Source organism: Bidens hawaiensis, unplaced genomic scaffold (assembly GCF_021521415.1).
Source record: "Bidens hawaiensis isolate Kalapana, Puna unplaced genomic scaffold, B.hawaiensis_p1.1 tig00015447_1, whole genome shotgun sequence".
Lineage (NCBI taxonomy): Eukaryota > Viridiplantae > Streptophyta > Magnoliopsida > Asterales > Asteraceae > Bidens > Bidens hawaiensis.
Window position 1 is genome coordinate 155,473 of NW_027492379.1, and position 72,089 is coordinate 227,561.

The window sequence follows — 72,089 nt, forward strand, 5'->3', positions numbered from 1 at the left end:
CAATTACAACTGACATTCAAATTACAGAAATTACATAACTAAAATTACACAAATATATTACAAATAAGTAAAACCCTAATTTTACACTACAAGAGTTGGCAAGAGAGACAAACAAGAGTGAGCTTAATATATTGTCGTGATTCAAAGTTTGTAAGAGTAGGTTTGAATATGCAAACCTGCAACAAACCAGAGGGTGGTGGGTCTATTTTCCCACCCACTCACATGCATATGTACATATATTATACATATATAGTTTTAATAATATTTTAATGAGGTTTGTAAAAAGTTTGTTGTTATGGAAGAAAATTGAGGTTTTTAAGAAAAGTTTGAAATCTGACGTGACGTTGATGTGTCGGTTTGTGAAGGTTTGTTGTTGTGAATGCTCTAAGCAGAATAAATTTACTCGTTTTTGTTTTGAAATTCAAACGTAATGTAAAATTATATGTTTTGTCTGAAAGTTTGAGCCCAGACCGCTCCTCACCCTCCTCGTCTATAAAAACTTTTAAACGTGTTAAGTCCAGTCCCCTTTATATTTTCGCTCAAAGTTCGTCATTGCAGACGAATGTAAATAAAAGCCGTTGCCACGTGGACAATATTACACGCGATGAGTACAATTTCATTTATGAGAGTTTTAAGTTAATTAAAGTCAATGTTGATAAATATCTTATATATTTTGATTATATTCATTTTTCCTATAAAATTAACCCTCTCAAACACCCTTCATTCTATAAATTCAAAACCACACCCTTTGTTTGTATTTCACTTACAATGGCTTCACAAAAATACATTCTCACATGTCTCACTTTTGTAATCATCCTTGCCTTCTGTATCTCGTATTACCATTTTAGTTACCATGAAGATGTTATGTCTTGTATTAATTCAAAAACGTATATTAAAACCGCAATAGATTACTATATATTTCAAGAGCCAGTTCTTTCAACTTATAAAACATTTGATGTCGATTCTTTCGGCGCTAAAGGCGATGGCAAAACAGACGATACAAACGTACACACTCTTGTTTCATGTTACATCAGATATGATATGTATATAATTATATGTACATGGGTTGTTGTAGGCATTCAAGAAGGCGTGGATGGAAGCATGTTCATCTACAACAGCATCAGTTTTTAGCGTGGCTAAGAACAAGAAGTACCTTGTAACCCCAATTAGTTTTGATGGTCCTTGCAAAGCTTCGCTAACCATGCAGGCCAGGCTTCATTTTTTAGTTATTATAGCGTTAAGGACTTAAGTCGCTACTAGCTAATAGTATGCATGAATGAGTCTACCGTGCATATATATAACTGTTTTGGTGTATGTGGTATATGTTATAAGAGTTACATGAATATGATGAATTAGTATATATATATGCAGATTTCAGGAACAATTCTGGCATCAAAACAAGTATCCAAGTATAGGAAAGATGCAAAGCATTGGCTTATAGTGGATGGAGTTAATAACCTTTTGATGGAAGGAGGTGGAGTCATTGACGGCAATGGGGGCATTTGGTGGCGTAATTCGTGCAAAGTCAATAAGACGAATGTAAGTATTATAAATAATCATCCAAATAACTATCACTCAAAGTGAAAATATAATAATCAAAATACATAACACCACCACATGTAATCAATCATTATGAACTAATATAATTGTTTTACATATTTATAATTTCCTATTTAGATAAGTAGGGGAAAAATAACGTACAAATAAAATTAACGTGTTAATTGTGAGAATCAAGTAAAATAAATATATATATATATATACACAAGTAGAGTAATTATGTAGTTTTATCATAGAGTAATTATGTAATTACTCTACGATGTAATTATATAAGTATTCTATTATTCTACGATGTAATTACATAAGTACTTTATTTGCATATATAATTATTGTACTTGATTCTCATAATTAGCACGTTAATTTTACTTGTATTTGATCCAAATAAGTATACACTAAAGTTTTAAATTTAATGAAGTATTTAAAATTTTATGTAAGGTAGTCGGTTAATTTGACAGCTAATATTGTGATTATTAAATAATTAGTTTAGATTACATGTACAACTACAATTTTCACATTATAACAAGTGTTTGTATCAACTTGTTATAATTGTTTGTCTAACTCATATATATTGATGCCACAAACACGCGCCACTAAATACATACCCTAAAACTTTCACATGTCTCACGTCTTCGCTTGCCTTTAGCATATTTCTTATTTTAACCCTTTTCTAACTAACAATATTTTGAATTTGTGGTGATAAACAAATCCATACAGCGATGTTCGAATGCCCCTACGGTATGCTCTATATCCATTTCATCATTTATAGTTCATCTTCTTTTAACTTTTCTTCAATAATTATATCTTACTGTTACAAAAACTATATATCATTGTTTTACATTTATAATTACAAATTATAAAAACTAAAAAACATGGTTTCTTGACATTTATTTATAAAAAGCATTAATGTGTTTCCATCCAAATGGTAGGCTTTAACGTTCTACAATTGCAAATCTTTGTTGCTTACTAACCTCACGGTTCAAAATGCACAAAAGATCCATGTTTCTTTTGACCGTTGTGAAAACGTACAAGTTTCAAAGATTCAAGTGAACTCGCCGGGAGATAGCCCCAACACGGATGGGATTCATGTAACACACACTCAGAATATTAGAATATCAAACTCTGTTATAAAATCAGGTTCTTGTACATTTTAATTGTTTTTTTCCTCTTCAATTAATTAAGTTAGCAAAAAATGATCTATGAGTTCAAGCGTTATTTGACCTTCTTTTAACCTATGAAGGGGACGATTGCATTTCGATTGTGAGTGGGTCCAAAAATGTCCTAGCCACTGGTATAACATGCGGACCAGGTCATGGGATGAGGTATGTTGCATGTATTTTTCCTTCAAACACTCTAAACCCCTCCTTTTTTTTACAAACACATTATCCTCGTTTGAGTTGACGCGTCAATCTTTTTTCATACAATTTTTTTCTAAGTTTAGTAAATGTTAACTTGATAGTTTCTCATGATCATGAAAAACTATGATAATGATAGAAATTAAGTTCATATTCATTCTTTTATTTTGTGAACTTAATTTAGGATCAAGGTTCCAGACACTTAATTATGAGAAAAATATTTCATGTTAATTTCTTTAATTTTACTCGTATGATCCGTAATAATGATATATCGGTTGATGGTTGATTCAGTATTGGGAGCCTTGGTTCCAAAAACTCAGAAGCGTATGTTTCGGATGTCATGATTGATGGGGCTAAACTTATCGAAACCACAAACGGTGTTAGAATCAAGACTTGGCAGGTTATAACACATTTATTTGTTTTCATGAAACACCCAAAAACACATCCGATAAGGTAGTTTACATGTTTTTGCTACATTGATTGTAGGGAGGTTCAGGAAACGCAAGCAATATTACATTTCAAAATATTGGCATGAAGAATGTCGCAAACCCAATCATTATAAATCAATATTATTGCGATCAAGCCAAGCCGTGTAAAGAGCAGGTTATTATTCTATAGAGCAATCAGTTTTACAAATACATAGCAGTCCTACGTTTATCATCAAACTTACCGTAAAGTAACATAACATGATGAAATGATATTTAATAAGAATTAAGAAAAAACTGGTTTTCCTAACATGTCAAAACGCAACTGAGTATCTTGACCATCCTACCTGCCAAAATTTTTACCAATATGGGTAACTAATGCTATTGTTTGTTGTTCTACAACTTGTTATTTCTTTTATATGCTTTGATTTAATAACGAAAAGATTCACAGGAGTCAGCTATTGAAATAAAGGATGTAACGTACAAAAATATTACCGGAACTAGTGCGGATAAAGATGCTATAATATTCGAGTGTAGCAAAACCCATCCATGTGAAGGTGTTGTGTTGAAAGAAATAAATCTTACTCGAGATAGCGACGGTGATGCTATGGCTATTTGCAACAATGTTGAGTTGAGTTATGTCGGAAGCGTTGTCCCTCAATGCCCATTAAATATTGCTCAATATCAGCTCATGCCTAGGGCTTATAGTTTCTGATTACAAGTTATGTGTATATGCACCAAGGTTGTGATAGTTACTGATAATAACTAATGTGTATATGCACCAAGGTTGTGTTAGTTGCAGATGCTATTTATGTTAGTTAGTTCTTTAGTCATGTACTCATGTGATTAGATTAGTTGAAACACCTCTATAAATAAATGTGTTTATATGAACTTGTAGCTTTTAGCTCGACTGCTTGAGGGGTGTTATATTAAGGGGGTGTTATATCTAGCTTTTATTTTCTAGCTTATGCTTATATTTTAAAGTAGCTTATAGTTTATTTTCTATTATTTGATAAGCTCTTTATTAGCTTATATTCTACAAGTTGATTACACGTCTTAATAAGTTGTTAAATCCATCATTCTTTAATTTGTTTTAGTAATAAGTTGCTTCAATATTGAAGAAACGTGGATCGACTTACTAGTAGACGATCAACTTTCCTCGGGTATGAGTGTGCTATATCACCGATGGTTTTCCGGAATATGAATTCTTCCACCTACAAAACGAGCAGCACCGTGAACTTACCCCTCAGAAAGGGACAGAGGGGGTCCTCTTTGGTGTAACCCTCCGGTCTGAGAATAATATATTGCAGGAGAAGATAATAATAATCTGAAAGTGAGTAAGGACTTAGAATGTATTTTCTTGCTTACCTCCCCTTGTGGAGGTGGTGTGGTATTTATAGTATTAGGGTTTCCAATGATTGGGCTCAGACCCAATTAGGGCCTTTTTGGCCTCCTCCTATTGCTTCGCGCCACGTGTCCTTAGGACACCTGGTGCTTTTTCATTGATTATTCTCTGACCAAGGTATTTCACCTGACCCATGTGCAATCACGTGGTAGCACATGGGTTTTGCTGAGTTGTCCACCCTTCATTGGCAGCTGTCAACATCAGCATATTCTTTATTCCTTAAAGGATACCTTCTGGAAGGTTGTCTGATGAGCACAATCATGGTTGTCCTTATCCTAATTTGGATAAGGACGTGGTTGATTATGTGCATGTGTGATATGCGCCTATCCTGGGGATGCGCGAGGTCTTCTCTTTATTCTCACGCGCAGATGTTTCATGCGCAGATGTGATATGCGCAAGCATATGTAATATGCGTGAGCATATATGATGCGTGTGCATATGTGATGCGCAAGCATATGTAATATGCGTGAGCATATGTGATATGCGCCACGCGCAGATGTGATATGCGTGAGCATATATGATGCGTGAGCATATGTGATATGCGCCACACACAGATGCGCCACGCGCAGATGTGATATGCGTGAGCATATGTGACGCGTGAGCATATGTGACGCGTGAGCATATGTGATGCGTGCACATATGTGATATGCGTGAGCATATGTGATATGCGCCACGCGCATAGGTTTTGGCTTTGTGTCTTCATGACATCCTGATTTCAAGCCTCTTGTCTATACCTTGTGGGTTGACCCGCCCCGCTCGATGTTAAGGCGGGTGCATACCTCTTCAAGCCCCCCCAGTCTAATGTGTGTCTTGTCTCGCGCGAGCGAGGTAAGATAGATATTAGACTTAATAATTTGCTCTTTTAATAGGGTTTGTCTTTTCTTTTTTATTTCTCATATGTGCGTTGCGCGAAGTTCTATCCTTTTGGTTGAAATGAATCGTCCATGTACGTGGTTGGTTGGTGCTGACATGCGTCAGAGATGGAGACGTTATGTGTCAGACTTTTCGTGTGCTCGAGGTGCTACAGTGGCCTTTCATGTCTCCTCATACAGTGTCAGGAACACGTGTCGCGCTCATGTTGGCCTGCACCTGCGAGTGGGGGCGCGTGAGCGTAACTCTGATCAATACCTGTTTCTTTCTCTCTCCAGGGCCTATAAAAGCAAGCCTTTTGAGTGGTTTTTTCTTCATCTTCATTGTTATTTTCAGAGCTCTTTCTCCTTCAATTTTCATTCCGATTAAGAGCCTTTATCTTTTGCTTCCAGATTTCCGCGTTTAAAGTAACCGCTGTTTGATTCCCAATTGTATGTCTGATAACCCAGACACCACAATTTCCCCCAGTAAACGCCGTGTAAAATCGTTAGTTATGTCCACTTTGAAGAAGACCGGCAAGGGTAAACGGGCTGCCGAGGCCTCGTCGGAGGAGGTGGGGAAGAACAAAACGGTGAAGAGATGGGATGAGATTCCCTGCAAATTGAAACAGTCTGACTTCGATAATCTCGTCGCCTCTCAGGGTTTTCTCCCTGAGTACAGCTGTCTGCTCCCGGCGACCGGGCAAACGGCGGCAGATCCGCCCACCGGCTATATCTCTTTATACTCTCACTTTTTCACTCACTATAACCTTCGTCTTCCGATGACAAGGTTTATAGGTGCGCTCCTTCAGTTTTATGGGATTCACATATCCCAAGTCCATCCTTGTGGACTAGTGCGCATGACTCATTTTGAGTTCATGTGCAAAGCTCCGCGCGAGGAGCCCACCCCTCGGCGCTTTCAATATTTTTACAAGCCAAAAATCCAAGATTCTTGGTTCTCATTCACACCGCGCAATCAGAAGGTTAAGTGCTGCACTGTTTCCTTCAAAAGCCTTTATGACTGGTCTGAAAAATTTTTTTATATTAAGGCTGGTGTGATTCCCATCCGCATGACCATGCGCGCGATCACTTCTGCGCCCGCGGATGAGAATGTTCTTAAGAACCCAACGGGCACATGGGTTAACAAGTTATCTGCTGAACCATCCCCCGCCAAGAATATTTGCGAGGAGGCGCTGGTGGGGGTTGGTATGAGCAAGAGGTGGACCAACAGCGCGACTGAGCCTGTCGTCCAAGTTGATGGCTTAGGTGAGTTATTAGCTCATTGCATTATTTCTGCGCGAATATAATTCGTTTTGCTGATATCATTTGTCTTGTATTATGCAGTAAGCAAGGAATACGTCCAGGCCGCCTATGACGAGCATATGGAGGGTGGCTCTGTCGCGCTGAGCGCTGGGGAAGTTGCTTTCCCCGATCGCTTCGATGATATGTTCATCCCTGTTGATTTAGAATTTTGCTTTGACAGCGATGCGCCTGGTAAGCCTTTGTACTTATGCTTAGGCCTTTAGAATACCAAATTTGGTTAACATTTCTGTTGCACGTATTGTAGATGCGCTCGAGAATTATGAGTTGGAGCTTGCGGAAGAGGAGGTGGAGGAGGAAGAAGCTGAGGCGCCACAACTCAAGCGCAAAGCTAAAGGCAAAACTGGCGCAGGGGCCAGTAAAAAACAGAAGAAAAATGATGCCCCTGTTGCCCAGAATCCTCCTCCTACCCAAGCGAAGGGACTTGAGAAAACCAAGGGATTTACCTCCAAGTTTTCCTCGTCTTCTTTGCCTCGAGGTGTGGGCAATCCTCCCGTCCATACGAGGTATGGTGCTGCCACCTCATCTCTTCGCGCGGCGGACAAGGGAAGCGGCGCTGCGCCTGCTGTTTCATCTTCTCTAACATGTATACTTTGTTTATATTTTGTGGTTTTATGAGCGTGATTCCGATAGAGTTATTAATGAAGCTTTGTTCACTCAAATGTTTGTAGAGCCGGCGACTTTGGTGGCTCAACCTCAGGCGCGGCAAGGTACCGAGGCTGCGCCGAAGGTTGCTTTGAAGTCCCCTGCTTTACCCTCGAAAAGGGGGAAAATGGACTTCATGGCGATGCTCAATTCGCGGACGGCGGTGCGCCAAGGTATTTATTGCGCTTTGATTTTCTGATTTTTTCCTTTAGATCAAGTCATGAATCATTTCTCCTTGGTTTTTTTATAGGAATTATAGCTGGCACACAAGCTGCTGGTGGCACTGCTGGCGCCGGCACCGGTGCCGTTAGTTCTGCTCCTGCTCCAACAAGCACTGAATCTCCTCTCATTGGGATTACTAAGGAGCAGGAGACTATTTTACGCGCTGATCTAACGGCGTCAAGACCTCCCTCGCCTCCTCCTGCGCGCAGCCCTCGTGAGACTGTTTTTGATTTTTCCAAGTCGCAGGAGAAGAGACCTGTTACAGAGGATGATGAGGAGGTCAATTCTGAAGGCTCTGATGGTGGCCGTGCAAGCCCTGTAGCGCCACGAGATTTCGTGGCGCAGCCTTCTTCTCGTGGGGCTGCGCTGACTTTTCTCCCGGCTCTCCGCAGGTATAAGTTTGTTTTGCTCCGCTGTGCGGACTTCCAGATTAGTGTTTAGATGACTAAAACGTTTCTTTTGCGTTGCTTTGTGTTTGCAGGAAGCCGATCACATATAAAGCCCGAGCTGGAATATTACTGAAGATAGCTCATTTCAATCCATGGGCGTGTGTGAAGACTTCTGGGCTCACTCTGTTCCTCCGGCTGAAAGGAGGTTTCAGGAGGACCGCGCTCGCGTGGACTTGCTCAACGACCACCTTTTTGCTGGGTCTGCGTTCTTTGCTGCCTCCCAAGAGCTTCGCAATGATTATATCAAAGTGTGTGATGCCCTTCTGGAGGCCAAGCAAGAGGCTAAGATTTCTGCTTGGAATCTTTCTGATGCTCGAGAGAGAGCTGAGAAACTCCAAGCAGAACTTAGCGAGAACCGAGCAAGTGCCAACACTGCCTTTGTGAAGCGCGGGCATGAGCTGCAGGCTGCGCGGGAGAAGCTGCAAGCGGCAGAAGCGGATGCGGCCAGGTACGTGCGTCGAGCGCGTGACTTGGAGTTGGAGGCAGAGGCGCGTGATCAAACTCTTGCGCAGGCTAACACTGACAAATCTTTATTTGAGAGTGAGGTTGTGCGCATGAAGAAAGAGCTCGATGATGCGCAAGCAGAAAAGAATGAAGCCTTGGCGGCAGCAACGTTTAACAGAGAAGAGTTCGATGCTGCGCGAGCAGAAAAGAATGAAGCCTTGGCGGCAGCAGCGTCCGACAGAGAAGAGCTAAAACAAACCAAGGAAACTGTTGAGTTGTTAAACTCTCAAATTCCTGCTCTTGAGACGTCTGTTTCTTCCCTCGCGCAGGATCGTCAATGGCTAGTTTCACTGGGTGTGACTCGTTGCGCTTATGCGATGAAATACTCAGACGAGTTTCAGACCCTTGTGATGGATTGCAATGCTGCGTCGCGCTTGGTGGGTCGAGCTGAAGGGTTTAAGGATGGCTATGAATATGGCATGCTGAAGAAGAATCCATCCGACTACCCTTATCAGCTCGACGTTGTCTGCGCTGACATGGCCGAGGTGGGGGAGAAGTACTTGAATACTCCAATTCCCATCCTTGAGCAGGTATTTTAACCTTAATGAGTTTACCTTGACTTATTTTCCTAATCTTTTGTACTCATACTTTTCCTTGTGACTTGCAGATAGCCGCGCTTGCTGACCAGCCCGATCTTGGCGCGCTAAAGAAATTACTTGACGAATGTGAAGGGACTAGTGGCAGCGATGATGGCGCGGGCAATGCTTCCTCTGCTAGCGGCTCTGGCGTGAAAGGACCTACTCCTGACACTATCGTGATAGAAGACGACTCCATTCAAGACGAACAGCTTGATTATGGTAAGTTTGGAGATGACGAGGAGCGGGCTGCGCCAGATGCTGAGGGAGGAGGTAATGATGAGGGCGATGAAGAGGCTGATGTTGATATAGAAACTTGAAAAGCCCTTCATGTTTTTTTTTTTTGTTTGTAGTTTTTATCTCATCATTTTGTAAATTTGTAAACTTCTATGTTTTGGAATGAAATTTTGTTTTTCCCTTATTCACATCTTGCGCATTCCCAATTCATCTCTTTATATTGCATGTTTATGCTCGTTGAATATAAGGTATGCTTACACATTGAAACTTGGACAAGGCTGTAAGGAAATTATTTTATTTAATCCTTAACAGTTGTCACATTTCAAGTTATTTTGCAATATTCTGAATATGTTGACACGTGCCTTGGCACTTCATTATTCCTCCTTTGCGCGACGTTATCGCGCATTTATTATAGGGAATTATGAATGAGTTTTTTAGCCTTTACGTATCATTATGTGTTACTCTGATATCCATTATAATCCCATGCGCGACCTCGACCTGAGACCTTAACAACTATGTTTTGGCATGTGCTTTGCCTTAGTTGTGCTTAGGTACTTTTATGGTCTAGCTGCGCAGCATGTAGGATGGATGTTGTGAGTGATTTGAGCTAAGGCTCATATTATTGGGCTAAGGCCCCGACGTTTTAGAGTTAAAACTCGTTAACGCGTTTGAGCTTGAAGCTCGCGCATGTATGTTTTACTTCGTTTTATTTTTAGTTTGATGTCAATACAATGTTGTCATATTGCTCAAAATTAATAAAGGGAAGTGTGAAACATGTATGCAAAAGGTAATAGAACACACATTAAGAGAAAATAGCGTGCATCATTATTCATAATGGCTTAAAGGGCCTTGATTACAAACTTGACAACTTTTACATGAAACATTTTCTAAGTTGTTTTGCGTTCCATGTGCGCGGGATATTCTTTCCATTCAAATCTTTTAAAGCGTATGCGCCTTTTCCCAATTCTTCCGAGACTTGATAAGGTCCCTCCCAGTTGGGAGACATCTTTCCCGGGGGTATTGCGCGACTAGCTTCATTGTTCCGAAGGACAAAATCATTCTTCTTGAAGTGGCATTCTTTCACGCGCTGATTGTAATATTTTTCTAGTTTTTTCTTGTATTTGGCTTCACTGATGATAGCCGCCTCTCTGCGCCCTTCAAGTAAGTTGAGATCCAACCTCCTTTCTTGCTCGTTGTCTTTTTTACTCATCATGAACACTCTATAGGATGGGCATCCAATCTCTGCTGGAATCATAGCCTCCGTTCCATAGGTTAGGCTGAACGGGGACTCGCTATTGCTGGTTTTGCTTAATGTCCTGTGCGCCCACAGGACATTAGGTAACTCCTCGACCCATGCATGGGATTCTCTCTCCAACCTTTTCTTCAGCCAATTCAGCAAGCTTTGGTTCGCGCGCTCCACTTGGCCATTCCCTTGAGGGTGGTATACTGAAGTGAAGACTTGGTTGATGTGCAATTCCTTGAGCCAACTGGATATCTTCCTGTCAGTGAATTGTTTGCCATTGTCGCTCACAATTTCCATTGGCAGGCCAAAACGGCATATGATGTGGCTCCAAATAAATTGCTTCATTGCCTCGGCTGTGATTTTTGCTAGTGGCTTGGCTTCAACCCATTTTGTGAAATAGTCTACTGCCACTACCAAAAACTTTACTCGCCCCAGCGCTTGTGGTAAGGGACCCACAATATCGATTGCCCACTTGTGGAAAGGCCATGCAGAGGTCACCGGAATCAAGTTGTTCTTTGGCCGCATGGTGTTTGGCGCATAGCTCTGACACGCTTTGCATTTTTGGATCTCTTTTAACGCGTCCAAGTACATGCCTGGCCAATAGTAACCTGCGCTCATTGCCTTGGCAACCACCATGCGCGGGCCAGCATGTATTCCACAGATTCCTTCGTGTATCTCTCTGATCACTTAGCTTGCTTCCTCAGCATCCAGGCATTTCATGAGCGGTCCAAGATAAGAGCGTCGATATAACGTACCATCAAGCAGTTCGTAGTTCTGCGACTTGTGTCTTATCTTCCTCGCCCGTGCGCGATCGTCCGGTACCTTTCCCTCCTTCAAGAATTCCATTATTGGAGTTATCCATGATGAAGGTGTTGTATGAATTACAAGGACAGACTTCGCTCCCACCGACGGGTTGCTCAATACTTCCACCCTGACATCTTTGCCAAAGTGATCGAAGCTGGTTGATGCCATCTTGCTCAGCGCGTCGGCAGACTTATTTTCACTGCGCGGAATGTGTATGATTCTGAAAGATTCAAATTGTTCGATGAGTTTTTTCGCCTGCTCTAGATACAGAGGCATGGTGTTCTCCTTGGCATCATAAAGGCCATTAACTTGCGCTGCTACCAGGTATAAATCTACATGAGCCTCTAGCTTTTTGACTCCGAACTTGTGCGCGATGCGCAAACCAGCCAGCAGTGCTTCATACTCAGCTTCATTGTTGGTGCTCTTGAAATCCAACCTGATTGCGTAAGTATATTCATGATTTTCTGGATCCACCAGCTTGAGGCCTGCCGGGACCCTTCGTTGTTTGAAGCTCCGTCAGTGAATAATCTCCAAACGTTTTCTTCATTATTGGCTTGCGGAGGGTCTAATTCGCGCTGAGCCTCTTCAACTTTTCCTTCAGGGATTTCTGCGATGAAATCAGCTAAGACTTGTCCCTTGATTGCTGGACGAGGCTTATAGGCGATCGTGTGCTCTCCTAATTCCAACGCCCATTTTGTCAGCCTTCCTGAGAGCGCGGGACGCCGCAAGACTTGCTGGATGTTGTAACCAGTCAGGACTTCAATAGGATGACCATTGAAATATCTGTGAAGCTTGCGCGACGCATGCGTTAGTGATAAAACTAACTTTTTTATGATGGTGTAGCGCGTCTCAGGATCTGTCAACACCCGACTTACATAATAAATTGGTGTTTGGATTCCTTTGCGATCCACCAGTAATACTGCGCCAATGGCGCCCTCTCCTGCTGACAGGTACAACGTTAAAGTTTCACCAGGAAGTGGAGCTGTGAGCGCAGGCAGATTTATCATACATTCTTTTATCTCATTGAAAGCTTGCTCGGCCTCAGGCGTCCACTTGAATTGGCTTTTCTTTAAGCAATTTCTCAATGTGTTAACGAATGTGGTAGATTTGCTTGCATGGTTTGCTAGGAACCTGTTAATTGATACCAATCTGCCATTCAACTTTTGAACTTCCTTGATGGTGGATGGTGAGGGCATGTTAAGGATAGCCTCCACCTTCTCTGGGTTCACCTTGAAACCATCCTTGGTGACCATTACACCGAGAAATTTCCCTTCTTCTACGCCGAATGTGCATTTGCTCGGGTTGAGCTTCATGTTTACTTCCGTTAGGCGCCAAAGGGTTTCTTCGATGTCTTTGAGCATTTGTTTTTCATCCCTGCTTTTAATCACCAAATCATCCACGTAGACTTCTAAGTTTCTTCCAATTTGCTCGTTGAAAACCGCATCCATGAGTCTTTGGTAAGTGGCTCCTGCATTCTTCAAACCAAAGGGCATTTTTGTGTAACAGAAAACACCCTTGTCAGTTCTGAAGGCAGTCTTGTCCTCATCTTGTGGTGCCATTTGAATTTGGTGATAGCCCTTATAGGCATCCAGGAAACATTTGAGCTTAAATGGCGCCACAGAGTCCACCTTCGCGTCAATGTTTGGGAGGGGGTAACAATCTTTTGGACACGCTTTGTTGAGGTCTTTGAAATCAATGCACATTCTCCATGACCCATTGCTCTTCTTTACCATCACAGGATTGGCTACCCATGTTTGGTATCGTATTGGGCGGATGATATTTGCGCGCAGTAGATCTTCTACTTGCTCATTCATGGCCTTTTCCTTCTCATCCCCCATGACTCTTTTCTTTTAAGCAATTGGCTCTACAGACTTGAATGTGTTGAGAGAATGCCGCGCCAGGTCTCGCGGAACCCCAGTCATATCAGAATGTTGCCACGCGAAGACCGATATATACGTTGTGAGCAATCTTTTCATTCTCACCCTTGTGTCATCTGATATCGTAGCTCCAATTGTGATTGTTTGTTCTGGGAATTCTGGGTTGAGAATCCATTCCTCTGGCGCGTTGTTTGCCATTGGAAGCTTCATTCTCCCTTCTCGCGGTATACTTGTTACTGCGCACAAATGATCTCGGTATACAAATGTTACTCCTGTTGGTGTTGGGAACCCCAACGCGCCGTGCGCTGGTGACGGAATGGCGTTGAATTGGGCAATCGTTCCTCTACTCAAGATCATATTATGGCATGAAGTGGTGGGCAAGACCAAGAAGTTGACAATTTCAGCTCGCTTGTGTTTCTCATCCCCCATAGTTAGTTCGAATTGTATCTGACCTAGGGGGTGAATAATTTCGTTTGAGACACCCGAGATTGGTGCATTCACAATTTCGAGCCTTGCTTGGTCTGCTGGATCCAACTTCCTGAAACATTGCTCATACATGATGTCTGATTCACTGCCGGTGTCCACCAGGACTTTTGACACCTCATAATGAGCGATGTGTGCAGTGATGACTAGAGGACTGCTGATAGACGGGCCTCCTCTGATTCTTAGGAAGATTACTTGTTGCTCGCGCCAATCCCCTTGGACTTGCGCGCTTCTCTTCCTCGATCTTTGCCCTTGCCTTCCTCCTTCAGCTACACAGATTCTTTTGAATTTTTTACTAGCTGAGGCTCCGTCTGGTTGTTCATTCTCTGGTCTTGGGTTTTTCACCAGGTGAGCCAACTTGCCTGATTTCACATCTCTTTCAATCGCATCCTTCAAATGGTGGCATGCATCGGTGTTGTGCCCTGTGGACTTGTGAAACTCACAATACTTGCCACTGTTTGGTGGTCCCTTATGGAGTAATGGCTTGGGGCTTTTAAACTGGACATTCTCTGTGCTCAACACTTGCGAAGGCGTTTTGGTGAGGGGAGTCCATATTCTTGGTAGAGGTCTGTTAGGCTCTCTGCCGCCTTTCCTCTTGTCACCTTCTCCGCGATTACGAATGTCTTTTTGGGGCTGGGGTGAACTTTGTTGCGCTTGCTTTTCTGCGGGAGAATAACTGGTTTGTTGCAACCTGGACCATACGGAGTTTTGTTTGCCCCTCCTTTCATTGTTGCGTGGTGCTTCTGTTTGATGCCCTCTATCTCTTGCTCTGTCTTGGACAATTTGTTTTTCATTTCGCGCGAAGACTCGCGATGCTTCCATAAGTTTAGCCCAAGTGGTTGGCATGCCATCTCTGCTCACGAGAGCTCTGCGGAGTTGATCACTGCGCGCACCTTGTATAAAGGCAACGCGCAAGAGTTGTTCAGTGATACCTCCAATTGCAAGAGATTCCTGATTGAAACGAGTTATGTAGTCTTCAATGGTTTCATCATTCCTGCGCACGCAGTGCATGATGTCATCGGGGTCGCGCGTGTGTCTGCGCTGCTGTACAAAGTGAGCCTGGAACTTCTCCAATAGCCCTTCGAACCCATCGATTTGTCCTGTCGGCAAGCTTTAGAACCAGACACGCGCTGCGCCAGTGAGGCAGCGAGCAAACATGTGACACCATGTTGGCATCGTCCAGCTTTCTAGGTTTCCAGTGTTGTAAAAACCTTGTAAGAAATCATCTGGATCTGTTGTACCATCGTACTTGCCTAGACCACTTGGCATCTTGGTTTTGTGTTGAATGGGAGCCTTCGCAATGCGCTCAGTGAATTTTGAATGCTTCACCAAGATGGCTGGCCTATATGGTGTGGTTACGTCCACTTGCCCTTTCGCTTGTGGGTTGTACGGTGTGTATAGATCCATATCAACTTTGGCTCCAGGTGCTATGTTCATGTGCGCGCGAAGCTGTGAACCTCCTGCATGAGTATCTCGCGTCTTCCTCATGCTGTGCACCTCTTCCTCATCACTAACATCAGTGTGTTCGGTGTGAACAGAGTGACCATCTTCCGGCGCGCGCGCCCTTTTTGTTGTTCCCTGAATGGTTTGTTTATCAAATGCGAGCCTTTGTGTTAAGTCGGCTAACTTTTTGTGTTTGACCAGCTCATTGTATTTGTCCATTAAACGCCGTTGTTCGTTTATGAGCCATTCTTTGGGGTCATTGGTTTCAACTTCCGGACCCATTGGTCCTTTTTGTTTTGCACCAGTCAGATTTTGGAACGTGAGATCGTCTGGAGGAGTTTCAGTCTGGCTATGAGGTGTTGTGATGAAGGGATGGTTACTGGTGGTGCGCGAAGTATCACGAGGTGCCCTCAGAAACTGATGTCCCTCATTAACATCCTCAAGCTCATTATCCTCCAGAACTTGATCGCTGTTTCGAACACCGGAAACCATGGTGAAGATTGTCAGAGAGAACTGATGAGATAGTGGTTTTGTTGCCGTTGTAACAGGTGATGGCGCCAATGAAGAAACGTTGATCGACTTACTAGTAGACGATCAACTTTCCTCGGGTATGAGTGTTCTATATCACCGATGGTTTTTCGGAATATGAATTCTTCCACCTACAAAACGAGCAGCACCGTGAACTTACCCCTCAGAAAGGGACAGAGGGGTCCTCTTTGGGGTAACCCTCCGGTGTGAGAATAAGATATTGCAGGAGAAGATAATAATAATCTGAAAGTGAGTAAGGACTTAGAATGTATTTTCTTGCTTACCTCCCCTTGTGGAGGTGGTGTGGTATTTATAGTATTAGGGTTTCCAATGATTGGGCTCAGACCCAATTAGGGCCTTTTTGGCCTCCTCCTATTGCTTCGCGCCACGTGTCCTTAGGACACCTGGTGCTTTTTCATTGATTATTCTCTGACCAAGGTATTTCACCTGACCCATGTGCAATCACGTGGTAGCACATGGGTTTTGCTGAGTTGTCCACCCTTCATTGGCAGCTGTCAACATCAGCAAATTCTTTATTCCTTAAAGGATACCTTCTGGAAGGTTGTCTGATGAGCACAATCATGGTTGTCCTTATCCTAATTTGGATAAGGACGTGGTTGATTATGTGCATGTGTGATATGCGCCTATCCTGGGGATGCGCGAGGTCTTCTCTTTATTCTCACGCGCAGATGTTTCATGCGCAGATGTGATATGCGCAAGCATATGTAATATGCGTGAGCGTATGTGATATGCGCCACGCGCAGATGTGATATGCGTGAGCATATATGATGCGTGAGCATATGTGATGCGCAAGCATATGTGATATGCGCCACGCGCAGATGCGCCACGCGCAGATGTGATATGCGTGAGCATATATGATGCGTGAGCATATGTGATATGCGCCACACGCAGATGCGCCACGCGCAGATGTGATATGCGTGAGCATATATGATGCGTGAGCATATGTGACGCGTGAGCATATGTGATGCGTGAACATATGTGATATGCGTGAGCATATGTGATATGCGCTACACGCATAGGTTTTGGCTTTGTGTCTTCATGACATCCTGATTTCAAGCCTCTTGTCTATACCTTGTGGGTTGACCCGCCCCGCTCGATGTTAAGGCGGGTGCATACCTCTTCAAATATTATTAATCCATCACCATTTGAAGGCAAATGGTAATTTACCCCCTTAAACAAATAACCTTCTTCAAATAAGCTAAATAACCATCTTCAAATAAGCTTCTCAAAATTAGCTTATATAAGCTTATAAGCATAAGCTAAAAAAACTAAACCAAACATCAAGTTAAGCTTATTTTATAAAAAAAAAAAAAGCTAAAAAAGCTATAAGTTTTGCTAAAAAAGCTAGCCCAAACACCCCCTAAATCAGTTATCGTTACCGTTATTTTTGGTTGGACTCTATTTATAGAACTTATTTAAGCTATTTCATATCTATATATGAAGAAACTAGTTTGATCCTCCCGTGTTACGGGAGTTTATTTAAAGTTTTGTTTTTAATTGTTTTGCTATTTTATAATGATTATTTTATTTTTTAACGTAGTTTTGTTTTAATGTAATACATATATATATTAGTTTGTTATTATATTTTTTAACGTCTGGGTTTTATAAGTTGAGATGTTTAGGTTTTTTAGATTTTTACGAACAAACATAAACGAACACGAGCATGTTGATTTTTTTAAATGTACAAACATGAACACAAATATTTGTCTAATGAAAAAAGAGGCATTGATGTAGTTGACGATGGTGGGTAGTATTGGAAGTTAACTGACGATGGAGATGATAGACCAGCAACGAATAACATGTAAAACAAATAAATTAAATTAGGGTTTGATAATGAAAGTGCTTATCAATAAATGAGATCGTATAACCCATTTGAGGGCTATTAGAGTTTGGTAAGACACATAACCCGTGAAAATTATTCTTTGATAATTAAGGAGTTATTTCACATATAAATGAGATGCTATAACCCGTTTAAGGGTTATCCGGGTTTGGTGAGACCCATAACCCCTGAAAGTTATTGTTTGCTTATGAAATAGTTTTACAAATACATGAGATGTTATAACCCATTTAAAGACTATTCGGGTTTGGTAAGACTCATACCCGAGAATTCGGGTCAAATCAAGCAATCTGATGGGTTTAGAGAATGGGAGGAACAACCTGAGAACGACACCTATAATTTTATGGTAGACAATTATATAGATAGTTAGATAAATAAATAAATAAAGCGAAAAATGATAAAGGGGCATCTCATTTATATTGGGCTTAAAAGTAATACAAAGAACATTTCTTTTAAAGCTTTCATGATTCAAGTAAAAGCTACATATCTCTCATAATATAAAAGCACGCTTAAATTAATATGACATAAAATTAGATAAACTATACAAAAAATAAAAAAACCGTTTCACGTAATCATACTCCATTTTGCAAGAAGTGCGTGATAATTTCCTCTAACCTTTTTTTTCGACCCCGAATAATATTTGTGTACTTACTTCCAAAAGATCCTTCAGAAACTATGAACTGTTTGCAATGAATTATTTAACTTACATTTCACCACTGCAAATTATTAATTGTGACCTAGAACAAGCAACTAGATTGAACAAATGTGCACATAAATAGCGCATGCGTAATAACTAAATACATAGTTTCACGATTCCTATAACTCTAAAGATCATTGATGCCGACGTGTATCATTCTATTTTCTTTCCACGTGACAAATATACAAATATATATTCTACGATAAGCAGCGGAACCATGACTTTTCATCGAGGGATCATTAAATGATCGTCTTCTCTAATCGTTACGACTAGAATATTCAAATTATGTTTTTGTATAAATAATCCCAATTTTATGTATTGAAAAGCCAACACATTACCGTGGCTGGAGGGTCGGTGGATCCTCTTAACCCCCTCTGCTTCCACCCCTGACACTGAATTCATGTTTCTTATTATCATAATGAAAATAATTTAAAGTATGTATAACATATAATAGATTAATATGTATATTGGTTTTTATTAATGCAAACATTCATCTTTTGGTCGTCGTCGGTTTCAACTAACGAACAAAAATCATATCTTTTAACTTCTCAACGGTCCGTAACTAATAGAGTCATGACGATGTTACTTGCATGTCATCGGAAAAACGTTTTGTCCAGAAAAGTCATATTTTTTCTCGGAAAATATCCATAATACTGCTAAATAAATAAAAACAAAGGGTTTGCCAGCCCAAGATGCATTATTCAATTTTGTTTACCGATGTTTTCTTATGTAACATTATCCGGGCCTTCTCAAAAGCCCAACCCAAGTATAGACCAAAGCGAAACCCTAACATCCGGGTTTTCACAAATAAACATAACACCAACCCTAGGGTTTTCACAAGCCGTTTTAACTCACCTCACTATCAATCTTCTACAACAACCAAAACCATGGCAGAGAGAGGCGGAGAACGCGGCGGATTCGGTCGAGGCTTCGGAGGCAGAAGAGGCGACCGTGGCAGAGGCCGCCGTCGAGGTGGTCGCCGTGACGCCGAAGAGGAGAAATGGGTCCCAGTGACCAAGCTCGGGCGGTTGGTGAAAGACGGCAAAATCATCAAGCTCGAAGAGATGTACCTCCACTCACTCCCAGTGAAAGAGCATCAGATCATTGACCAAATCCTCCCGGGGCTGAAAGACGAGGTGATGAAGATAATGCCGGTCCAGAAACAGACCCGGGCGGGACAGAGAACCCGGTTCAAGGCGTATGTTGTTGTGGGTGATGGGAATGGGCATGTGGGGTTGGGGGTGAAGTGTGCGAAGGAGGTGGCGACTGCGATTAGGGGTGCGATAATATTGGCGAAGCTGTCGGTGATTCCGGTGAGGAGAGGGTACTGGGGGAATAAGATTGGGAAGGTGCATACGGTGCCGACTAAGGTTACTGGGAAGTGTGGCTCCGTTACGGTTAGGTTGGTGCCGGCTCCCAGAGGTGCTGGGATTGTGGCGGCTAGGGTGCCCAAGAAGGTGCTTCAGTTTGCTGGGATTGATGATGTGTTTACGTCCTCAAGGGGGTCCACTAAGACTCTTGGAAACTTTGTCAAGGTTTGCTTATTTTTATTTACTTTGTTTGTTAACTTATATATACATATATTGCATCTGTTGTTTTGAATTATCATTTGTCAGGCTACCTTTGACTGTCTGTTGAAGACTTATGGATTCCTCACTCCAGACTTCTGGAGAGAGACAAGATTCAGTAGGTCTCCATTCCAAGAGTACACTGATTTGCTTGCTAAGCCCACCACAAAGGCCATCACCTATGTTGAAGATGTTGCTGCTTGAGTATTGTCTGGATTCTGAAAGAGAGCTTGCTATGTCTTTCAGTCGTTTTGATATAGGCTACCAGCTGTTTTCAACTATTTTATGTTTTTGTTTATTGACATGGTGAAACATTCATCTTTTAATGTTATGGTTTTCTAGACTGCATGTTACGTTAAAATTGTTTTATGTGCTTAGTTTTCAATATCTTGCTAGTGTTTTAATAATGCCTTCGATTATTATTATTTTTTTACTTTCACTCAACTTTACTATAACATGTAAGTTGATGTTACCTTATGATGAAATCACTTTTTTTTTAATATTTAACCAAATCGTAAAATAGTTATATTTCATATTATAGACTGGCATTGAAGGTTTGATATAAGCTGAAAAAGTAGCAACATATTAGGACATGTTAGAAAACATTTGATTTAAAAGTGTTGACATTTACTTTCACATAAAAACAAATTGTCTTTTAAGTTTTTTGGTTAGTTATCATAGAAACCTGTTTACTTTCACTTAAAACAAACCTGTTTGTCGTTGTGTCCAATCTTCGTCTCTCGATGTTATGTTTTTTGGTTAGTTAATGTGTGAAAGGATTGAATGGAAGATTGGTAGCCAGCTACTCGTATATGTGTTATTGCTATCTCGACCTAATTTTAGTTCAATTAAATCAACTGCTCACTAAAAGCATAGGTAACTCGTATTGTTTAATAAGAAAAAAATGCTTCTACCTTGTGCCGGATCTCAAATTCACAACCTAAAGAAGTGAGCACATGTCCTAAGCAATATCACGAAAACTGTGCGTGGGAGAATGACACACAAGCTAGGTCGACAATAGCTACCCCCAAATGAAACTCTTGAAGAAAGTTATCAGCCTTTACACTTGCAGTTTTTTTAGGAAACTTGTACATCAACGTCAGGTGAGACAAATTGTCCTATAACTTGTGTGAATATATAAATTTTTACTAAACTTGTATATGAACGTTGCATGATTATTGTTCTGTAAGTTGTATAATTATATAACTTTTAAGAAAACAGATATACCAATATTGTTGTAATTCTTTTGTCCATAGGTGAGTTAAGACACTCAAATCCGAAACAGAAAGCAAAGAGAAATAACGTAAGTAATACGGTTAGGGAATGTTGCCCGATTAAATCTAAGGTTTTTCTTTTTTTCTTTGAAGTTGCATATCAAAATGATATGACGTTTCTACACTTCTATTAGAAATTGGATAGTACGATACGCCTATCAATATCATTGTAAAGAAATAAAAATTTACACATTACGTTCTTCTTGACTTTTATTTGTTGAAATAATGTATATCTATATTTAAGTTGTCTTCAACACACTCGTCAAAACATTTAACAAAGTAACTTGGGCTGCAACTGCAAGTGAAATGAATCCCCATAAATTCTTTGTGAACTATTCAGTGGAAAGTTTCCTTTATGTTCATCCATTTAATAAATGAACGAACATGAATAAAATTTTATGTTCATTAATGAAATAAACAAACATAGACACATGTTTTGTTTGTCCGTCTATTCCGTAAACGTTCTTTTATGTTCATTCATTTATTTACATTTCTTGTGTTTTTTTTTCTCCATTTATGTTTGTTTAAATTACACACACATATGTGTTAAACTTCGACAAGTGAATCAAGAACACCAAAGACGATATTGCATAAAACTTTTATGCAACTTTTTTCTATTAATAAGAAACAAGAACAAATACTTTCGACTCTCTCTACTCTTCTCTATTCTACCAAAAGAAAACTAATGATGAGTTTATATAATACCCACAATTCTAATCCTACTCAAACTAGGAATCACAATTAAACTAGACCTCTAATTTATTTAATAATATGTAAAAGATAATCATGACACCAAGTTATTCAACTTGGTCCCTGAACTTTGGATCTCCACCGAACCGCCCCTTGAGATCTTCCGTACCACCCTTATACTTTTCGTATTAACCATTCGGGTCCTTCAAGTTGGTGTTGCTCCAAGTTTTACACTCCCTCTCAATACCAACTTCCATTGTTCCTCCAAGATCCTTCACACCTTGTAACGCTCGCACTTCCTTGAGCATGATTCTTGGATTCGAATTTATAACACTACCCACGGGATTCTTTTTCCCGTTGACAAATAAGCTAGTTTTGAGATTACCACTATTTATAACTGCATCACCCGTTTTCAGATGGGAAACAACTTTTGTTTTCTCAACTTCATGACCAACTATCATGATACTAAAAGCAATTCTTCCATCTTCACTTGATGCATGCTCCCTCTCGAACTTAACTCCTTCATTTGTTCGTTCATTCGGATCACCCGAACTTTGCATGAACCTCATGCATACTTCAACGTCAAGTTTGTTGGTTTGTTGAACTTCAACCTTTTCAATTACTTCATGACAACCCGTAACATGAGACGAAGCCACCTCCTCGTGCACTTCTTCCAACACGGTTTCTCTCTTGTCTTGTTCGGCTACTGTCACGGTTATGTTTTGATCAACCGTACTTTCTTCTTCAACCACAATTTTCTCATCATCTAAATTCAACATAACAATAGATGATTCTATTGTTACCTTTAACGGCGACTTTGGCACTACTTCATGATCTGTCCACCAACAGGAGCCTTCTTCAAACCATTCATCTACCAGGTTCGGTTTGAATTCGGTGTCAACTGTGTATTTTCCTTGAACCTCGGCCATATTAGCCTCCACATCCCACGGTTCTTCTTCTCTAACAACAACTGCATTATCTTCCTCCATTGGTTCTCGACAGTATTTTGCCATATGCCCTTTTTGTCCACATTTATGGCATCTAAAAGGAAAGCGCTTTGGTTTTATACCTTGATTCCATGTCCCGGTTCTCTTCGTCTGATGAATCTTCTTCAGAGTTGTCATCTCGACCCTTTCGATTCCATTCTCTCTTCTTGGGTCGGTCACGTTTCTCGTTCTCCCGGTATTTACTCTTACCTTTCTCGCCATAACGGTTATGATTTTTACTAAACCGATGCTTCTCCTTTCTTCCGACATACAAAGCTTCGCTCTCGGTTTTAATTGACACACCAGCTAACTGTTTTGCCAAGGCTTCTTGTCCGGCAAGAATATTCTCGAACTCGGTAATACTCGGTTGGGTCGCCCACCCTTGAATAGCGGTAACGAAGCTACGATACCCCGGTCTTAAACCATGAATGAGTATCCGCTTCATACGAGCATCGCTAACCCGAGACTATGGATCGAGTTCTCCAATCTCGCGACACAGATTCTTAACTTTACGAAAATATTGTGAAATAGGAAGATCACCTTGCGAAATTGTCATCAACTCACCTTCAACTAGTTGCAAACGAGCATCGTTCTTCTTCGTGAATAAGGCCTCAAGCGTATCCCACCCTTGCTTTGGGTATTCGAGATCTTGAATGTGATCAAGAACATCATCATCAACCGTTGTCTTGATGATAAACATCGCTCGGCCCGCTTTCACCTGCCACTTTCCGATACCGTCGTTAATATCGTTTGCAGGTTGTCTCGTCTCGGTACCGTTCGTTACCTGCCAAAGATCTTGACCTTGAAGATACGATTTAATGCATGTCGACCACTGTTTGTAGTTACTCTGGTTCAACTTCTTGATTGCTCCAACCATCTGTGACTCGGCCATCGTTTCAGTTACTTGACTAACAGAGATTAATCCACAAATATAAAAACCTTTTTGTTACACGTGACTTTCTAACTTCCTGTTATGAATAACCAATACCAGTTGCAAGATAGAAGCTGTAGCTTTTAATCTCACGAAACAATCACAGAGGTAAATATCACTTTTGGAATTTGACTTTTCTATTGATCACAAATCCCTAGAAGTTGGGTGACGCAAATTTAAAATTGCAAACTTGACTTAATAATTGAAGTTGAATATACTTGTGACGACGGACAATATTATGTCTCAACACCACCTCCGTTCGATCGAACAAACACACCTCACGGATGACCCTCAATCAATATTCAAGTAGTCTTCAAATTTCTCCTTGTAGCGATCTTGAACCGTTTCTTTCTTGCGACCGGTTTCTTGGCCTCTTATGTCTTTGATCGGAACTACTACCGCAATCAAGACTTGCCACCGGTCGGAAACACGAACCTGGATCGTTAGGCTCTGATACCACTTGTTAAACTTAGACAAGTGAATCAAGAACACCAAAGACGATATTGCATAAAACGTTTATGCGACTCTTTTCTATTAATAAGAAACAAGAACAAATACTTTCGACTCTCTCTACTCTTCTCTATTCTACCAAAAGAAAACTAATGATGGGTTCATATAATACCCACAATTCTAATCCTACTCAAACTAGGAATCACAATTAAACTAGACCTCTAATTTATTTAATAATATGTAAAAGATAATTATGACACCAAGTTATTCAACTTGGTCCGTGAACTTTAGATCTCCACCGAACCGCCCCTTGAGATCTTCCATACCACCCTTATACTTTTCGTATTAACCATTCGGGTCCTTCAAGTTGGTGTTGCTCCAAGTTTTACAATATGGTGTTCGTGAAGAAATATGGACCATCACATTATATGAAAGTTTTTAAACCCAAATTCTAAGGGGCTGTTTGGCAAATGTTGAGTCATTAAGTGCTGAACCGGTAAGAGGTCTGAATGATTAAGAGACTCTGAACCAGTAAGTGCTGAATCATTAAGTGTTGTTTGGTTGGACATCTGAATGACTGTGCATAATGACAATTTTACCCCTCTGAATTATTCGATGTCGTGAACCAACTTACCATCATTTTTCTCCACTTTGTATATTATTATAAAACATATGTTTAAAAGTTTATTGCATAAAGTGACAACTTACATAAAGTTTTTTCATGCATTTTGCAAAAAAATAAAATAAAACCAAACACAGATCAAATGCATTTTCCTGCTACGTTTACCAAAAGATCGATTTAAATACAAGAGATACAAACATCGTCTCCCAATATAAACTTTAAACTTTAATGTAGATTGTAGTATATAAGTGCAATCAATCAACAAAATAAATCAATAAAAACAATGAGCATAAGACAATGTGTTTTCAATACGTGAGCATACATCAGTTGTCACAGTTGAAACTTGAAGCCTCCACATACTGACCACCGTTTCTCTAAAACTATGGTCTTTGTTCACCTCGATGTATGCATAAGTGGTTCCTTCAACCATGTACATAAGTTTTTTTGCCATGTCCTTGCATTCTAACCTAACCTTGGTACCTACAAACTAATAACAACTAGTTGTTTACCCGCGTGATGCAGCGGGGAACGACACTTAAAGGTTGTTAATGAGTCAAGCGGAGCCGACCCAAGTCTAGCTCAAATTCGACTTGAACTTCATTCCAAGCTAGCTCTGCTAGGCTCCAAATTAAACTCGAGTCGAGCCAATCACATTAGACACGTTAAAATGCTAATACACGCGCCCAAATTCGCCCAAAACCTCCCTTTGTCACCCGATTACGAATAGTCTTACACACTATAACACGTGTGACCTCCCCCACGTGTTATATGGATGATGATGTACTGCCATTTGCTTTTAACTTTTCTTATTTACTTTGATTTCTCATATATTTACAATTATTCATGTATCTACAATTATTATTATTTAGTTCATGATTGTTATAATCTTTAGTGTTTAGAAAAATACTTTTTTTAGTGATGCAAATTTTTTGGTTGGAGTGATATATTTCATTAAGATGTTTGTTTTTTAGAGGTAGAATATTTGTAGTCTGTGGACTATATTTGCACGCATCTGTAGAAGAATATTTGGACCAAACCTCTGTAGTCTGTAAGAGGAAGATTGTTGTTTTTTTAACGTATGCAGACTGCTAACATAATTGGTGGTGGTGTACGTGGTGGGTGGTGGACGATTGGTGGAAGACGATGGTGGTAGGTGTGAACGACGGTGGTGGGGAATGGCGGGTGGTGGTAGACGGTAGTGGTGGTCGACGATGGTGGTGGTGCCGACGGTGGGTGGTGGTGGTGGTGGACGGTGGGTGGTGATGACTGACTATGGGTGGTGGTGGCGGCGGCGGCGGCGGACGATGGGTGGTGGTTGCGGTGGTGGACAGTGGGTGTTGGCAGGGTGTGAAAAAATTGGATGTTAGCTTATTTTTAAGATCATAAAAGTAATTTTCAGATCTTAAAAAAACAAACGGTCTCTAGAGGTTTATGTATGCGTACCCGCATACATAAGCCCATTATAGACTTTTTAAGCGAAACAAAAAAAAAAAAAAATAGATTAGTCAGAATTTAGCAAAAGTTAAATATTAAATTTACTGTTTATAACGTACTGGTATAATTAATTTACTATTACAATAATCTCTCATACGTCAAATGATATAGTGTTTAATATGTACTTCATAGAAAGCTAGACAATTGTTCCTATACCGTCTTTTCTTAATTTTCCAGTTCACACTTTATAATGTAACAAAATGACAACTTTTATGTGAGAATGGATTACTATTCATGAATACCCATAATCTTTCGGGGGCTTGGTTGTAGGTGATCCGAATTTGACTATCAACGCTTCCAGCTTTGTCTGCTTTCTTTAATTTTGTATGGCATAATTTTTCAGTTACTCTATCTTATCTTACTATATAATATGCATAAATGAACATTCAGTTTGGTGGTTAAAACATTTTTTTGATATCAACTATGTCTACTACTACTACTATTATTATTATTATAATAAGAGGAGTTGTACATTAACGCATTAATAAATTGTACATTTTACTTACTATTTCAGTATTGAACAATTTTTATGTCAAAACGTTGACAAAAATAAGCACGTCGCAACAATAAATTCCGTTTTTTTAAATCATAAAATATATAAAGATATAGAAGTTAATAAAAAAATAAATATACTTGTCAAGTATATAAGTAAAGATGAGGGATCAAAGTTGAAACTATTACTTATATTTACAAATAGTTAACTAAAGTTGAGGGGCTATTAATGTAAGTTGTTTTCAACCGTTTTATATGATTGTGGCAAAATACCATTATGTCCCCTTAACTACTTTAATACATGCATTATGTGTTGTAATTCATGTAATACAATTTATACATCTTAAATTTTAAGAGGTCCTTCACTCCTCCTTTATATATAGTATAGATATGCCTTTAAATCAAGATCTCATTTTGATTATTAAATACAAATCCAAGCACCCGTTAATTCTACAAACTAACAAGAACCACATGCATTGTAATGGTAGATATTGAATTACAACACTCTGGTGATGTGCTCGGTACCGGAAGCAATAATTGGTAAAATGCCAACACCGTACCGATACAGTCGATACCAAAACCTCAAAAAGTTGGTACCGAATTGGTAACATCAGTACTCGTTTCGTTACATTACCGTGTACCATTTGCTCATCCCTACATATACTCCACATATCATAGTTATGCCATCGATTCAATCTAGTGGTGACTCAAATCCTCAATAATCAACGTTATATTAATCTTTTAACCACTTGACTAAAATGACACAAAAATGACACAGTGCTATAATCCATATTAATAATTACAACAATAGATCCAAACAGTAGAACCATTACAACAAAAGATTTATATCATATTACAGATCCTATTTTTGTGATCGATCGAAACTTACAATGACTCAAAATCTCCGGTGTACGCATAAGAGCCGGCGGCAGTGACTCGCCGGAGATGGAAGGCCGGCGGTGATAGATGGCGGGGACCTGCGACGGTGATAGGTTGTGGTTATTAGGGTGAATGCGTTGTTGATATGTGGTAGAGTTGTAGAAGGAATGCCATATGTTAAGGATAAAATGGTCCTCTTTTTCATTCAGATTCCCGTCAAAGCTGAGCCATTAAGAGCTCCATTCAGCAATTCAGATCTGGACTTCTGATAAAACAAACAATCTGAATCTAGCTGAATCAGACCTTTGTCTGTGAATGATGCCATTCGGTGCTAAAACAAACAGCTCCTAACTCGCTAGTTTGTTTATTCATTTATTCTAACTGTTTAAACTTGCTAGACGGATGCATGCAGCGGGTGTTTGAACATGTTAATCACGTAACAAATATAAGGTGCTGTTTGTTTTTGCAGACATAAACTGTCTGCAAGCTGATTTCATCTGTTTTCATGTCTGCAACTGAAGATGTGGTCTGAAGATCTGCAAGCTGAAAATATAAGACTGTTTGTTTTTATAAGCTGATACTGTCTGCATAACTGTCAAACTTATCTCACAAGATAGAAGTCATTTATTCAAGTTACATAGAAAATATAATAATAAAACCAAGTTTAAAAACACAAATAGTGAAATAAACTCAAAGTACATTATTTTGCATTAATTCTTGTGCTATCTGATCTCGAAGTTGACTCATGAATTCACGGTCCGCTGCACTTCCATGTCGATCTACTTCTTCTTCACCACCATCTTGTGCATGTTCATCTCCATCTTGAAGGCGTACATTTGGGTGATCATATTCATCAAAAAGTTCATCACTTAAGCCCTCTTTCCGTATAAAATTGTGAAGCGCAAAACATGCAATCGTAACATTTCGTTGTGTAAAACATGCAAGCTTTGTCCATTTCTACCTATCCTCCCTATTTCTTCAAGACATGTTTCTAATAAGCATTTAACAGCCTCATCCGTCCATTGTTGTCGACCATCATTAGTTTCCATCTAGAATTAAATCACACTTAACATACAAGACAAACTGCTCTAATAAACAACACAAAACAGCTCAAAAAACTGCACAAAACATGCAGCAAAACTGCTCTAATAAACAGCACAAAATATGAATGAAAGGGAAACCATCAGGTAAGACGACTAAAGTTTCAAGCTTTAATGCTTAATTAAGTTACCAAGAAAAGGTCTTTAAGGCAATATGAATGATACTATGATAACAACTGATAACTAGTATATTAGTATATTACAAATATGTAGAGGACCTACCTCTTTAGACATTCTCAAAACATATACATAAAGGCAAAGGACGATTGCAATTCTGAAGAGGTTTTACTTGATTAAAGTCATGAGCATTGACTTTAATCATTGTGTGTTTAATTGGAGATAACTAAATTCAGTGGATGTCAAAGTCAATGAAAAATGCAGGATTGCATGGCTGTTTAATAAGCAAGTAATTTTCTGTCTTCAATACTCATTGTGTGTTTAGCACAAAAAATACAAAGACCAATTCTTAAATTTAGTTATCTCCCAAAAGAACTTAAAATGTCACGAAACCTACCCAAAATTAGAGATGAGCCCGGGATGGTACCGGTACCGATCCCGAAAACTTGAAATATTATTAAGATGATGAGAAATGGACTCATCCTAAGATACTAAATGTACCAAATTACCCTGCCACCACTTCAGTTTGGGTATCGTCTAATAACCGAACCGAATCGTGCTCGGCCATCAACCTAAGATACTAAATGTACCAAATTACCCTGCCACCACTTTAAACTGAAATATACTTTTAACAAAAACCAGATTGAAATTGAAAGAAATAACTCAGATAACAGCCCAAAAAATATATTAAGTTTAAACAAAAATGAATAAACTTTATAAATGATATCATATGTGTTTTAAATTATTTGTTAAGCATTAGTTAGTAACTTTATTTTGACCAAATTCAACCACATAATCAAGCAAGTCTCACACAGGCATTTCATCGAGCACTTGGTATGCATTTCTTAAAAAACAATGCAAACATATTCTTTCAGCCCCATAATAACAAATTTAATCAACAATCATCATATTAAGCACTCATGGTTATAAGTTATCACATAAGAGTTTAGTACCTGCAAGTGGATGACCAGTGAGTGATTCAATTGATAAGAAATTGTGGATTCGGTGGGTTTTAGCAGATATTCTAAACACAGAAGGACACTCAATTTTCAAAATATGAAGCTTTTATCAAAATATGAGAATGATTCAATGGTTCAATCTTCGTGATCGCTAGGAATTTCTCAATTTAAACTGTTGTAATATTATACCTAAACCCGACCCCCCCTAGTTTAGGGTTTTGTTTTTCAATCAACACCATGGGAGGGGCTGGTCGGAGGAGAAGAGGGAGGTACCTGGCCGGAGGAGAAGAGGGCGGTCACCGGAAAAATGATCGGAGGAGGAGCGCCTGATGTTGTGTGCGTACCTGGTTGGAGGAGAAGAGGGAGTAGGGTTTTGTGAAGATGTTATAAGAATGAGATCCCTGTCTTATTTTTGAAGAGGAAATAAGATGTGTTCAGATCTGTTTAAAAAAAAAAAACAAACAGTCTTCAAGGGAGACGTCTGCGCGCCTGCAGACATAAGCTCCCTTGAAGATGTTTGAAGAAAAAACAAACACCCCCTAAGTGTTTATGGTTCGGTTAAAACCTTGAAATCGTTTAAACCGGTCATTGGTTTGACTTCTTTTTCTTTTTTTACTTCGGTTTGTTGGTCGGTTTCAAAATTTTCAAAACGTAGTGAACGGTTGGTTCGCGGTTTATACTGGCAATCGGCCATAAGAAACCAGACCAGACCGTAAATGTTGAATGCATTTTAATGTTTTTTATTATTAATTATTAGATATGTTTTGTAATATATATTAGATATAGTTAAAATTTAATCGTACATAATCTTTTATTACAAATAACTTGGATATACAACTTCAAATTAACCTAATTGCAGTATGATTCATTTTGTGATCTTTGTTGTTATTATTTCACGTCCTAGATCTTCCATTAATATTTACCATTTATGTGGCTAAAATAATCATTTTTTATTTATGATCCTCTCAATTATCATATTATATTGGTGTTTAGTTAAAATTGATGGTACGGTTAATTTAATAATTACTTTAAACTAAATTTATTATCAAAGTTTAATTTGTGAAACCAAAATGGAATCAGACCATTGGTAACGATTCGGTTTTAACTTTCAATGGTTCATTTTGCTTTTGGACAACAAAAAATTGATATTAACGGTTGGTCTCACAAGGTTAACTTAAAAACTATCAAAACTGACACTGAACAACCTTACCTGACATATTAATTTATTTAAATTGAAAAAAATCATAACAATATCATATTCAAATTAAAGAGAATAAAATGTCCGTTTTTATGGTATAATTTTTTTTATAAAAATATTAACGTATGAAAATGTTATAGTCGTTTAAAAACCATGGATGAGAAGTTAGTTACTTAATTTAAAAGTTAAATTAAAAACATAATATGGTTAAATATAAGGGACCAAACTTGTAAGTTGAATGAATTGTGTTTAAAAACAAGTTTACCCCATATGTACATTATGCATTGATTGTTGTAAATTACTTAAAATCCAGTGTCTTAATTTGCCCTTATTTGGTGTATTATATATAGTATAGATTTATGTTTGTTGTGTTCGTTTGCTTTAAAAAACCGCTGGTATTCCGTTAAGTTAAATGAACTAACACACGTTCACGTTCACGTTCACGTTCACGTTCAGTTTATGTATAGGATTCCACGCAACCAAAGTTTTAAACTTTTTGCTTTTTGAAATATTTTTTTGTATCATAATAATCCATAAAGGAGAAGTTTTTACGTTTTGTGTTTTATACTTTTATTATATCCCTCATTTTAAACCATAAACTTGTAGTTGTATCAGTCTTCTGAATCTATCTCATCTTCATAATTTCAGTAAATCTGCATTTCAAATCGTTTCCTTGGTATCTTCATCCAACAAACCCCCAATCATTTATTCTTCTTTACAATAAATTAGGGCTCAAATTCAAAGTCCGATAAATAAAACCTTGCTGTATAAGCTTTAGCTTGTCTCCTAATTAAATGAACATATTCATTTAGGACTTAGGGATTTATACCAGAAGTTTATTCGAATCATTTTACAATTGCTCCTGATTGAAATCAGGGCTCCATTATTTTTTAGGCTAAACTTGTTACTTTATTCGAATGGAAAATTGTTGTAAATTTGTATATATTTCATTGCCAAGTGCCAACTTCATTTCTGTTTGTAGAACTTGCTATATATTATATACCTTTATAACATTTTCGCGAAAAGATAAAAGAAGCTTCAAATTCATATCTGATTTAATAGCTAGAAAGTACCAAATTGGAAGCACTCTATGTTAGATTTGGATAGAGTTAGTATCACGGATTGTAAAATGTAAATGAAGATATTGTTGGAGTAAACGTGATTATGTGCACACACACACAGAGTCACAGAGAGACATATAAATTATGTATGCACACACACACACACACACACACGAAAGTGCATGTTATGTCCTCTGGTAATTATGTGATGCATATATCTGAGATGGATTGGTGATATTATTGACGTTGATTACTATAGTGACAGGAGCCAAGATCATCGGTGCGCTTGCTGGTTCATTTGCACTAGCATTCGGCTGTGACTATGTTATCGCAGACAAGAAGATATTTGGAGGCACCACCCCCTCAACAATTTCAAACAAGGAATGGTGGGAAGAGACTGACAAGAAGTTTCAGGCATGGCCTCGCACCGCGGGTCCTCCAGTTGTCATGAACCCCATCAGTCGCCAGAATTTCATCGTCAAGTCTCAAGCTGAATCCTAGATCCTGCAAGTCTGCAACTATTTTCTTAATAAGTGAACTATATGTGTCAGGTGAACACTGTGTTTTTGTTTTCGTTACTTTCATGAAAGACTGCTTTCTAAACTCAAGCTTACGGTGCTGGTTTGTTAATTTACTCTTTTTTTTATCAAACATTTCATCTTCTGTTGCGTGTTGAATCTTGGAAAGTGTTGGTTTAGTTCTGCACCATTCAACATAATGATTGATGGTCTATCATCCATGATATGTGCTTTTTTAATATGCTTTAACCTGCAGTGTCGACAATAAAGTTTTGATGTGATGCGGCGCTGATGCTGTGTTTCTTTGGTTTTACTATTTGAAATGCATTTGATGCTCTGCTCTTCGATTAAACGAGCTGTGCTGAGCCCAGGCTTGACTAGGCTCGTGCTCGTGCTCGGCTCGTTATACTTGCAAGAGCTCGACTCGTGAGTGGTTTTTCAAGTTTGAGCGTGACTCGAGCTCGGCTCGGACTCGGGCTCGGCTTGTTTCTTGTTTATTAATATATATATATGTGTGTGTGTGTGTGTATTGTTTTTTATGTTATTTTAGTTATATTTTTTGTATATAGCATAATGCTATTTAGTCATTTTTATCATATTTTTTGTAAATACTTTTTTAATATATTGAATGAAAGTTATATAAAAAAATAGACTTGTTTAGGCTCCGAACCAACTTAAGTTTGATAAATGAAGTTCGGGCTTGAGCTTGGGCTCGAGCTCACTTAAGCTTGACTCATTTCGAGCTTTTAGTGAGCCGTTGTTGAGTAATTCACGAGCAATTTTGCTTGTTAACACTTGAACTACTAATTGACACAAACAACTTTTACTATGCTCAATTGATCAAACCTAAGTCTTGACGTTGTGTAAGTTGCTTAAGCCAGGTTTTCAAACTTTTTTTTTGTTGATGAACGGATAATGTAACAGTTGGTGTACTTTACACCTCTAAGAGGCTTATGCCTCAATCAAGTGGGCTAGCTAGCCTCTATTAGCCCCCACATGTTTCCGACTGCAAACTAGCAACTAGCTTAAGCTTGATAAGTGAGGCTCTGGTTTGGGCTCGAGTTCGTTTATTCGTGGCTAAATTTAAGCTCTTAGTGAGCCGATCTCGAGTAATTTACGAGCTTTTTGGCTCATTTACACCCGTAATTGACACTATCTATCAGCGTATACCGTGTTCAATTGATCAAATGTAAAATCTGACATAGCATAAGATGCCAAAGCTGATTAGCCAGATTTTCAGGCCTCAATACTTCATTCGATTTCTCATTTGATCTACAAGTCATGATTATTCAAAATAGTTGATGATTCAAAAATCATTTAACACTAAATTGTGTTGTAACTTTATAGAATATGTTTTTCTCATTCTGTAAAATCGGTTACAATAAAATAGTTGATAACGAACATTTTATTTTACTCTGTGATATACATAAACTTCTTAGTTAACACCCCTTAGGCCTTAACAGCACTCAAAAGTAAAAGTATCTTATCATTAAATCCAATTGTTACACAATACAATAAAAGAGATCGTATAAGAACTGTACACCAGATCCTATCAGTATCCGATGTCGTCTTCATCTATTAATCAAGTTCATCACTTGCTTCTAGATATACCAAACCTTGACATCGTCCAAAACCGGGCCACAAAAATGACCATAGTCATTCAACTTTGTATGGTAAAACGCACTGTAAAAAGTGAGTCTTGTCCTGTTGGAAGTAGCCGTAAACTTGAGGCTTGCTGGCTTAAACCCACCCTTTCCTGTAGACTCATACTTCACTTTTACTGTTTCTTTGCCTGCAAAAGCCTCCACCATCATCGACCCATGGCAATCGTTCTTACCATCTCCAACTGTGAAAGATAAGCTGTAGACTTTGTTAGGCACGGTCCGGATGATTTGTGCAATTGCGGTTTCTCTCCCTCCTACTAACTCAATAGCTGCGAGCCCCTTTGGTACCGAGAAGTGTTTAGAGTCTATGTATTTTGCTGGTTTGAGTGATTCTACGATCCATCCGGGGAGTGGGGATATTATGTCATGTATTTTGGGCAAGAGGAGGACTCCAGTTGAGTAGTTTTTGAACACGTGAGGACCAATCTCAAAGCCGCCATTTTTCACCAAGTTTCCTTCATGTTAGAATCCACCAATTCATCAAGATTCAAGAAACTTAGACAATAATTATACATGTATTAGTAATATGTTGTAATGGTGTTTTACCTTTGGTGTATCTTAGAGGAGGCATCTCCTTAATGGCAATGGCATCCAAGAGGGGTCCACAAGCGGGATCCTCTTGAACCCCCGGGTTATGAAAAGTGACCTTGGTCCCACTCGAAGTAGCCACGAAAGCAAAAGCATAAGTGTCCCCTCCATCACTACTATACAAAGTTTGAATGGGAAGGTCACTCGATTTGTTAGAGGCCGACACCCTTAGGACCTCATCTTGAGCACAAGTCCGTGTGGCAGCGAACGTGAGCGAGTATACTCTACCCGGCTTCAAGTTAATAGTTTGGGAAATGGAAGCTTCGTTGCCAAGTCTAGCAGCGTGAGCCCCACGTGGGATCGCAAAGTAGAACCCATCTGGCTGGGGCCCACTAGAGACATACTCTACCATGCCAGAGATTTCCCATTTGGGCAACGAGTACTTCCCTATGATCACGGTTTTCTTGAGGTTTGAAGGGCTTGGTCCTTGTTCGAAGTTGCCATTCGCTAGAAACCCTATTAATTACACAACAAAGTTAAAACAAAGTAAGAACATCAAACTTGAGTCATGTTTGGTACCTACATTCAAACGAACTCAACTACACAATAGAGCATTTTACCGTCAAGATACCGAGGTCTAGCAGGAGCTGCTGCTTGAGAATATAATAACATAGAAAAGAGAACACAAAGAAATAGGAGACGTGCCATATTTTTCGTCGATCGGCTATGGGGACTAGGTTCCGATATAGGGACTTGTAGGTTTGAATCCTATATGAGACACAAGTACAAAGGTATGATGAAGGGTATTTATGCAACATTAAAGGAAACATCTAGGAAAGCATAGCATGTTAAAAGGAGCACCAAATCAGGCGATAAATGTGTTGGTGTGTTTGGTTTTGGACCCACAAAGGCCATTGGCGGCCGTGATGTACGCTCACTCAAGCCCATTAGATTCCTTGTGTATACACGACCCTTCTATTTTTTATATTTTTAATCTTCTTGATGATTGAAAAACGGGGATCACTTTACACATTTGCATTACTTTTATGCTTATTTCACGTGGTGATAATTGGATCTGAACATAAATGTAAGCAGACATGAAATATGCTTTGAGTATATTGATTTTAACAATTATTTTGCTACGTAAAACGGAATTCAAAATTTAAGAAATTTATTTCTATTAGGATACAAAAATGATAAACTAAAAACATTATAATTGGTGAAGTTATAAAATAATATATATAAAAAAGTTATTTTTTTTTATTTTTACTTGGTTTCGGATATTTTTATATATTGAAGCTACAAGATTTATCATGTTAAAGAAGTTACGTGGTTCCTCGTATGACACATGAAGAATTGTAACGATGACAAATAAAGACCTGCAAAAACAACATCGGTTAATCTCGCACAAAGCGAGTGGTGTCTCTATGGTCAATCTTTGATGTGAGAATTAGTAGGGGTGAGCTGAATACCGAATTAACCGAACTGAAACCGAATTAATTGAAAAAACCGCACCGAAAAAACCGAGCCTAAGCATTAACAGCAAGTTTAGTTTTTGTTTTCTTGAAAAGCCGAATTTTCGGTTTCGATTCGGTTAGCCATTTTTAAAAAACCAATAAAAACCGAACCGAACCAATTGATGATGATAAAGATTATCAAGATGATAAGAAATGGACTAAACTTTGAAGATAAATAAGATGATGAATGAAGACTGGGCTAAACTTATATTGCTATTTAATAAGAACTTTGTTAAATTTTAAACTCTATTTAGCAACTTTGTATTCGTATAGTTCCACGTTATTGATTTTTAATTCAATATATATGTGGTACTCTAATATGTTCTTATACAAGCTTAAAATATGCATTTATATTTTTAATTTTTATATTTTGCAATGTCTACACAGAATTGAAAAAAAAAAACGAAAATAACAGAACCGAAACCGAAAAAAACCGAAAAACCGGAAAACCAAAAACCGAACGGTTTGTATATTCAAATAACCGATTACTACGGTTTCATATTGAGTTTTGTCTAATAACCGAACCAAACTGAACCGTGCTCAGCTTTAAGGATTAGTACAATTATAAATTATCAATAGAAGGTTACTATATAAAGTAAGTACTTAGGTTGGATTTTGTCATGCTTCGGTTTTGTACTTGATTTGTTCATTTATACTCATGAGATTTGATATGTAGGGTCTGCCTTTTCCCTTCCGGACCATTCTTTTTCTAATCCGTTATGATGGAGCGCAGCTAGTTGTAAGAATGCGTCACTTTAGGGTCGTCTTTTCAGTTGCATCTAATTCCTGTTCTCAACCTTTTTAGTTGCATTTAGTTACTGATGAAGCCCATGTGATACATCATTATATATATCTGGTACGGTTAAAATCCACTGTTTGGGGTGTTTTAGCGTGTTACCTCTTTAGACCAGGTGTAGTGGTCACGTTGTTGGCCAACGTTTTGTGAAAACGCGGGGGGTACACCGCCCCCTCTGCGTTTTGTTGAATTTTTTTTTTGTGCGTTTTAGATACAACGCGGATAATGTCAAAAAAAAACCAAGTGTATAACTCTGGAAACACCGCCCCCCTCCAAGTTATGGAGGCTTTATGACTACACTTGTTTTTTGTACAAAACCATAACTCTGACTGGGCGCCACGTGACGCATAACCCTTGGATGTGGAGCTTTACGACTACACATGGTCTTAGAACCCACAACATAATCAATTTTTGTGAAAAAGAAAAAAGAACATAAATATATATGAACTACAAGCAATTGCATTTTTGTCCTAAATGGCAAGTATAAATCAAATAACTAGGTAGGGGTGTCAACTATGTCGAATTGACATGTTGAAATCCCAAGCCCGACCCATATTATTATTCGTATCAAAAACTTCGACCTTAACCGACACACACATAAATGCGGTTCGACCCAAATACATCCCGTTTAACCCATTTTTTCAAAACAAAAAATGAAATAATTTAGTGTCGGTAGAGTAAATGAATAATATTAAATTTTACTTTTTAAATAAATATATTAAAAAATCTTGAAAATGAATTGGAAATGTATCTTAAAAAAATGGGAAACGAAAAACACAAATAAAAATATATTTAAAAAAGGTTTTTTAATAGTTAAACAAGTTAGTGGGTTAACCCGTTTACCCAACACGGCCTGTATTTAAACGAGTTGTGTTAGTTAACCCGACCCGAACCCAACCCATTTTTTAAATAAATCTTGTTGGTTGACCCAAAACCTTTTTTCTTTTCAAGTCGGACTCGAGTCATGCCAATAATTGTCCCCCCGTAAATAGGTAAATTCCAAAAGATTTTCTCACACAACCATGTAGCCGTCATAACACATATAATAAAAGTAAACTAGAAGGATAAATACACTATGTGATCAAACTATTCTTTAGTCATTTTATGTCACCACATATACATCTAGAAGCATCGATCGACCCGCTATATATGTTGGGCCGGCTCAGAATGAGGTTATGTTGGTTGTTTAAGTTGGTCTCTCTCCGGTATGTAACATCCCGAATTTTATAATATTAAATAAAGGAAGTTATGTTTGTGAACGTGTATTAATATTTAATTAGTATTAAATATAAAGAAAGATGTATGGACTTGGAATATTAAAATGTGGAATAAAGGATGAGATGAGCCTTAGGTCCATGGGTTTAAGAGAGTATAAATACTCCCTTAAACCTCCCTAAAACCCTAAATCTCCATTCCATCTTTCCATAATCTCTACACACTCAAAACACACACATACACCTACACTATACACGGCTGAGAGAGAGAGAGAGAGAGAAAGAGAGAGAGAGAAAGATCCGAGATCAAACGAACATTGATTCTTGATAGATCTTTGATATACAAGATTTGTTGTTCATACCAAGATAACCGTGACCTAACGAACACTTCAAAGGTATGTCCTTTATCTTAAGGTTTACGTTTTTATGAACGATTAGCCTTGAAACTTGAACATAGAGTAGATCGGGTATAAACGAAACATAAAGTAGCAAACTTGATGTTAAAATGGACTTAACGAACTTATAGTTATGAACGGTTCATATAATAAAACCTAGATCTAGTTTTGATGTTTTTATGCTTAAAGGTTCAAACTTTACGTATACTCGGGTCAAGTTTTGGCCTAAAACGATTAAGGAAACTTTTATGGGATAATACAGAGCCATAAAAGGGGCGTTAAGGTCACGAAACGTAGTGTTAATAGCGTTAAAGGGGCCGAAATGGTCCAGCCCGTTCGAATACATGTAAGACAGTCGATTACATGGTGGTGCGAATACAATGAGGGTCGATTACGATGCATGTACTCGATTACTTAGTTAAAATCGTATACAGATGTTGCAATCGATTACATTATGGATACTCGCTTACAATGCTAAAATCGATCACATTAGACTCGATTACATTTATATTCGCTTATAATGATACTCGCTTACATGTGGGTCGATTACAATGGACTCATTCATAATAAGGGACTTGGTTACAAGGTGTAATCAATTACATTGTTAACTCGATCACTTGGCCTCAGTCGATCACATTGGATATTCGATTAAACTGAGTTCGATCACAATATAATCGCTTACAATAGATCAGTCGATCACTTTTGACTCGCTTATATCCATACTCAATTATAGTAGACTCGAATACATATGTTCAATCGAATACACGTGTGTGACTCGAATATGATGTATATGTAAAAATATGTGTGTTAAGTGTGTTAATTCGTGTGTTTTGATTAGTTATATATTGTGAGCACAAGTACTTTGAGTGCGTTTATGGTTACAGGTGTGCGGAGCTTAACGGAGCTTAATCGGAGCTCATTTGGAGTGTTTAAGGATGAAAGAGTTGAGATTATACGAATAGAGGTGATCGGAAGCTTAACCGGACGTTCGAGAATCAAGAAAAACAAGAAAATGGAGTTTTGGAGGAGGGCCGACCGTAAGCTACGCTCTCCAGGCCATAGCTTACGATCTGGTAGCAATCCATAAGGCAGATTCCATCAACCGTAGCTTACGATTTAACCGTAAGCTACGGTGGCCAGATCGTAGTTTACGGTCTGGTCTGACGGAAAAGGGGATTTTGGTGATTTTCTTCCATATATAAAGCCATTAAATCCTAAGGTCGAAAATTCAATATTATTCAGTTTTGGGACTTCTTGGAGGCGATCTTACACCACAAACACTCATCCTAATCACAAGATTGATCCATGAGCACCTTCTCCAACACAATCATCAAGAGCATGAAGATCGAGATGCAAGGCTAAAGACTTCATAACAATCTTCGGGTGTAGGGTTGAGTTGCATGTTAGGTTTTGTTATTTTATACTTTAACTTTGGATTTGTAATTGATTAATCATTCGGTTGATCAATTCTTTGTGTTTGCTTTTGTGCTTTAACGGTTTTTATTAATTGATTACTTAATCTTTTGTCAGTTAATTGATTTGTGGTCATCAACAATTAGGATTAAGTTCTTTCGTCATTGACCCGTTAATCGTTAACCATATTATTGATTTTGTGTTTCAACAAGTAAAACCGATTATCTAATAGATTTTCATTTAGTTGTGTCAATTGTTCGGATTCAGTTCTGACAATCAACACAGTCAATCGTTAAGTCTTTTGATTTACATATTTCATAAGAAACCGTCCAAAGAAGTTTATCATTTTCCTAACTTGCTGCAAAACCCGAACCTTGGAGTTTGGTTATTTTCATATCATTGTTTACAAACTACTCATTTAAACTGCTTGACATCGTTTGTCCACTTTTAAGTCTTTTTATAATAGAAATTGAGTTCCACTTGCACTTTTCACTGATTCTCTGTGGATTCGACATCTTACTTGCCCTAGCTAGTAAAGCTAGTAAAGGTATTTTATGAGTATTTTTGATTGACCTTTCGACATCGATCAAAATTAACTTGCTGCAAAACCCGAACCCTGGAGTTTGGTTATTTTCATATCATTGTTTACAAACTGCTCATTTAAACTGCTTGACATCGTTTGCCCACTTTTAAGTATTTTTATAATAGAAATTGAGTTCCACTTGCACTTTCCACTGATTCCCTGTGGATTCGACACATTACTTGCCCTAGCTAGTAAAGGTATTTTATAAGTATTCTTGCTTGACCTTTAGACATCGATCAAAATACATTGGCCCAAAACTAATACATCGGCTTAATCGATTACATTGGGCTGGTCGCATACATTGGATACTCAATTACATTGAGATTCGCTTACATTGCATACACTCGATTACAATACCAGACTCGGTCACATCAGACTATAGATGCTAAATTCGATTACATTGAGGTTAATCAAATACAAATTGAACCCGCATACAAATATGAATCCTAATACATAAGGACTCGATTACAATCTTAATCCGATTACAAAGTGAACCGATTACATGGGAGGCTCGCTTACAAGCTCCTGGTCGATTACACCAAGGAAGCTTGAATACACCCAAGTAATTGTTTACAATATACAAACTTATGTGATTCAAATACATTATACATATAGCCGGATGCATGATAACCCGCGTGTATATACATAAACACCTATGTATACATGTGATAGTATGCATTGTAAGAGCATAAATAAAAGAAAGAAAGAATACTATGTTATCGAATATCTTGTATTCGTATACCTTAGGACTTAAGTATAAATAATCTAAGTAAGATGTAACCCAAAACAAGACCGTTAGATCATACCCGACTTAGCCATTTATGGCTGAGATATAAATAATGTGAATAGGATATGTATTGATACGTATAATTAATGTACAGTTATTCGTGCTCAACTAAAGAAAGGGATAACGGTTAACGAAGAGCGTAACATGATTCAGGTGATTTTCTAGCCTCATTTCCTTGTTATGTTTTCGAGGTTGTGTGCATACCCGATGTGATAGTTAATACATTTATCTTAAATGATAAGTGTATGTCATGTATGATTTATGTGATAGATATTATATTATGAATGTGAATGAAGGCTTGTCGGTACGTGAACGATCTTCGGATATTGCACTTATCGACAAGGGAGGTATGTATATGAAAGATGAATGTGTATGATATATATATATAGGGGATGGATCTTGCGAGAAGTGATACTACAGCGAGAAGTGCGAGAAATGAATGTATAACTCCATTAATCCCTAATTTCACTCTCTTTCATATGATGTCACATACATATATGTAGATTGGTTGTATTTATGTCTTAATTACACCTTCAAACCAACCTACAAACATATAAATGTGCTGAGCCACATTCAAACCTATGTACCTACACACATACAAACATACATACACATATACAAACATGCGTACACATATACACACATACGTACCTACACACATACATATAAAACTATAAATGTTATATACTATTATTATAAACAAAAACTTATTTGTGCCACTTGCCATCTAATTTTACCATGGTTGTGCCACTTGGCAAGTTTTATCTCAATCATTAAAACTTTTATTCTTTATTTAAATAAAGAATATTAAAATTGTTAAATGGTAATTGAATAATTGAACCTTTTTTTAAATATGTTTCTCCTGTTATTATGAGTTAATTAATTAGTAATTAGTAATAAATGTCAATAATAAATGTGTATTGTTATAAATTGTAATTTTTGAATTTTAAGACTTCAAGAATGAGAGAATCTCCATGAACATGTGAGAGTGCATATTATTCTTTCGTGTATAAGAAAATGAAATACTCTGTTTACTTACTATTATCATTGTTATTATTATTTAAATAACAAAATAAAAGAACTTTAGCTTAAAGAATAAATACTCGATTTTTATCATTTCAACAATTTTGTATTCTTTATAAGTAATCATTAACATAATAAATAATAATGTGGTGGTGTCAGACTATCAGCATCTAATTAGACCATCTTATGTCACTTGACACATTTTAAAGTTAAAAAAAACTATATTAATCCCATCCCATATTAAGGAAGAAATTAATAAGGAAACCAACTATTAGGCCATTGGGTATACTCTCTAACCCCTCTTAACTCCATATAAACACCACATCACTTATTTTTCTCTCTTTCACTCCATCTCACCCAAAGTAAATGGTTTAATCCTTTTAACTCCATTCACTCCTATTAATTGTTAATTTAATATATTGTTCTTTGCCTTTTAACCCGTTAAAAACATATAATCCAAGACCCATTTTTAACAAATTTAACACAAGTGAGGAGTGGTTTAATCCATTTTTAAAGTGCCACGTAATCTTAATTTATGTCGGGGTTAGAGTATACCCAATGACCTTATAAAATGCATTTGTCATTAAACTTGTCATTAGCCCTTTCATGACATATCGTGTATGGTTGCTTAGTTTTAAAAATTATTCCATGTTATCCGGACTATAAACGTTATACAGTTTGATATTCTATATCTGTTGTTAAGAACACACAGATAAAACGGATGACATGAAATACATGTAGAGACAAATACGGTTAAGTTACATATAAAACTATAAATATTGTATACATATAAATATTTAGAGATTTAGGAATATAAAGCTATATATTATATACATGTATGTATGTATGTATGTATACACACACCATGTCGTTTAATATGTAATTTATTTTACTGTAAACTGCATATTTATATAAACAATTTAACACATTATTTGTGTTTTACGTACCATTGATCTACTTGTCAAAGGAAATGATGAAATTTTCCGAATGGGAAACAGGATCTGGATACCAATCATAGGAGGGTTAAGAGAAAAGATTCTCTAAGAATCCCATAAATCCAAATACACAATGCATCCTGGAAGAGATAAAATGTATCAAGATTTGAAGAAAATCTATTGGTGGATAGGAATGAAAAAGGACATAACCAGTTATGTTTCAAAATGCTTAACTTGTTCACAAGTTAAAGCAGAACATCAGAAGCCATCCGAATTACTTCAATAATTAGAAATGCCAGAATGAAAATGGGAATTAATAACAATGGATTTTGTTACTAAATTACCTACCACAAGAAAAGGTAATGACACAATCTGGGTGATTGTGGACAGATTAACCAAATCAGCTCATTTTATACCAATGAAGAAACTTTCAAAATGGAACAATTAGCTAAGCTGTATGTAGACAAAGTTGTCTCATTACATGGAGTTCCATTATCCATTGTATCGGATCGGGATAGCCGTTTTACTTCTCATTTTTGGAAAAGTTTCCAAGTAGCTATGGGAACAAAATTAAACTTGAGCACAGCATACCATCCACAGACTGATGGTCAAAGTGAAAGAACCATACAAACATTGGAAGACATGTTAAGAGCATGTGTAATAGATTTTGGTGGAAATTGGGATGACCATTTACCACTAATAGAATTCTCCTATAATAACAGTTATCATACAAGCATTAACGCTGCCCCATTTGAAGCCCTTTATGGACGAAGGTGCATAAATCCAGTGTGTTGGGCAGAAATTGGAGGAAAACAATTATAAGGTCCTGAAATCATACAAGAAAGTACTGATAAGATAAATCAAGTTAAGGAAAGATTAAAGACCGCACGAGATTGTCAGAAAAGTTATGCGGATCATCGACGTAAACCATTGGAATTTCAATTTGGAGACAAAGTGCTACTGAAAGTATCTCCATGAAAGGGAGTAATCCGATTCGGTAAAAGAGGAAAGTTAAGTCCAAGATTTGTTGGACCATTTCAAATTCTCAAACGAATTGGACTAGTAGCCTATCAGCTAGAATTACCAAAGGAAATGTCAGGTTAACTGATGTATTTCATGTAAGTAACTTAAGGAAATGTTTAGCTGATAAAACACTAGAAGTACCTCTTCAAGATATAAAGGTAAATGAAAAGTTGAAATTCGTTGAGAAACCTTTGCAAATTGAAGATAGAAAGATCAAGAATCTCAAGCATAAAAGAATAGTTCTCGTCAAAGTGAAGTGGGATTCAAAGCGTGGACCAGAATATACTTGGGAATTGGAGTCTGAAATGAAACGAAAGTACCCACACTTATTCCAATCAAATCTCGAGGACGAGATTCAAAATAAGGAGGGGAGACTATAACAAACCATAAAAGAAAAAGTAAAGGAAATAGAAGAAGACAAATCCCATCCCACATTGGTGGAGGAAAGAAAAGGAGAGGCTTCCACCTTAGTATAAATAGGTTTGTAAGTTTCTTGTCTCACGTCGCTAGATTATAAAACTAGTGAGTTATTTATAAGAAAGAAAATTTATATGTTAATGTTCTTATAAGACAAATCACACCCAGTTGTCCTAGCGGAGGGTGCGAAGCACCCGAACGCGCACGCGCACGGGCTCGGGCGAAGTGCGATGGGCGCAATGTGGCGCTTTGATGGCGCACTTTGCACTTCGCACGCTCGTATCGCCGCTTAAGGGCCGCCTTAGTATTTTTGTCTCCCATCGCGATACGCGACAGGTTTGGGTTAGCCTCATCGCGTACCGCGATGACGTGTAATATTATCCAGAAATTTGGCGGTATAGTGATACGCGATAAGCTATCCAACTAACTCCATCGCGTACCGCGACGTGGAGGTTACGCAGAGGACACGTGGCGTGCCACGTAGCAGTTCTAGGGCTGACTCGACATAGCTACAAGATTCTTCGCGATACGCGACGGCTTTCTATTTATGGCCATCGCGTACCGCGATGTGGTCCAAAATCTGCTCTAAATAGGAAGTGAACTGGACATTCAAAATCACTCAAAACTCTGAATTTCTCTCTGAATTCTCACACACATACTTATTAAATATTAGTATAATCCCCGAGTTATCGTAACAATACCCTATCCGATCGAAAGAAATATACACGAATCCGAAAGCTCTGCCTATTAAGGTATGACATTGTGTCATCGTGTAAAGTTTCTAATCTCGTGATTATCGTTATGATTATTGGTTTTATAGTAATCTAGTTATACTACATTGTATTTATCCTAGGTGCTTAATACCAGGAGGTGTTCTTTAATTGTAAACTTGCAAGGTGAGACATTCAAGTTTTTATACCACTCACATTTGCGTGAGACGACTATTTTTCCGACACTGTCATGGTGATTTCAAAACCTATAAAACCCATGATAGATTGTCTAAATATTTTCAAATGTATTTATAAAGTATTATAAATAAATTATAGTGATTAAGTCTCTGTAGACTTACGGGATGGTTACTACTGGTATTGTGGGGTTTTGTATACAAGGCTTGCCTACTGGGCTATTACACGTTACTTATTGGACAAGTGTTAGCCAATAAGTAATATGACCACAATCATAGATACGGTCGAGTGACAAGTACCTTTCGGTAATTTGTAAGCATGCAGGTGTAAAAACATCTTAATGCTGTAACTGTAAAATGTGTCATTTACAAATGAATGTACTCACCAGTATTTCTTACTGATCAAATTATTTAAACATGTTTCAGGTGACTTGTTAGAGACAAAAGAATGATGCCTGCGGGCTTCCATCTTAAATAAGTGGCTTGTCACCAGAATAAATAAACGTGTTTTGTAAATGTGGGTTTAACCCTATAAAACTTATGTTTGTATCAAAAAGGGATTAAATTCCCGGTTTATCATAATAATAAACATGGTGTTTTTATAACTCTGATCATTTTTTTCCTAACTACGGTTCTGATGAAATATTCCGCTGCAAAATAATTTAATAAACACCGATACCACCAATCAATGTTCACGGCTCCCTCCCGGGGTATAGGGGTCGGGGGCTGTGACAGCTGAAGTGGTATCAGAGCCACTGGTTTAAGCAATATGAGGGTATTTTAATAATACCTAGTCTTAAAAATTAATGTTAGGAAGTACATGCATTAACTAATGTGTTAACCATAAAAATAAGATTTTAACCACACGTGAAAATAAGTACTATTATCGTTTGGAGTTCGTTGTTTTATAAATTTTGATTAACAGAATGAGTGAGCTAGTTGATGCTTTTGAACATATATCCGTTAACTCCACTGATATAGAAGAAGGACAAACTAGTGAACAACAACAACCTGAACCAATGGTCTTTCAAGCACAACAACCGGTAGAAAAATCCAAGCCTAAAAGAAGAAGAAGACTCAAAGACTGGCAAAGAGGGTTGAGGAAAAAGAAAGGAAGAACATCAGCCATACAACCACCACCCCAACCTGAACAACCAACTCAACCACAACCAATTGAACCACCACCAACTTTACCACCACCCATGTCAACAATACCCATGCAGGAGCGGCTAGGCAGATGCCTAGATGAATGTGAAATCTTCCAACCAATATTCAACGATATAGGTGTATGAAGTTCCAGCAACCCTAATATGTCATCCCAGGATCCAAATAATACCATGCTCCCTGATGACATCATCAGTCAAGCTCAAATGGAAGAATGGTGGACAAATGATTGACAATATCAAACGATTATGACAAACCCCTATGCACCGTTCCAAGCTGAAACCGCAAACTACCCCACCATGACGCCAGAAATGACGACAGAGCTCGTCACTATGGAGACGAATTGGTGGATACCGCCAATAGACTGAGGAATATTGGGAAGACCCTACTCTGGAAGTACTATGACTGAGAGCCTTATATATAAAGCTATATATAATATTTATATGTTCATTATCGTAATTTCTTTTGTGTAAAAAAAAGAGTGTAGTGACGCATATATATATATATATATATATATATATATATATATATATATATATATATAAAGTGTGTAGATGTAAAATATAGAGATGCATATATATAAAAAGAGTAAATGTCGCGAAGATCGACGATTTTGACATATTCTGTGCCTATGTGTTATTTTATGCTTATGTGTTCTTAATATTTTATTATTTGATTACGATATTAATAATCTCTTTCTTACATGTAATTCAGATGTCGAATGAGCACAATCGTGAAAATGAACACAATCGCGAAAATGAGCATAATCACGAAAATGAACATAATCACGAGCACAATCACGAGAATGAGCATAATCATAATGAAGAAAATCGTCTGAATATGAATGCCATTGAAAATATGATAGCTCTGAAAATCACTGAAGCAATTCCTTTAATTGTTGATGCTATTAAGCAACCCATTTCTGTAATTAAGCAAAAGACCGAGAGTAATAAACGTAAGGCTAACACTGAGGCTAGTCATAGTGTGAATGGAGGAAATAGCAACCCATTACCCATAAAAGACAAAAGTTCACGGTTGTACTTACAAGGATTATAGTATGAAAGTAATAAAGTATGAAATTTGTAACGAAAGTAATTAGTAAGTAATGATTATGTATCTTCGGATGTATAATTGAAGGTAAGTATATGTATTGTATGATATGTGATTAACTAGAACTCACTCAGCGTAGCTGACTTTTAGTATGCACGCATGTGAGTAGGATGAGACAGCTGGATTGAGCGGGGACACATGGCAGAAGAATAAGAGCCTGGCATCTGAAGACGCATGATGTTTTATATTTAAATGTTTTAATTCTGAAGGACAAGAATGTTTTAAAACATGTTATGAATTATTATTGTAATGTTATGAACGTTTTATATTCTGCGTAAAGTTTTAATTAACTCTGATATTTAGAACTGTGTTTATGAGTAAATCCAACGTCCAATGTAGGGCACCGGTAGCGGAGCCTTACAGGGTAAAAGTGAGAGGAGAAAATAATTCCGATTCAAACTTGTGTTTGTGTTGTTATTTTGTCGGTACAAATCAGTTTTAACTAGTTCTATGTTTAAACCGGTTTTTAAACCGAACCGATTTGAGTCAAACTAGTTTTGAACATGCAAAACCCAAATCGCCTCGATTAGAAAAACCCGTTTTATACACCTTTAGCTCATAGTTGTAGTGATCCTCTATAATAGGTTCTTTGGGACTTAACAATAACGGGCCAGCCTTAACTTGGGCCACCAATATTGTACCCACTTAGGTTCGGTTATCATGTTGGACGTCAGTCCAATTATGATTATGTGAGATTGAGGGTACCTCACTACTCACTAGCTCATCAATAATAGAACTCATGTTAAACATGGAGCTAAGATTAAGTATCGTGTGACCAGCAGACAAAAAGATGTTTGTAAAATTCCTACATGATTGATATAGCGTCTTTGGTCCTCCTTTTTCTCATAAAAGACTTCATAAGGTTTTAACATCTTATATAATCTTGAATTCTTGACAAAACTTGTGTTGTAATTCATATATAAGTCGAGATATGAATCCAAATGTAAGAATTTTCTTAAAATCATGGAATTTGTATATAAGTTATTAATTACTAGCATTATAGCTACATCCTTAATATTAAACCGACCTTATTACGTGATGCAATGTCAATCATTTTTTGAAATTTGACATATTTATAAACCAGTTGACCTACAAAACTGTTAATATTAAGCCATAGGTAATGGTTAATGTCATTTAAGAGTATTTTGCATCACATATAATCTCTTTTAGTGAAAAACATCTATAATTGATAATGCCCTTCAATTATTACCACTTCAAGATATATATATGAGCTTTGTTATAAAAACGTCTATGCCCTTATAACACACCGAGATGATGTAAGGGCTTTATCTACTCATATAATATCCCTATAATGCCCAATTACACATGACCTTAGAGAAGAGATAACTTATGTACACCATGGCTCAGTAAGTCCATGAGTTAGACTTAAAAACCACGTGAAAGGAGAACCAAACGGTGGAAAACCCACTTCGGGAGAATCTCTACTCGCACCGATCTCATGAGAAGAAACATGTTGCTCGTTTTGTGCAGATCTCAACAAAATCGCTGAACATTTGTTAATTACATGCTCGGTGGAGGACTTGATTTGGCAACATGTTGCTCGTTGGTGCAAACTCCTCTTTTATATGCTATTCTATAAGATATTATGGATTATCATGTATACTGTGGCCGGAATCAATCACAACAAAAGCTACTGCAAGTAATATTGGGGGGGGGGGGGGGGTCACAATTTGGTGCATATGGAGAGTGAAGAATAACAAAGTTTTTAACAAGATTAATTTGCATTTAACAAAATAATAGAGGAGATTAAAGTCCTAAGCTTTCTTTGGTGGTCTCAAGATAAATAAAATAAAATATTTAAAAGTTAGTTGGGTTAAACGGTGCGTGTTTGATGTATTGAACATGTAAGTATCTTCTTGGCCATTGTTGGCGTCTAGGTTTTTACTAGTCCGTCTTATGAATATAATGTCATATTTAAAATAAGAAACTGAATCTATTCACGTGGCAGTCTAGCTGCTGGCTGGCTTTTTTTTAACAACTAATTTTTTTTGTAACATACCATAATTAAAACCCATGGCCACATATTTTACACACTAAACACTTTACCATCCCATCAAATAGCAATGGAAAATTTTCTAAAATAGCTCATTTACAGAAAAAGATTTTAAGTTTGACCCTTCTAATTAAAGTTTCAAGTTTTGTCTCTTACGTATCTCATCGTCGGAGGATGTGTTAGGGAATATCAATCGTTGATGAGTTAATAAACAAATCAGATAACGATGCGTGAAGGAATACACTTCATGATGCGTTAAGTATAACTTTTGGTATTTTTCCTTGCTAGTTTGCCTTTTTGTGTGTGAAAATTTGTTGGCCTTTCAAAAACTTTTAGTTTTTTTAATAGTTATATCATTAATAATGTTTATTTTATTTAATTTAATTATATACTTTAACATATTTAATATGCATGTTTGTTTCCAAGAAAATCAATAAATGAGACGATAATAAATAAACAATCCAACCTGACGGTTTTAAGTCCACACCAAAAATTGTCGCTCTCTTATCTCATCTTCAACCAATTTTCAATAGAAAGAGACAAGAAATATATAAATAGTTATAACATTTAAAATAAGTACTAGCTATTATATATAATACACACGTATATGTCATATGAGTTCATTCAATTACAAAAAAATTACATTTAAGTTTTCTGGGTAAATTCGAAGAGCATGCGGTTCATTGCAAGGAGATGCCTGGGTTCAAATACCGACATGAATGGGTGCGGGACGTTCTTTGAGACATTTTAAGGCTAGCTGGGATATCAGCTAAAAAGGAAGCCCCGTAAACTTCCTTACAGTCCCCACTGAAGGGAGATCCACTCTACGACCAGCAGATTTGCTCGTCTTTGGTTGGGCCAGGGGAAAACACGCTTGTGTTGACCTCACAGGGGGTATCTCCTTTAGCTGGTTTGAGAGATAATGGGTTTGTAGCTGGGCAAGCAATGAAAAGGGCTGAAACGAAGAAGGTGGAGAAACATGCTAAAGCCTGCGAAGAGAACCAACATGTTTTTGTCTCTCTGGCTTTTGATACCTTTGGCTCCTTGGCACCGGAAGCTATCCGTTTCCTAACTAGGGTCCAACGGGTTGTGCATAGCAATGTGTCGACTCCAAAGGGGCAGAGGTATGTCTTTAGTAGGTTAGGGTTTGCAATTCAGAAAGGGATGGCGGCGCAGCTTGTTGCCTGCCTACCTGCTATGTTGATGTAATATCTATGTTATATTTAACGAAGAAAATAACAAGTAATTTAAGTTTACGTATCATAGTCTCAGACTCATAAGTAAATATCCCGGCTACGATTTGATTATTTAATTTAATTCTACATTAAACTTCATATTTCGCAACACGAAACATATCTTGAATATAAATAAAACACATCATCAGAAAACAGGACTCAGTTTTTATTGATTTACATATATTTCATCACCAAAACAACCAAATTTTTGCCACCCAACGACCTCAAATAATATCAAAACCTTCGGTTCCAAGGTTTCTGTCTTTGCAGCTCCTGTCGAATCATCGTACTTGCTTTCCGTTTGTATGTAACCTTCAAGGAGAAGTAAAAACATCCACCGGTTCCGACCAGTTCTCATACATATCACCGGTGTTCCGAGTGGCCAAAGACTCAAAAGTACCTTTGACTTTTCGTAAACATTTATGGTAACGGATTCGCCACAGAACCTTCTCTTTGTCTAGAGCTGCAGTGGACTGGTCATGTGCGAGTTGGAGTTTGGTGGTGACCGGATTGGTAGCTCCGGTGCCGGATTTTTGGGTCTCCGGTGAGGAGATGAAGTGAGATTTTGATGTAGACATGTTATGATATGAACTTATGATAAATTAAAAGGCTTAAATGTGAGTGTTGTATTTATAGGTGTGATATATTTAATATGTGGGTGGATTTCTGTGGGCTTTGTGAATGTGATTGGGAGGTGACTGTAAATGGTTTTGTTGTTTTCGTGAAAATTGTGGGTGTTTTTGGAAAGCTAAAAGTGTCCAGTTTTTATTTAGTTATGTCGGCTTTTTGGATATCTTTTCACTTTTCACCGTGTATGACTGTATGACCGACCATATCTTATGACTTATGCATGTGCAATTACTTAAATGTGAGTGGGTGACGTATAGTATTTGATACTTAAATTGAATGAGTTTTATCATATCGTGTTGGTATGTCTTTGATTCTTTGAGTAAGTGTTTATGAGCGTTGGTTTTAGGTGAGAGTTTTTCCGGATTGAAAGACGATTGTATTTCGATTTAGTGAATTTAGCTAATAGTTTATTTCGAGAATTCGTCAGCCGTTAAAAAAAGTTATAGCCTTTACATAATTGTTAATTTTGGATACTAAACAAACCATTTGTATATCAATCGGTTCATAAGAGCGTAGGGAGTGTTTATTCATCCTATATTTCTCGTTTTATCCCCTAAGTCACATCAAAATTGTTTTTTATTTCTTCCCAATTTCTTCTCTGAAGAGGTATGTACCCGCCTCAACACCAAGCAAGGCGGGTCAACCCACAAGATAAAGACATTATGAAGGCACAAAGCCAAAACCTATGCGCATGGCGCATACAAAACATGCTCAGGCATCATATGCCCAGGCACACATATGCTCGCGCATCACATATGCGCGCAGCGCATCAGCGCGCGGCGCATATCACATGCTCGTGCATATCACATCTGCGCATGAAATATCTGCGCGTGAGAATAAAGAGAAGACCCCGCGCATCCTCAGGGTGAGCGCATATCATACGTGCACATAATCAACCTCGTCCTTATCCAAATCAGGATTAGGGCAACCTTGATTGTGCACATCAGACAACCTTCCAGAAGGTATCTTTTTAAGGAGAAAGAATATGCTGATGTTGATAGCTGCCGAATGAAAGGTCGACAACTCAGCATGACACATGTGTTACCACGTGATTACAACCAACGAGAAAGCGCCAGGTGTCCCAGAGGACACGTGGCGCAGTGCGATTGGAGGAAGCCAACGAGGTTGAGCCCAACCGGTGGTAACCCTAGCACTATAAATACAGCATCAACTCCACTTTTATGACACATTCACACTCAATCATTGACAGTTACAAGCAGTGATATCACATTCAATCATATTGAATTATATTCACTCACAGTCAGTTAGAGAAAACAGACAGTCACACAATCAAGAGTATTCAGCGATTCAGCAATACTCTTGAGATTCACTGACTCACACTTTATTATCTTCTCCACAAAGATACTGATTCTCACGCCGGAGGGTTACCCCAAAGAGGACCCCTCTGTCCCTTTCTGAGGGGTAAGTAACGGCGTTGTTCATTTTGTAGGTGGAAGAACACGGATTCAGAGGAACCATCGGTGAAACAGTTTAATCATACCCGAGGAAAGTAGATCTGCTACCAGTGAGTAGATCCACGTTTCTTCATTGGCGCCATCCACTGTTACAAACGGCAATCAGATCTCATCCAGATCTACAAAAAAATCAATCACCATGGTTTCTGGAGTTCGTAACGTTGATCAAGCTCTGGAGGATATTGAACGTGAGGGTGTTAACGACGGACAGCAGGTTCTGAGGGTTCCGCGTGATTCTACGCGTACCACCAGCAACCGTCCCTTCGTCACAACCCCTCACGGCCAGACTGAAACTCCTCCAGACGATCACACGTTACAAAATATGGCCGGCGCGAAGCTGAAAGGACCAATGGGTCCAGAAGATGAAGCAAATGATCCGAATGAATGGCTCATAAACGAGCAGCGGAGTCTGATTGAAAAGTACAACGAAATGGTCAAGCAGAAGAAGCTAGCCGACCAAGCACAAAGGCAAGCTTTTGATAAGCAGACTACAAAGAGGCCGCGCGCGCCGGAAGAGGGACATTCTGTTCACACTGCACACACTGAGTTCAGTGATGAAGAAGTGCATAGCATGAGGAAGACACGGGATACTCATGCAGGAGGCTCACAGCTTCGCGCGCCTGTGAACATGGCGCCTGGAGCCAGAGCAGATCTGGATCTGCACATGCCGTACAGCCCACCGATCAGAGGGCAAGTGGACGTAACCACGCCCTATAGACCAGCCATCCTGGTAAAACACTCAAAGTTTACTGCGCGCATCGCGCAGGCTCCCATCCAGCACAAGACAAAGATGCCAAGTGGTCTGGGCAAATATGATGGCACAACAGATCCAGATGACTTTTTGCAAGGTTTCTATAACACGGGAAACCTAGAGAGCTGGACGATGCCAACATGGTGTCATATGTTTGCTCGCTGCCTCACGGGCGCAGCGCGGGTATGGTTCGAGAGCTTGCCGACAGGGCAAATTGATGGGTTCGAGGAACTATTAGAAAAGTTCCAAGCCCACTTCGTACAGCAGCGCAGGCACACGCGCGATCCTGATGACATCATGCACTGCATACGCAGGAATGATGAAACGATTGAAGATTACATCACTCGTTTCAATCAGGAATCCCTGGCAATCGGGGGTATAACTGAGCAGCTCCTGCGCGTGGCCTTTATACAAGGCGCGCGCAGTGATCAACTCCGCCGGGCTCTTGTAAGCAAAGATGGTATGCCCACCACGTGGGCCAAGTTAATGGAGGCATCGCGAGTTTTCGCGAGAAATGAGAAACAGATTGCCCAAGATAGGGCAAGAGAAAGAGCGCATCAGGCAGAGTCACCGCGCAGCAAAGATAAGAGGGCCAAACAGAACTCTGTATGGTCCAGGTTGCAGCCAACAAGTTTTTCTTCCGCGGAAAAACAAGCGCAACCAACCTCACCACAGCCCCAAAAAGAAGTTCGTCCTCGCGGGGAGGGTGACAAGAGGGAGGGCGGCAAAGATCCTAGCAGACCTCTGCCAAGAATATGGACGCCCCTCACTAAAACACCTTCACAGGTGTTAAGTACTGAGAATGTCCAATTCAAGCCCCCCAAACAACTACACTACAAGGGACCGCAAAACAGTGGCAAATATTGTGAATTTCACAGGTCCCCGGGCCACAACACCGACGCATGCCATCATTTAAAGGATGCGATCGAGAAGGATGTAAAGTCGGGCAGGCTGGCTCACTTGGTAAAAAACCAAAGAATAGAAGATGAGCAACCGGAAGGAGCCTCTGCCAGCAAGAAGTACAAAAGAATCTGTGTGGCTGAGGGGGGACGACAAGGGCAGACGTCAAGAAAGAGAAGCGCGCAAATCCACGGAGATTGGCGCGAGCAGCAAGTCATCTTCCCAAGAATCAGGGGAGGCCCTTCAATAAGCAGTCCTCTCGTCATTACCACACACATTGCTCATTACGAAGTGTCAAAGGTCCTGGTGGACACTGGAAGCGAATCTGACATTATGTATGAGCAGTGTTTCAGAAAGTTAGACCCGGCAGACCAAGCGCGGCTCGAAATTGTGAACGCACCAATCTGTGGTGTCTCAAATGAAATCATACATCCCCTAGGCCAGATTCAGTTTGAACTAACTATGGGGGATGATGAGCACAAGCGAGCCGAAGTTGTCAACTTCTTGGTCTTGCCCACCACGTCATGCCACAATATGATCCTGGGTAGGGGAACGATTGCCCAATTTAATGCTGTACCGTCGCCAGCGCACGGCGCATTGGGGATCCCTACACCAACAGGCGTAGCATTTGTTTACCGCGATCATTTGTGCGCAGTGACAAGCACGCCGCGGGAAGGGAGAATGAAACTTACAATGGCTGACAATGCGCCAGAGAAGTGGATTTTAAACCCAAAATTCCCAGAGCAAACGGTCACAATTGGCGCTACCATTTCAGACGAAACGAGATTGAGAATGAAAAAGTTGCTCACAAAATACACGTCGGTTTTCGCGTGGCAACACTCCGATATGACGGGGGTCCCGCGAGACTTGGCGCAACATTCTCTTAACACGTTTAAGTCGGTGGAGCCAATTGCACAGAAAAAGAGAATCATGGGGGATGAAAAGGCGAAGGCCATGAATGAGCAAGTGGAGGACCTGTTGCGCGCAAACATCATCCGCCCGATTCGATACCAGACATGGGTAGCCAATCCTGTGATGGTAAAGAAAAGCAACGGGTCATGGAGAATGTGTATTGACTTCAAGGACCTCAACAAAGCATGTCCGAAAGATTGTTACCCCCTCCCAAACATCGACGCAAAGGTGGACTCCGTGGCGCCATTCAAGCTCAAATGTTTCCTGGATGCCTACAAAGGCTATCACCAGATTCAAATGGCACCACAGGATGAAGATAAGACGGCCTTCAGAACCGACAAGGGTGTTTTTTGTTACACAAAAATGCCCTTTGGTTTAAAGAATGCGGGCGCAACCTATCAGAGACTTATGGATTCGGTTTTCAGTGAACAAATCGGAAGAAATCTAGAAGTCTACGTCGATGATTTGGTGATCAAGAGCAGGGAGGAGAGACAAATGCTCAAAGACATCGAGGAAACTCTTCAGCGCCTAACGGAGGTTAACATGAAGCTCAACCCGAGCAAATGTACTTTCGGCGCAGAAGAGGGGAAATTTCTTGGTGTAATGGTCACTAAGGATGGCTTCAAGGTGAACCCTGAAAAGGTGGAAGCCATCCTTGACATGCCTTCACCATCCACCATGAAAGAGGTTCAGAAGCTGAATGGTAGATTGGTGTCAATCAACAGGTTCCTAGCGAACCACGCCAGCAAATCTACTCCATTCGTTAACACCTTGAGGAACTGTTTGAAGAAGAGCCAATTCAAGTGGACGCCTGAGGCCGAGCAAGCTTTCACTGAGATAAAAGAATGTCTCATAAAGTTACCAGCGCTCACAGCTCCACTTCCTGGCGAAACCCTTACATTGTACCTGTCAGCTGGAGACCGCGCGATCGGCGCAGTATTATTGGTGGATCGCAAGGGGATACAAACGCCAATATACTATGTGAGTCGGGTGCTCACAGACCCTGAGACGCGCTATTCCATCATGGAAAAGTTAGTTTTGTCACTAACACACGCGTCGCGCAAGCTCCATAGATACTTCAATGGTCATCCTATTGAAGTTCTGACTGGTTACAACATCCAGCAAGTCTTGCGACGCCCCGCGCTCTCCGGAAGGCTGACAAAGTGGGCGCTGGAATTAGGTGAACACACGATCACTTATAAGCCCCGTCCAGCGATAAAGGGTCAAGTTTTGGCGGATTTCATCACGGAAATCCCAGACGGAAAGATTGAAGAAGCTCAGCGCGAGGTAGATCCTCCGCGAGCAAATGATGAAGAAGATGTTTGGAGGCTATTCACTGATGGAGCCTCCAACAGCGAAGGGTCCGGCGCAGGCCTCAAACTGGTGGACCCTGATAATCATGAATATACTTATGCTATCAGGTTGGACTTCAAGAGTACCAACAATGAGGCTGAGTATGAAGCCCTGCTGGCTGGTCTGCGCATCGCGCGCAAGTTTGGGGTTAAAAGACTAGAGGCGCATGTTGATTCTTACTTGGTAGCTGCTCAGGTCAACGGCCTATATGACGCCAAGGAGAACACAATGCCTCTGTATCTAGAGTAGGCAAAAAAGCTCGTTGAGCAGTTTGACTTCTTCAGAATCATACACATCTCGCGCAGCGAAAACAAGTCCGCTGACGCGTTGAGTAAAATGGCATCAACTAATTTTGATCACTTTGGCAAAGATGTCAGGGTGGAAGTAATGAGCAGCCCGTCAGTGCAAACGCAATCGGTCCTTGTAATTCATACAACCCCTTCATCCTGGATAACTCCAATAATGGAATTCCTGAAGGAGGGGAAGTTACCGGACGATCGCGCACAGGCGAGAAAGATAAGACACAAGGCACAGAACTATGAATTACTTGATGGTACATTATATCGGCGCTCTTATCTTGGACCGCTCATGAAATGCCTGGATGCTGAAGAAGCAACCTATGTGATTAGGGAGATTCATGAAGGAATCTGTGGAATTCACGCTGGTCCGCGCATGGTGGTTGCCAAGGCGATGAGCTCAGGCTACTATTGGCCAGGCATGTACTTGGATGCGCTAAAAGAAATCCAAAAATGCAAGGCATGTCAGAGCTACGCGCCAAACACCATGCGTCCAAAGAACAACTTGATTCCAGTCACCTCCGCATGGCCTTTCCACAAATGGGCCATTGATATTGTGGGGCCCCTGCCGCAAGCGCAAGGGCGAGTGAAATTTTTGGTAGTGGCGATAGACTATTTCACAAAATGGGTTGAGGCCAAGCCACTAGCAAAAATCACAGCTGAGGCGATGAAGCAATTTATCTGGAGCCACATCATTTGCCGTTTTGGCCTTCCTATGGAAATTGTGAGCGACAATGGCAAACAATTCACTGACAGGAAGATATCAAGCTGGCTCAAAGAATTGCACATCAACCAAATCTTCACGTCCGTCTACCACCCTCAGGGGAATGGCCAAGTGGAGCGCGCGAATCAAAGTTTGCTAAATGGGCTGAAGAAAAGGTTGGAGGGAGAATCCCATTCTTGGGTCGAAGAGTTACCTAATGTCCTGTGGGCGCACAGGACATTAAGCAAAACTAGCAATGGCGAATCCCCGTTCAGCCTAACCTATGGGACAGAGGCTATGATCCCAGCAGAAATTGGATGCCCATCCCATAGGGTACTCATGATGAGCAAAACTGATAACGAGCGCGAAAGAAGATTGGACCTTAACTTGCTTGAAGGGCGCAGAGAAGCGGCTATCATTAATGAAGCCAGATACAAGAAAAAGCTGGAAAAATATTATAATCAGCGCGTTAAAGAGTGCCACTTCAAGAAAAATGATTTTGTCCTTCGAAACAATGAAGCTAGTCGCGCGATACCCCCAGGAAAAATGTCCCCCAATTGGGAGGGACCTTATCAAATTTCAGAAGATTTGGGGAAAGGCGCGTACACTTTAAAAGATTTGAATGGAAAAAAGATACCGCGCGCGTGGAACGCGGCACAACTTAGAAAATGCTTCATGTAAAAAGTTCAAATATGTAATCAAGGCTTTTAAGCCATCATGAATGATGATTCGCGCAATCTTTCAATATTTGTCGCGCTATCTTTCAATATTTGTTCTATTACCTTTGCATACGTGTTTCACACTTCCTTTATTAATTTGGAACAATATGACAACACTATATTGACTTCAAAGCAACATAAAGCGAAGTAAAACATACATGCGCGAGCCTTAGCTCAAACGCGTTAATGAGTCTTAACTCTAAAACGCCAGGGCCTTAGCCCAAACCTACGAGCCTTAGCTCAAACACGTTAATGAGTCTTAACTCTAAATACGTCAGGGCCTTAGCCCAAAACAAAGAGCCTTAGCTCAAAACACTCACAAACACCCATCTTACATCCCGCGCAGCCTGATCATAAAAATCCTTAAACACAACTAAGGCAGAGTACATGCCATAACATAGTTGTTAAGGTCTCAGGTCGAGATCGCGCGAGGAATCAAAGTGGATATCTGACTAACGCATGCTGACATGTAATGGCTAAAACTCATACTTCCATGTAAAAACAGCGCGACTATGACGCGCGAAAAAGGATTTGTGAAAATTTATCGCGCATGTCAGCATAAACAAGATACTGCGAAACCACTTACAAAATAGGACTATGGTAAAGTGAATAATTTCCTTACAACCTTGTTCTTATTTTAACGTGCAACCATATCTTATATCTATACAAGCAAACATGAAGAGATGAATGGAAATGCGCAAGATGAAAGAAGGAGAAAACAAGTTTCATTCCACTGCATTTAAATTTACAAGTATGATGAGTTACAAATTACAAGTACAAAAAAAAAATAAATATACAAAATTTGATGAAGGGCTTCTCAAGTCTCCACGTCGACGTCAGCCGCTTCATCACCCTCATCATCTCCCGCAGCATCTGGCGCGGTCTGCTCCTCATCCCCGAACTGACCATAGTCAAGTTCTTCCTCCTCATTGGAGTCTTCGATCACAACGGTGTCAGGAGCAGATTCTTTCGCCGCGCCAGAGCCGCTGGCAGGGGCAACATCCCCCGCGCCACCATCATCGCCACCAGCCCTCTCGCATTCATCAAGCAACTTCTTTAGCGCGCCGAGGTTGGGCTGGTCAGCAAGCGCAGCTATCTGTAAATCATTAGAAAAACATTGAGTATAAAACACTTGGAAAAATTAGTCAAGTAAAACTCATTAAAACCAAGGTACCTGCATAAGGATGGGGATGGGAGTATTCATATACTTTTCCCCCACCGCGGCCATGTCCGCGCAGGCCGCGTCGCTCTTGTAAGGGTACTCGGATGGGTTCTTCTTCAACATGCCATAGTCATACCCATCCGTAAACCCTTCAGCTCGGCCCACCAAGCGCGCGGCGGCATTGCAGTCCATCACAAGGGCTTGAAACTCGGCGGAATATTTCATCGCCAAAGCGCAGCGAGCCATGCCCTGTGACACCAGCCATTGGCGATCCTGCGCGAGGCCAGCAACAGACGTCTCGAGGGCAGGAACCTGAGAGTTTAATAACTCAACAGTTTCCTTAGTCTTTTTTAGTTCCTCCTTATCAGACGCTGCTGCCGCCAAAATTTTTTCTTTCTCCGCCTGCGCAGCACCAAGTGCTTCCTGGCTAGACGCCGCCGTCGCCAAGGCCTCATCTCTATCGGCCTGCGCGGCCGCCAAATCCCTTTTCAGACGCGCAACCTCGCTCTCCAGTGATGATTTCTCAGTGATACTCTGGACGATAGCTTGGTCACGCGCCTCGGCCTCCTGTTCCAAGACACGCACTCTGCGCGCGTACTTGGCAACTTCGGCCTCCGCCAACTGCTGCTTCTCCCGCGCAGCTTGGAGCTCATGCCCGCGCTTGATGTATGCGGTGTTGGCACTTGCTCGGTTTTCACTGAGCTCCGCCTGGAGTTTCTCAGCACGCGCGCGAGCATCAGACAGGTTCCAGGCGGCCACCTTAGCCTCTCGCTGGGCTTCCACAAGAGCGTCGCGTACTTTAATATAATCACGACGAAGCTCTTGGGAAGCAGCGAAGAAAGCCGACCCAGCGAAAACATGGTCGTTCAGCAAGTCCGCGCGGGTGCGCTCCTCCTGATACCTCCTTTCAGTAGGAGGCACGACATGAGCCCAGAAGTCCTCGCATACGCCCATGGATTGAAAGGAACTCTCTTCATTAATATTTCATCTCGGGCGGTAAACGTGGTCACCTTCCTGCAAAACACAAGAAAAGTTCTAAGTCATAAAACATACTTATATGGAGGTACGCGCAGCGGACCAACAAATCAATACATACCTGCGGGGATGAAGCAGGAAAGTGAGCACCAGCCCCACCAGAAGTCTGCGCTGCGAACACTTGCGACATCGCAGGGCTGGCGCGGTCTCCCAAGGAGTCTTCAACTTGAACCCCCTCGTCCTCCTCGTCTTCTTCAATAGGCCTCTTCTCCTGCGACCTGGAAGGCTCCAAACCAGCCTCGCGGGGAGGGCTGCGTGCAGGAGGAGGCGAGGGAGGTCTCGACGCCGCCAGTTCGGCGCGCAATACGGTTTCCTGCTCCTTGGTAATCCCAATAAGGGGAGACTCAGCACTAGCAGGAGCAGGACCAGAACCAGCGGTGCCGGCAGCGGCGCCAGGAGTATCACCAGCAACTGTTGCGCCAGCTACAACTCCTATGAACAAATAAAAAAGGAAAAATGGTTTATGACTGACTCCAAAGGGAAAAATTCAGAAGACATATGTGCAAAACTTACCTTGGCGCAATTCTGTTCGCGCATCGAACATCGCCATAAAATCCATTCTACCCTTTTCAGAGGGTAGAACAGGGGACTTCGATGGAGTCCCCGGCGCAGCCGTGGCACCTTGTGGCGCCTGCGGCTGATCTGTTACCGTCGCTGCCTCTGCAAACATTTAAAGGAGCAAAGGTTTAATAACAATTCAGCCAGATGAAGATAAATAAAGTATACCTGTTGCAGGCGCGGCACTGCTTCTCTCTTCAGCCGCGCGAAAGGAGGAGGCGACGCCACCATACCTCAAGTGGACAGTAGGTCTGCCCACTCTCACAGGCAGAGAAGCTAAAGAAACCTTGGTGGTAAACACCTGGGTTTCCTTAGGTCCCTTCGTTTGAGCATGGGGATGAGCGACAAGGGTGTCATCTTTCTTCTGTTTCTTACTGGCCCCTGCGCCAGATTTCCCCTTAGCTTTGCGCTTTAGTAGGGGCGCCTCCTCTTCCTCCTCCTCCTCTTACGCGAGCTCTAGCTCGTAGTTTTCAAGCGCATCTACAAAAACAAGCGACAGAACTGTTAATAAACTTGGGTATTCTAAAGGAATGAGCAGAAGTGCGAAGGCTTACCAGGCGCACTTCAGACATACAACTGTAATAGCCGATAGTCGAGGATTCGAATCGATGTAAGCACTCAAATCAGAATGTGAAAGCAGAAACTGGAATTTTAGCAACAATGAAGATGAAGATAAAAATTTCCTAAGGGCCTGCTTTTATAGGCCCAGGAGAGAGAAATGTGGCAGCTGATCGGATTTCACGCGCCCCCACTCGCAGGGGCAAGCCAACGAAGGCGCGACACGTGTCCCTAACAGCTGTGTGAGGGGACAAAAAGATGTAACCGACCTGCCACGGAACAGAGACGCGCCCCCACTCGCAGGTACTAACCAATGCGAGTGCGACACGTGTTCAAGACAGCTGTGTGAGGGGACATGAAAGGCAACTGTAGCACCTCGAGCACACGAAACGTCTGACACGTTTACGGCGCACGTCATCACCAACCAACCACGTGTTTGGACCCTTCGTTTTCAACCAAATGGATAGAACTTCGCGCAACGATGGAAGCAACCAGGAAAACGACAAAACCCCATTAAAAGACAAAAATCAGTAAGTCTAATATCCATCTTACCGCGCTCGCGCGAGATAAGACACACATTAGACTGGGGGGGCTTGAAGAGGTATGTACCCGCCTCAACACCAAGCAAGGCGGGTCAACCCACAAGATAAAGACATTATGAAGGCACAAAGCCAAAACCTATGCGCATGGCGCATACAAAACATGCTCAGGCATCATATGCCCAGGCACACATATGCTCGCGCATCACATATGCGCGCAGCGCATCAGCGCGCGGCGCATATCACATGCTCGTGCATATCACATCTGCGCATGAAATATCTGCGCGTGAGAATAAAGAGAAGACCCCGCGCATCCTCAGGGTGAGCGCATATCATACGTGCACATAATCAACCTCGTCCTTATCCAAATCAGGATTAGGGCAACCTTGATTGTGCACATCAGACAACCTTCCAGAAGGTATCTTTTTAAGGAGAAAGAATATGCTGATGTTGATAGCTGCCGAATGAAAGGTCGACAACTCAGCATGACACATGTGTTACCACGTGATTACAACCAACGAGAAAGCGCCAGGTGTCCCAGAGGACACGTGGCGCAGTGCGATTGGAGGAAGCCAACGAGGTTGAGCCCAACCGGTGGTAACCCTAGCACTATAAATACAGCATCAACTCCACTTTTATGACACATTCACACTCAATCATTGACAGTTACAAGCAGTGATATCACATTCAATCATATTGAATTATATTCACTCACAGTCAGTTAGAGAAAACAGACAGTCACACAATCAAGAGTATTCAGCGATTCAGCAATACTCTTGAGATTCACTGACTCACACTTTATTATCTTCTCCACAAAGATACTGATTCTCACGCCGGAGGGTTACCCCAAAGAGGACCCCTCTGTCCCTTTCTGAGGGGTAAGTAACGACGTTGTTCATTTTGTAGGTGGAAGAACACGGATTCAGAGGAACCATCGGTGAAACAGTTTAATCATACCCGAGGAAAGTAGATCTGCTACCAGTGAGTAGATCCACGTTTCTTCATTCTCTTTTCTCCCGACAAAGCAAGATGCAGTTTCATTTTTTCCCAAATTTTCCTGTTTTTTTTAATACATGAAATAGATTTTATTATAAAGTGTACATATATAATTAAACAAGCAAAGCTTACTCAGTATTAACAATATAAAAATAATAACATATTCCTAATTCCAATGGCTTTTAACTTCTCAATTCACTTCTTCTAATCTTCTAATGTATGCTTATCACGAGTGTTAGTTTGTGTTATCATATTTTGCCATTATTTTAAAGACGTATGGTCCAAGTTACGATCTCTTGGTCCTCTCTCTTGCATAAAATGGTTAAAAACTCATTGACAAAACCCAACATTCTTTGGTTCACGGGCTCCAAGTCTTCGGAAAATGAACCCGAGCCTTTGCTAATACCATTTCTTATTCATAGCTCCATGTTCGTGGCGTTCTTCTAATTCTCGGTCAGGAACGGCGTTTGGTTGTCCCATAAAGTGATATCATTGGAGGAATAAAACGTATATAAACTTCTTTTAGAATTTGAAGAATAGAGAGTTGAGAGACTAGAAATATATGAACATGCTGAGTAAATTGAGTGATATATATATATAAGGTTAATTTTTATAAGTAATTTTAAATATAACGGTAATTTAACTGTTGAAGGTCCACATCACACCAAAAAGCTATTGGGAGAAAACATGTACTCCCTGAATTTTGGGAAAGTTATCTAGGATAAATCTGGGGCAATGTTCCCGTATTCACCTTCGGAACCCTTTTGCTCTCAGCTCTTTCACACATCCACTATGTGTGGCCTAAATAGTGATTCGGGATCCCGGATAAGGAAACAAGCATCATTTATTATATACTTTACGTTCGATACCATTTTATATATGCTCTTGAATTTGGGACTATACGACATCTAGTTATTTGATAAATTTGGTTAGGGCATATTGCAACTTTTCCTGTCTCAGATTGGGCAACTTTTCGGAGGTCTAACATTAGAGATGTATCTTACTATATATATCATCTCAAATTCTCAAGTATTCAAGAAAGGCCTTGAGATCCTTGGTAGTGGCTTTGGTCTTAACATACTATTAAGTAATTTGGATGAATAGCATGCTAAAAGACTTGGGTAAAAGGACTTGTGTCCTGTTAATATATATATGTTGAGGTGATCAAGTGATATGTATATAGTGTTTCGGTCAAAGACATGTCCAAGGAGCAAATAAGTAACATTCATAAGTCAAGTGACTGAAGTGTAATTTCAAACTTATCAGTTCGTTAATTAAGTTAATTAGTGAATCTTGGTGGTTAGTTGGTGTACATAAACAAGTGCACATATACACGGTGATAGGCATGCCATTTTTAGGGAATATTTGATTCAGCTTAAGCTAAAATAGTTAAATATTGGTTAGTTATATGTAAAATATCATAAAAAATAAATAGCAAATTATTAATTAAAATCAACAAGAGATGTATCATATATAAATAACAATGATGATGATGTGATAAGTACTCTATAAAGTGATAAAACTAAATAAACGTGAACGTAAACATCATCAAATAGAAGACAAACAGCAACTAGCTAGCTTGGGGAAACATACGGCAGAGGGAAAGTCGTCCCATGGTTTTGGATATTATCAACTAGACGTGCACAAAAAAACCGGTTCCGGAACCTAACTGGTGGAACCGAACCGGAACCGTTCCAGTTCCTACCCGGTTGGTCTAATACCCGGTTTGGGTATTTTTGTACCCGAAAATCGTACCCGGTTCTCCTAGTTGTATGTCCCCATCGGTTCCAACCCGGTTCCTACTCGGTTCTTAATTGTAACCGGATCGGTTCGTACCCGAAAAAACCGGTTCCGGCGGGTTTTTTTTGAAGAGTCAAACAAAAGTCAAACTAGCCGTTGGAACCGGTTCCAACGGTAATATAGCCGTTGAAACCGGTTTTTGAGACACCAAATAGCCGTTGTAACCGGTTCCAACGGTAATATAGCCGTTGGAACCGGTTTTTGAGATACAATAGAGCCGTTGTAACCGGTTCCAACGGTAATATAGCCGTTGGAACCGGTTTTTGATGCCCGAAACCTATATATATCTTGTTTTCCACCACTTGTTTCACCACCAAACTAAAAAACAAACTAAAATTCTACTCCTTTAGCAAACCCGTTCCGTTACCCGACCATCCAACTAAATATTATTATGGCACCCATCAAAAAAACTAACAAGAAGGCTAAGAAGAGTGTTTTTGTTGCCCCCGTTCCTGTTACGGAGGACCCAAGGGTTGTTACGGTAGTCAACCATAACCGCAACGAAGACATATGGAAGAATTAGGATTAATTTTTTGTTTCTTTTTTAATAACGACGTACATTTTATTTATTTAAACAATAACTATTACAAACATTATTAAAACATAAACGATACTAAACATAACAACTAAAACTTAAAAAACAAAGTCCGTCGTTTTAATCCGGGAATACTTATTTTTGGGTTGTAGAGCCGGACGACTCTCCCACTTCCGTTTTTTTAGCATCAAAACTTCTTTTCTCTCGACAATACTTATTCGTATGTTTTCGTAATGTCGAGTTGGACCCTGCTTTAAGAAACTTCGAGCAATATTTGCAACGTGCCATCTCATGTGAGTCGGTCATGAGACACAAATCGTAATGAACCCAAACATCGGGGCATCTTGTTGTTTCGATCACCATAACAACGTCATCATTAGTTGCCATTTGTTGTCGGTTTAAGGTTAATTGTGGTTTGGAGTGTGTTTTATAGTTTTGGAAGTGGTTTAACAAGTACACAAACAAACCTTGCTATTTAGAGTAAAAAAATAACCTATTTATAGTTAAAAAACCGGTTCCAACGGTCAAAAACGGCTATATAGCCGTTGGAACCGGTTCCTAACGGCTATAATATTTGAATTTCAAAAAAAAACCGGTGGAACCTGTTTTTACGTAAAAACCGGTCCCGGTTCATACCCTACCCGGTTCCTAAAAGTTAGCATATCTAGGCATCGGTTCGGGTCGGGAACCGAACCGGTTCTTTATTGGAACCGGTGCCATTTTATAACCCGGTGTGAAAAAACCGGTTCCGAACCGGTTCGGGTTTTCCAGTTGAACCCGATTTGTGCACGTCTATTATCAACAACCTCAAACCATTAAATACAACCTAGAGTTTATGTTATAATATGATACTTCATTTTGCTTGTAATTAGAATTTACGGTTATAAATACCTATAGTTAAGCTAGGTTTATAATTCATCTTAAGCATTTGTATCACTAGACACACAAAATGTTAAAACAAGAATGACTATTAAGATTGTAGTCGACTTGAACCAAGTTCGACTTGACGACCTCATCTAAATTCCGATTCTCCTTATAATTTAACTTCTGTAATTAACTTATGAAAGCTCAAGATCGACTTATCTCGAACTTTATGTGTAAAGTCAAGCTCGAAACTAATATCTTGTTTTATTTATTAACTAGAATCAACGCGGGTAGGTTGGTAAAACCTGGACAATGGTAAAACAAAAGCATTATCGGTTGCAAGGGTTGAGGCGGTAAGTTAACGTAAAATCGGTCAGTTTCAGTCTCGTGTGTTATTGTACCGGAACTAAAGCCAAAATAAAAACAAAAAAATAATAAAACTTGAGGTGGACGAAGTGGCATCAATCGGTAAAACTCGGTCGTTGGTAAAACCCTATTGTTATCAATCTCGGGAGTTGAGACGGTGAGTCTACGCAAATTCGGTTGGTTTTTGTCACGTTCATTACGGTATGAGAACTAAAACAAAAAACAAAATCGGTATTAGCTCGGTTTTAGCTACGTATTTTACAGTACTGAAACTAAAACAAAACAAAATTGACATTTGATTGGTTTTCGTTACGTTTGTTACGGATCGAAACTAAAACAAACCAAAAAGAACCAATAAGTGTTCAACCGTTTTTCGTTACGTTTGTTACGAACTGAAACTAAAACAAACTTGAAAGGACCAATCAGGTGCCGCAAAGTTGCCCAGTTGGGACTTTGCGGCGCCAAACTTTGTAATTATATTATATAATATAATAATAATTGTAGGTATGTATGTAAGTATGCATGCATGCATGTATATATGTAACTTATTTTATTTATAGTTATATTTGTATTTTCTAGTTATATTTAGATACTTTATATATGATAATATTTATTATGTAATAATATATCCTTTATATGTGATAAATTGTATGCTTATATAAACAATTGAATCCTTTTAGCTCTCGAGCCTGATTAATCTTAGTATATGATGCATGCATCTTGAGTTTGTTTATTAAATAAACTTTAATTTAAACTCAAGTTTGTGTAATTCAACTTGTTTTCAAATATTAAGGATATCATCATAATTACTTATCAACCAACATTGTATATGCGTACAATATCAGTCAACCAAACAACTTGAACTCTATGTACACGTGAATATGTCATCTTTATTATTATTTATTAAAGTAATTTGAAACTTTTATTTTTCATTCTACTTCTCTTTAAATTGTAAACATATCTCAAGACCGAAGTTTATCAGTAGTGATGGGTTTTATCAACTCTCGACTAAGGCAACGTTGTTCCTTGTAAAACCAATCTTAGACATTGAAATTAAGGCAGCGGTTTGAGATTGTGGTAGCGATAAAGTCTGGTCCTGATGGTTTCATTGTTAAATTTACCAAAACCTTTTGAACGGTGTTAATTTAAACATGATTTTAAGAAGATTATGGATCATTTCTTATAAGTAGTAGATAGCATAATCAACAAAGGTTGTTCTTCCTTGATTCTTTGTTTGTTTTTCCAAAGAAGAAAGATCTTCAAAACCTATCAGACTACACATCAATACATTGAATTGGACTTCGAAGGTAAAGCGTTTTTTCAAGGTGGACTTCGAAAATCCCTTCGATACATTGAAATTGAATTTTTTGGACTCGATCTTACTACAAATGAGTTTCTATGCTGAAGATGGATAAAATGATGTTTTTCTTCTTTGAAATCATCAGTTTTTGTTTGAGGGGAAGAGGCAATCATGGATATTACCCATGCATTAGTCAATAATGTACCGCCACCTCATATTTTACCCTTAATTACCCACAAACCACAAACTTACAGGCATCATCTACCCCCAAGTACCCTAAAACTTTATTAATTAATTTTAATTCTTCAATGGTCTAACAGTGAATCAGTTTTGTGTGGTAAACCTTTGCCATGGAATGAAGTCATGCACATTACCCACATAGGATGGGGCGGTGTTGCCATGTGGTTTGGAAGTCATAGACCCTACCCATATGAATGCCCCTTCCTATCTTAACGGGGCTCCCACAAGAGAATTCCAAGCTCACCATTGTGATTTGTGTCCGACATTGAGACTCCTTATCGCTTTCTTTTGGCGGAAGGTAAACACTAATAGGATCAGTGTTACCCATTTGCTACTTTTCTCTATTTAAAGCCCCAATCCTTGGTATCGACGCTTTGGAAAGAATTCATAAAAAGCTTACATGTGGCTATAACAACACAAATCCAATGTACATTGAGTTGCTTAGGAGAAAATTATGTTAATCCGTTGGCAGTTGGATGTTGGTTCATTGAGAGCAGCAAATCTTGCATTATTATCCAAATGATGGTTGAAATCTAGCGTGGAGAGATTTAAAGCGGGCAACATGGTAATAGCATCCATTCAGTGTAATACTAGGACATGGCATCTGATCCCATTTAAAGCAAGCCTATCGGATACGTATTTGGAAGAATACTTCTAGTGAGTAGTGACTATAGTTGAATTATGATTTCACAAAGTTTTCCATTGATATTTAAAGCTATTTCCAACCTTATTCGAACTTGAAAGCGACAAATGATTGAGGATCGTCGTATCATTGAGGGGACGACTGAGGCACATCATTTGGCTTTATTCGTTATATTTGAGTCCTTGAGGTAACCTTCAGTTAATCAACTAATCAAGGCCTTTGGCATATTACTCTATTTATTCATGATTTAAAACTTCATTTGCCTCTTTTCAAGGAAGGTTGGAAGATTAGAAGCTAATTGCCTAACAAATCGATCTATGGTACAAACGAGGAAAAAAACTGGAAAGGGGTCGATACATTTGGTCACCCAATGAAGAGGTATGTACCCGCCTCAACACCAAGCAAGGCGGGTCAACCCACAAGATAAAGACATTATGAAGGCACAAAGCCAAAACCCAGGCGCATCGCGCATACAAAACATGCTCAGGCATCATGTGCTCGCGCATCACATATGCGCGCGGCGCATATCGCATGCTCTTGCACATCATATATGCGCGTGGCGCACCAGCGCGCGGCGCATATCACACGCTCGTGCATATCACACCTGCGCATGAAATATCTGCGCGTGAGAATAAAAAGAAGACTTCGCGCATTCTCAGGATGGGCGCATATCACACGTACACATAATCAACCTCGTCCTTATCCAAATCAGGATCAGGGCAACCTTGATTGTGCACGTCAGACACTCTTCTAGAAGGCATCTTTTTAAGGAGTAAGAATATGCTGATGTTGACAGCTGCCAAATGAAAGGTCGACAACTCAGCATGACACATGTGCTACCACATGATTACAACCAACGAGAAAGCGCCAGGTGTCCTAGAGGACACGTGGCGCAGTGCGATTGGAGGAGGCCAACGAGGCTGAGCCCAGCCAGTGGAAACCCTAGCACTATAAATACAGCATCAACTCCACTTTGATGACACATTCATTCACACTCAATCATTGACAGTTACAAGCAGTGATATCACATTCAATCATATTGAATTGTATTCACTCACAGTCAGTTACAGAAAACACACAGTCACATAATCAAGAGTATTCAGTGATTCAGCAATACTCTGGAGATTTCACTGACTCACACTTTATTATCTTCTCCACAAAGATACTGATTCTCACGCCGGAGGGTTACCCCAAAGAGGACCCCTCTGTCCCTTTCTGAGGGGTAAGTAACGGCGCTGTTCATTTTGTAGGTGGAAGAACACGGATTCAAAGGAACCATCGGTGAAACAGTTTAATCATACCCGAGGAAAGTAGATCTGCTACCAGTGAGTAGATCCACGTTTCTTCACCCAACACCCAATAGGGTTATTCGTATTTCGTAGTGGAGGACAAATGGATGGTTTTTTGGCTACCAAGGCGATAACACCGCCGTGAGTGATGTTGCGGCAATTTTAGGGGGTATAGATTTATCGTCGGGGTGTGAGTGATAATTAATAATAATAATAATAATTTATTCAACGGGGGGTGATTTTTGGCTTGAACGGCACTACACCTTAAAATGAAAATAGCATATATACTGACGTGGCGCCACGTGTCGAAATCCCACCATTTTATAGCCCTCTACGACACATAGCCTAATGGCCAGCCATACTTCTCTCTGTCACTCAGTGGCGGAACTTGAACCCCGGGGGGGGGGGGGGTTAATATTTCAATAATTCCGAAAATTAATACACGTTTTTTTAGTAACGAAAGACATGTGATTAGTATAAACTTTTAATCGAGGAGTCGATATACAAATTTCTTTCTCCAATAATAGTTTTTTATTGTGTAAAATAAAATTTAATAAGGTAAATGAATAAACAAAAGTAAGCATCTAAAAATTTTAATACTAGTTTAAATAAACTAGTAAAATATATCTAATATATTAATATTTAGTTAATAAGCAATATGACAACATTGACTTTGGTACACGTTATTAGTTTTATGGTAGACTAAATTATGAAAATGCCCCTATTTTCATATATTCTTCCTCACACAATTCAATTTCTACTTCGTAAATTGCCTACACATATCTAAAAATAAGTTATGGTGAACCATGCATCTAATCCGCCGCTACCTCCTGATCCCTTACCTAATGTATACTTCTAAGCCGGGGGTAGGCCTGTAAACGAACCGAACGTTCGGTGAACTGTTCGTGAACCGTGCGACGGGAAGTTCGTTT

The 72,089-nt window shown here is 39.5% G+C and overlaps 5 protein-coding genes across 5 annotated transcripts; 3 read left to right on the top strand and 2 right to left on the bottom strand.

Annotated features, from left to right (window-relative positions):
* The first annotated feature begins 708 nt into the window (after window positions 1-708).
* LOC143549182 (polygalacturonase-like) lies at window positions 709-4,049 on the top strand. The gene is made up of 9 exons (XM_077040149.1): window positions 709-1,005; window positions 1,076-1,207; window positions 1,372-1,539; window positions 2,272-2,292; window positions 2,484-2,691; window positions 2,795-2,876; window positions 3,201-3,309; window positions 3,396-3,512; window positions 3,786-4,049. The coding sequence occupies exons 1-9, from the start codon at window positions 769-771 to the stop codon at window positions 4,047-4,049; spliced, it is 1,338 nt and encodes a 445-aa protein (XP_076896264.1). The 5' UTR covers window positions 709-768.
* Window positions 4,050-19,325: 15,276 nt separating this feature from the next.
* On the top strand, window positions 19,326-20,311 carry LOC143549172 (uncharacterized). The gene is made up of 2 exons (XM_077040143.1): window positions 19,326-20,007; window positions 20,089-20,311. The coding sequence occupies exons 1-2, from the start codon at window positions 19,360-19,362 to the stop codon at window positions 20,242-20,244; spliced, it is 804 nt and encodes a 267-aa protein (XP_076896258.1). The 5' UTR covers window positions 19,326-19,359; the 3' UTR covers window positions 20,245-20,311.
* Window positions 20,312-23,456: 3,145 nt separating this feature from the next.
* LOC143549183 (uncharacterized) lies at window positions 23,457-23,882 on the bottom strand. Its single transcript, XM_077040150.1, has one exon. It carries the CDS (start codon window positions 23,880-23,882, stop codon window positions 23,457-23,459), a length of 426 nt encoding a protein of 141 aa, XP_076896265.1.
* An 8,598-nt stretch (window positions 23,883-32,480) lies between these two features.
* On the top strand, window positions 32,481-32,956 carry LOC143549184 (uncharacterized). Its single transcript, XM_077040151.1, has 2 exons — window positions 32,481-32,490; window positions 32,553-32,956. Exons 1-2 carry the CDS (start codon window positions 32,481-32,483, stop codon window positions 32,792-32,794), a joined length of 252 nt encoding a protein of 83 aa, XP_076896266.1. The 3' UTR covers window positions 32,795-32,956.
* Window positions 32,957-34,280: 1,324 nt separating this feature from the next.
* LOC143549190 (protein TEEBE-like) lies at window positions 34,281-35,991 on the bottom strand. The gene is made up of 3 exons (XM_077040155.1): window positions 35,624-35,991; window positions 35,022-35,519; window positions 34,281-34,930 (listed from the first exon to the last, which is right to left on the bottom strand). The coding sequence occupies exons 1-3, from the start codon at window positions 35,709-35,711 to the stop codon at window positions 34,413-34,415; spliced, it is 1,104 nt and encodes a 367-aa protein (XP_076896270.1). The 5' UTR covers window positions 35,712-35,991; the 3' UTR covers window positions 34,281-34,412.
* Window positions 35,992-72,089: the final 36,098 nt, after the last annotated feature.

What these genes read in the sequence shown, in the direction of transcription:
- LOC143549172 (XM_077040143.1), top strand. Translation starts at nt 19,360, where the DNA reads ATGGCAGAGAGAGGCGGAGAACGCGGCGGATTCGGTCGAGGCTTCGGA. An exon ending in CTCTTGGAAACTTTGTCAAG is followed by an intron (nt 20,008 to 20,088) that starts GTTTGCTTATTT and finishes ATCATTTGTCAG; the next exon opens with GCTACCTTTGACTGTCTGTT.
- LOC143549190 (XM_077040155.1), bottom strand. Translation starts at nt 35,711, where the DNA reads ATGGCACGTCTCCTATTTCTTTGTGTTCTCTTTTCTATGTTATTATAT. An exon ending in TAGACCTCGGTATCTTGACG is followed by an intron (nt 35,520 to 35,623) that starts GTAAAATGCTCT and finishes TGTAATTAATAG; the next exon opens with GGTTTCTAGCGAATGGCAAC. An exon ending in TCCTCTAAGATACACCAAAG is followed by an intron (nt 34,931 to 35,021) that starts GTAAAACACCAT and finishes TCTAACATGAAG; the next exon opens with GAAACTTGGTGAAAAATGGC.
- LOC143549182 (XM_077040149.1), top strand. Translation starts at nt 769, where the DNA reads ATGGCTTCACAAAAATACATTCTCACATGTCTCACTTTTGTAATCATC. An exon ending in GCAAAGTCAATAAGACGAAT is followed by an intron (nt 1,540 to 2,271) that starts GTAAGTATTATA and finishes AAATCCATACAG; the next exon opens with CGATGTTCGAATGCCCCTAC. An exon ending in CCAAGCCGTGTAAAGAGCAG is followed by an intron (nt 3,513 to 3,785) that starts GTTATTATTCTA and finishes AAAGATTCACAG; the next exon opens with GAGTCAGCTATTGAAATAAA.
- LOC143549183 (XM_077040150.1), bottom strand. Translation starts at nt 23,882, where the DNA reads ATGGCCGAGTCACAGATGGTTGGAGCAATCAAGAAGTTGAACCAGAGT.